Source organism: Centrocercus urophasianus, unplaced genomic scaffold (genome assembly GCF_019232065.1).
Source record: "Centrocercus urophasianus isolate 14NV4802_14NV808 unplaced genomic scaffold, USGS_Curo_1.0 seq_21, whole genome shotgun sequence".
NCBI lineage: Eukaryota > Metazoa > Chordata > Aves > Galliformes > Phasianidae > Centrocercus > Centrocercus urophasianus.
Window position 1 is genome coordinate 18428707 of NW_024884767.1, and position 72089 is coordinate 18500795.

At 37.0% G+C, this 72089-nt stretch overlaps 1 protein-coding gene across 1 annotated transcript; it reads left to right on the plus strand.

The window, feature by feature from the left end:
* Positions 1-5821: 5821 nt before the first annotated feature.
* On the plus strand, positions 5822-31848 carry SLCO4C1 (solute carrier organic anion transporter family member 4C1). The gene is made up of 13 exons (XM_042823109.1): positions 5822-6053; positions 11412-11675; positions 17744-17938; positions 20330-20426; positions 20724-20845; positions 21698-21813; positions 22108-22252; positions 23950-24145; positions 24826-24979; positions 26812-26999; positions 28896-28960; positions 29903-30040; positions 31158-31848. The coding sequence occupies exons 1-13, from the start codon at positions 5822-5824 to the stop codon at positions 31280-31282; spliced, it is 2037 nt and encodes a 678-aa protein (XP_042679043.1). The 3' UTR covers positions 31283-31848.
* Positions 31849-72089: the final 40241 nt, after the last annotated feature.

A 72089-nucleotide genomic window follows, 5' to 3' on the forward strand; every position in this document is an offset into this window, starting at 1 on the left:
ATCATGTTTAACAAAGCATTATATTGTTAGGTGTACTGGTGAATACATTTACATGTATATATATTTAAATGTATATTAATGTACATTTAAATGTATATAACAAGATAAATTGGATAGTCTTCCCAGGGATAAAATGTCACAGAATTGAGAACAGAAGACTTTCTCCTTTGGTATATATTAAAAATTAAAAAAAAAAAAAAAAAAAAAAAAAAAAAAAAGAAGACATTTCTGCTTTGGGCACATAGTATTGACAGAACTAGACATGGGGCAGAGTAAGAGCTGCATTACTTTAATTAGAATGGATACAACGTAGAAAGGATACAAGGCACTAAAGCTGTGAGAACTCCAAGGTTAATGTTGAGTCGGAGGAAGCACGTGACTGCCCTGAGGCATGATGTAATTTAGACTTACCTTGAGTTAGGAGTTATGAGAAGTGCTCATAGTTATCAATGTGCTTTGTTCATTTTGAAAAGAATAAATACGTTAAAGAAGAAAGAAAAAAAGATCATTTTTGCTTAATAATATATGTCTCTGGATTGAGCTTACATATCACTGTTCCAGCCCGTTATCAGTAGTAACTAATAGTAGTCTCCCTGTCCTTATCTTACTCTTTTTTTTTTTCAGAGTATTTTCTCTCCCTGCTGTCATGAAGATGAGGATTTTGAGACTAGTATGATGGTGCTTGGAAAACTACTACTGTTAAGCTGCCATGCAAACCGATCCATATACTTGGAGGAAGTGTTAACTGATTCTTTGAATATCGTAAAATAGATAAAAATTCAAGATCCAAGGTTTCTCTTCGCTGGAAAAAAATCCATGTGAAAGAAAGAAATATAGATCGCTACAAAAGTAATGCCTCCTATTTATTATCATGGATACAAAAGAGCACAATAACACTTCTTGATAGATCAAATTTCCCCTGGATGGGGAGCAGAATAAACATGATTCAGGAGGAAACTGTTATAGACCTACTACTCCACTAGATTGCTACAAGTCCATGGAGCCAGATGGAACCTGAAGGTGCTGAGGGAACTGGTGGAAGTAGCCAAACCACTTTCCATCATCTATCAGCATTCCTGTTCAATCGGAGAGGTCCTAGATGACTGGAGGCTTTCCAATGTGACCCCCATCTACAAGAAGAGTCATAAAGAGGATCTGGGGAACTACAGGCCAGAAAAGGTTATGGAGGAGATCATCTTGAGGAGAATGATACATTGTGCAAGACAACTGGGGGATCAGGTCCAGGCAGTATGAGTTCATGAAAGGCAGATGATGACCTGGATGAGTGCTTTAAGTGCACACTCAGTGAGGCTGCAGGTGACACCAAGTTGGGAGGAAGTGTTGAACTATATGGGGGTAGGAAAGCCCTTACAGAGGAATATGGACAGGCTGGATTGCTGGGCTGGGGCCTGGAATGAAGTTCAACAAGGCCAAATGCCGGGTCCTGCACTTTGGCTACAGCAACCCCAGGCAGTGTCACAGGCTTGGGGCAAAGTAGATAGAAGACTGTTTAGAAGAAATGGACCTGGAGGTAGTATCATAGAATCATAGAATCACAAGGCTGGAAACAATCTATAAGATCATCTAGTCCAACCATCTCCTCATCACCATTGGCACCACAAGCACTAAACCATATCACACAGCACGTCATCCAGACGCCTCTTGAACACTGCCAGAGACGGCGGCTCCACCACCTCTCTGGGCAGCCATTCCAGTGCCTGACCACTCTCTGAGAGAAAAAGTTCTTCCTTGTGTCTAAAATTGGTATTGGTTGATGCTTTGCTGAACATGAGCCATTAGTGTGCTCAGGTGGCCAAGAAAATATCAGAGTTTTATGACGATGACAGAAAACCAATGGTATCCTGTCTTGTATCACAAATAATGTTGCCAGGAGGAGCAGGGAGATGATGATCTCTGTGTACTTAGCTCTGGCAAGGCTGCATCTCAAGTACAGTGTTCAGTTTTGAGCCCATCACTGCAAGAAAGACATTGAGACCCTGGAGCATATTCAGAGAAGGGCAACAAAGCTGGTGAGGGGTTTGGAGCACAAGTCTTATGAGAAGCAACTGAGGGAGCTGGGATTGTTTAGTCTGGAGAAGAAGAAGCTCAGGGGTGACCTTATTGCTGTCTACAACTACCTAAAGGGAGGTTGTGACATGGGAGTTGGCCTCTTTTCCCATGTAACTAGCAATAGTACGAGAGGAAATGGCCTCAAGTTATGGCAGGAGACATTCTGGTTGGACGTTAGGAAACACTGCTTTGCTGAGAGGGTGGTCAGATGCTGGAATGGGCTGCCCAAGGAGGTGCTGGAGTCACCGTCCCTGAAGGTGTTCAAGAAACATTTAGATGTTGTACTGAGAAACATGGTTTAGTGGGAAATTCTGGTGATAAGTGGACAGTTGGACTGGATGATCTTGGAGGTCTTTTCCAACCTTGGTAATTCTATGATTCCCACTTAAAGAATACTATTTTTCATCATACTCACCAACATTAACTGTGCATTTTCACCAGCAATGAACAAGAGCCTGCATGCTGCACTCATAATAATTTGCACCATTGGAGTTGATCACTGTTCCTATTGCCACTGCTGAAACACACCACCCACTGCTTCACTGTGCTCATCCACTGTTTGGTCTCAAATATTCTGCAAGTATTGATGAATGTCAATGGGTACCATTTTTTCCACACTCAGTGACACCTTTTTTTTTTCATCCGCACTTCCATGTCAGAACCATTTTGTTAGACTGCCCTCTGTTGCTGTCTGTCAAACAGCAACAAAACATAATGCAGTATTGGTGGAAAGCTTCACCCTCCACTGCTGTACTATCAACATCTGTCTCAGAAGTCATAGGCTGAAGTAGTAAAATAGGAGGCATTCCTTTTGGAGCCCTCATACTTAATTGAAGAAAGGTAGCACTGTTATTAACTATTTTGAGAAAATTCCATCCTACACCAAATAACTGAAAATGATACGCTACCATAGTTGCTCACCACCATTATTATTGTAAGATTATCCATAGTGGAGAAAGATTGAATCTTGATTGCCTCTGTATCAGAGTTGAACTCGTAGGGGAACATGGCATCTGAAACACTCCATGAATTCTAAAAAGTGGCCTGGAAAATGTGTTGTAGGAATCCAGTATAATCTATATTGCATGTTATTTTATTGCTGGTAAAGTCAACGGAAGTATTGTAGTGATAAAATGTGTCATTTTTCTGGGAGATAAGCTTTTTACAAGGAGATAGTGGGTTTGTGTACCTCTTGACCTTTAAATGGGAGGGGAATATCGCATATCCATTCAGCTTCATACTTCTTTTACAGATGCGTCTTTCATTCCTATCCTTAGCTCCCAAATTATTCACAAGGAAGAAACTATGGTTTTATTTTCTTTATTTCTTTACACGTTCACAGATCTTATCTACCATTCCTATGTCCTATGTTCACGTCTGATCTACAACATGATGTACCATGAGACCATGCAGCAGGAGAACTCCAAGGACTTTTGAGACTACAGAAGCAGTAATAGATCATATACTAGGCTGTAAAGTTGGAAGAAGGTGGCAGATTATACTTGTTCCACAAATACAGAAAATTTATTTGATATAGCAAAGTTATTCTTCAATATACTTGTTTGCCTCTCTGCAGTGTATTCCAGTGTGATTTTTATGACAGTGTTTGGAGTTAACCATCATTTTCCTTTCTTCTAGACTGTAGTTTCCCATTCCCACTTCACAGGAACTTCATACCAGAAAAAGACCTTATGGATGAGTAATTGTTGTGTCCTTATTCCAGTCAAAATTTGATCAAGCTCCATCTAAAGAGCTTCGTTATCCACTTAACACGTTAGAAGTTCATTCCAAAACTTTAGATCTTTGCAGTCTAAAAGCCTTCTAACTTCCAAGAAAAAAATGATTTATCATCATCAGAGATGAAGTTTTATGGACTGACCACAGTCCCCATTCCCCATTCCCCATTCCCTGTAAACTGTATGATTGCATTTGCGTTTTGAAGAGCAAACTCCATCTAGTTCAACAGATCATTCATCTTAAAGCCTTCCACTATTTTTAACTTTCACTCTTCCTGTAAAACTGTTGTGGACTGACATTTTCAGGTGGGTTATGTATGTGCTCTTGAATGTCAGGAATTTAAACTTATTCCATGGTTCTGAATTGTTTCTCATATCAATATAGCGCTTTATAAAATAATTTATTTTATTTATCTTAAGTGGCTTGCTGAGGAGTAACAGTATCATTCAGGCAGTGTAACCAAGGTGTCATACTTTACTGCTTTCTCTCTGCCTCTCTATCTCTGCAGCTTTCTATTAAAATCTGTATTTTACTAGTATGGCATAAACCCTCTTGAGAGTTCATTCATTTAATTCTCTCGATCAGACAGTCTACACCTAGACCAGATAGCACAGTACTATCCCTCCTATATTTTCTTAAAAATGCATTCTTGACTTCAGCTACGAACATTATTTTCCTTAGTCAGCTCCACTTCTCTTTTTTCCCTTCCCTTCTGTCACTTTCCTGTGAGGTTAAAACCAAAACCATCAGCTGAGGGAGGGCTTAGGGGGACACGGTATGTGAAGTAATGAAAACCATGAGCAGATTGAGGGGATATACTGTCGTAATATATATATTACCAGTATAATTATTTAGTAGTTTATTGGATTATTCTTACTACTTCAGCACTCCACTGAAGATCAGGATTCTATTTCAAGTGACAGATCTTATATTGCAATTAAAGAAAAAAAAAATGAAATGCAAATCAGTGTGGTGCGGTTCACTTATTTATTTATTTACTTACTTGTTTTCAGAGGACCAGCTCCTTATAAGCTCATAATGAATGCCTGAAAATGCATGCTTCCCTCTGACAAGCTGCAACACCAGAAGAAAGAAGATGGGAATTCAGGAGGTGGGTTAGGGTTAGGGGTAGGGTGGCATAGCTACAGTCACTGCTGACATCTCCAGTTTCAGTCACATTTCACTTGTCTCTAAACTGCGTTGCACTCTTGAAGAGGAAGGACTTTGCAGGACAAACCGGTACAGCCCTGTTGCTGCCGGTGGCGGTAGCTCATTAATCCCTGAACTCCTTCCAGGCTGCTCTTGTACAGATTGGTGAATTAATTCCTGCTGTAGGCACAGACCAGCACTGCCTGATGCACCTGACAGAGCCCCACGGCCGTGCCTGCAGCACTACTGCTGGTTCTCAGACTGACAGCTCCCTCAGCTGGAAACTCTACCGTACATCAGGGGAATAATATTGTCTAAAGATGGCATTTGCCAACAGCAGGTCTTTTTGCAAATGTGTTTCCACATCCAGGATGTGTGCTAACGCTCTTACCTAATGCCGGAAAGTACCGTATCTGGAAAAACATCGTTTCCATTTTTCCCAGCTGTGTTTAAGAGCGCTTTGCAGAGCTCGGTCCCGGTGAAGCGCACTCACGAGACCTTTCTCCGGTTCACCGTCTCTTACTTCCACTCCCCCCAGCCCGACTGCCGACCTTCGTCCTACCTCGCTCCGGGGCAGGCAGCGGACGGAGCCTCGCGGGAGGAGCCGGGGCCGCCTCCCCGCGTGCCGCGGCTGGCAGCGGCCGTTGGGCAGATCCCGGGTGGGAGGCGGTAACGGCCGACGCGGGGCTCTGGGGGGCGGCAGTGAGTCCGGGGCACGGCCCGAAGCGGCCCGGGCAGGGCAGGGTAGGGCGCGGCCCTCTGCCTCGGGGGGAGGGGAAGGTGCCGCTACCTGCCCACGGCGGGGCGGGCCGCCCTGCCGGTATTTAGGGGAGCGTTGCCGCCCCGGGCGGGTGGCTGCGGTGCGATGAAGGCCGACGACGGTGTGGAGAACCCGGCGTTCGAGCCCCCTACCCCTGACTTCGGCGGTCGGCGCCGTGCGAGCCCCTCCGGGGCAGGTGCCGCTGCCGATGCTCCGACGGCGCAGGAGACTGAGGAGGGGCCCTGCGGCTGGGGCCGCTGCACCCCTAAGGCTCTGCAGTTCTGCAACACCCCGGAGGGCTACCTGGTTGCCTACAGCCTGCTGGCCATCTTTCAAGGTAACCTGTCCCGCCGAGCCTCCTGCTGCCCGCAGGTGTTTCCCTTCCCCGGATCTGCGGTAGAGGCGGTACATCACCATCAGCTCCCCGAGGTGCCGGGGTCCGATCGTGATGCTGAGCGGTGGGGAAGAGAACACCGAGGGCTGGATGGGGAAGCTGACCCTACAGTATTAGTCATCATACCTGACTCTATTCTTTTTCTTTCTTTCTGTTCTTTCTTTCTTTCTTTTTTTTTTTTTTCCTCCCTGGTGACCTCTGAGCACCACTGACTCCCTTCACTATCAGCTCTTGACTGCTGTATATCTTCCCAGTCATTCACAGGGAAGTGATGTTCTTAACAGGCTGAAAGGTAACAAATTACTTGCATACATTGATAGATAAAACTGGAGCGCGCTACCTGTGCACTTTGTTACCTGCCTTCTAATTAATAAAATCCCTTGGCATGGCAATGTGGGACTTTAGGTGATTAGGATGGCTTTCAAAAATCAGGTTTTGTTCTGTGGATCCCAGTCAGTCTGTCACCCAACCAGCAGCTCGGATTTTGGGGAAGGTGGAGTTCCAGGTATTCTTGTCCATCCTTTTTGTATTTGGTAACAAGACCTGTTGGGACCTCAGTGAGCCTTAGGCTTAGCAAGTTAGAATGATAGCTGAGGGAAAAGAGTAGTGTTGGCATACCAAATGTGTAAACCTGAGGATAGGAAGGCTGAGATCCTCATCTGGATCTTCACTGGATTCATATACCTTGAACTTTATTGGAATAGCTAGAAGAGAAGGCTGTGTCTCCCAGGGGGAAAAAAAAAAACAAACAAACCAAAAAGCCATAAACAACTGCCTTAAAATTCAACTGTGTTGCACATGTGTGCGCATCACAGAATCACAAGGTTGGAAACGACCTGCAAGATCATCTGGTCCAACCACCCTCCCATTCCTATTAGTACCACAAGCACTAAGCCATATCTCGTAGCTCCTCATCCAGGCACCTCTTGAACACCACCAGGGACAGCGACTCCACCACCTCCCTGGGCAGCCATTCCAGTGCCTGACCACCCTTTGAGAGAAAAAGTTTCTCCTAATGTCCAACCTAAACCTCCTCTGGTATAACTTCTGGCCATTTCCTCGGGTCCTACTATTTGCCTGGGAGAAGAGGCCAGACCCTTTTGCACCACAACCTTCAGGAAGTTGTAGAGTGCAATGAGGTCTCCCCTGAGCCTCCTCTTCTCCAGACTGAACAATCCCAGCGCCCTCAGCCTCTCCTCATAAGATTTGTGCTCCAGACCCCTCACCAGTTTCGTTGCCCTTCTCTGGAGATATTCCAGGGCCTCAATGTCTTTGTTGCAGTGAGGGTTCCAAAACTGAACACTCGAGGTGCGGCCTCACCAGTGCTGAGTAGAGGGGGATGATCACCTCCCTGCTCCTGCTGGCCACACTATTTCTAATGCAGGCCAGGATGCCGTTGGCCCTCTTGGCCACCTGGGCCATCCTTTGCCAAGACAGTGAGTAGCCTGTACTGAAGGCAAACAGGACCTGAATGTCAGTTTTCCTGTGTGGAACCAGGATGGTCTTGGTAGGGCTGGGCTAGAGACTCTTAAAGCTCTAGAGAGCTGCCTGTTGCTCATATATATATTGGAAAACTCTCAAGTGTCTCTCAGGGCTTTTTCAGGATTTGATTTCAGCCTGTTCTGAACCTGTTCTTTCCCTTAGCACACATGTTTTGAGTTAGGAAAAAAAAGCATCTAGAGGATTTGAGGCGGAAGCAGCTTTTCTTTGCCTGTATTTGAATGGCTGCACTATTGTTGGGAAGGCCAGGAGGTGGTTATTGTTACAGTTGTCTCTCCATAGCTCAATTTTTTTTCTCAAACAGTAAAGAGTAAGGGAGGGGTGGAATGATTTATTACAGAATGAATTGCTGTGGTAACTGAATTGCTAAAGATTTTAGAAAGAATAGGGGTAAGAAACTAAAAACATCCTGAAATTGTCTTTGAAAAGTTTTCAGAGTTTTATTATGTACTAAAGAGCATCTTGACTTCTTCCAGCACTTCAATTTGTGAAAACATTATTTCTTAAAATTAGCAAGCTGACTGCTTGCTTGCTTGGCTGAATGAAAAATTCAGTATCACTTGAATTTATCTCTTACTGCTAATAGGGTTTGTTCTCAGTCATAAAGCATATGTCTTAATCTCTTAAGATGCTGTGTGGTGTTCCTTAAGGCTTCTTAGTCTCGTTATCTAACTAGAGATTTGGCAGACCTCAGAGGAACACTTGTTTAATATAGTCTAGATTTTGAGACTTAATGAAAGTTCAGAGCTCACTTACTTTGAAAGCTGATGTAGGTTTGGTAACTATGGACTCTGTGGTATTCTTAAAGATGTTATCTGAACTTTTCTGAAAAAAAAAAAAAAAGCCAACAAGGGAATTGATTACTGGGGGCTCACACTGTCACTTCAGAAAGAGAGAATGAGAATTTGCTGACAAGACATTTAGTGTAATATGTGACACTTTGCAGAGGTGTTCTGGTCCTGCAGTTGAAGGATTTAGACAGCAACACAAACTATGTAGGATTTTGAAGTTAAAGTACTATCTTGCTTTGAATCTGAAGTATTTCTTTTATTCTCCAAATTATAGAAATAATCACTGAGAATGATAAAACAAATCTACAAGATTTCCTAGTGTTAATGTACCTCTAGTTTATTTGTTAGTGTGCTGAAGAATAGTGAACACTCTTCCATTTACAGAGGGAGTAAACACGGTAGGTAGTTTCCAGCAGTGCGTGCTTAACCAAAGAGATGTATTTGTAGGTTACTTTCTCCTAGTAGCAGCTGATTACCTGTGTTTCAGCTTCTTGGAAGATTTGAGCTGTGAAACTTAACTCTTCATTTCTGGAAGTTTTTGTTTCAAGTACAGGTAAAACCTGTATTTCCAGTATAGAAAACTCTTCTTTGCGCAGAACATGCTTACATGACTAATACCTGATTTCTGTATGGCACTTGAATTGCGTAAATGTATGACTGCATCATGTAATACTGTAACTGGATATGCTGCAGTTCGTATTTACAGTAGAAAACAAGGGAAAAATTATCTCACTTTTTTGAATGCCAGATAGTTTGTTTATTCCTTATGTCAGTAGTGTTTCTTTTCAACAAATCAATGGAACTGGTCTTTGAGACTGCTCCAGGCTAATCTGGTTGAACACTCCAGATAGCACTAGTACTTTGTACACTCATTAGTTTTGTCACTGGAAAGACCTTTTATTTTAATTTAACTTGATGTTTGCAAACCATCACCTTAAATATGTGATATGTAGAATACCTGTCAAGCACTTTTTGGTAAATGGATAAAGAAAAAATGAACTTTTCCTTCTTTTTTGTTGGGGCAAATGAAATTCATTTATAACTAATCTAGATTTTGTGGATCACTTCACACTGTACTCAAGCTTCTAACTTACGTGGGAAGACAGTAAAGTTTTGGATGAGATTAATTAAAACATAATTTCTGTACTACTACTTAAGTGTTAAGATATCTTCATTTTTCAGATAAAGTGGAGATCAAAAAGGTCTCTTCTTTCCTGAAGAGGCTTTAGTGGTTAATGACTAGATAATGGCATTGGAGAAGTTAAACTGCCATTCATCACATCTGCATTTTACAGATGACTCTAATTATCCAATAAAATTGCGTTGTAGGTTTTTTTTTTTTTTTAAATGGATGTAAATTTAAGATAACTGGTAAACTGCAAGCAACAGTGTCTTCTAATTCAGTAATCAACTTGTGGAGTAGCTCCCTTCATATGAATGTTTTAAAGCTGCAGCAAGTGTTCAAAGTGCTCTGCAAATAGGAGTATTTGTTTGTTCATTCCTTCATGCTTCTATTGTTCTTTGGTCACTGCTCCTCTGGAGAGAATGAATAAAGCTGCCGAAGAATTAAAAAATGACATTGAGTCACACCTAAACAGTGCTGTTCATCTCATATGAATTTAAGTATCGTGCCTGGAGTGATAGGTGAAATTATTATCCTTAATGAAGTGACAATAGTAAGATAATCAAGATAGTGCTAAAAGGTAAAGTGATGGCGGGGATTCTACTGATTAAAAAATCAGCTGGTTAATCAGTGTTTTTTTTTTTTTAATATGTTGTGGACTCTAAGAAGGTCTGTTGAAATTCAGCTTTGTGTAATTGCATCTCTTGATAGTGCAGTGCTTGTTGAAAACTGTCTTAAATCCACTGCTATCCCCATTGTTAGTCCTCCCGTGCTGTTCCTGGAATGGCAGCAGAGAATCATGTTTGAATTCTTAGAAATAGGAGGGATAAATGTAGGGCTTGTGCTGTAAGAGGTGCTCACAATGTTTTGATTTCATTTGCAACTGCGATTTGAAGACCTCCTAACATTTTCCTTCAGTGTTTTATTAAAGGCACAGTTTAGACTATGGTGTAGTTAGCTGACAATATTATGAAGCATAGTTGCTCATCTGATTAGTATCAGAATGTTATTTTGGGACTATTAAAGTAAAGGTATGGGCATTTAACTACTTTCTCATATGGAAGCAGAATGTGTGACAGGATAAGAAATTCAGGCTAGTACCTGTAACCAGCTTGCACTGCAAACTATGGCTAATATAACTTATACTTTTGGCTGGGTTTGTCTGTTTGTTTGTTTGTTTATTTCATTTTTGCCACTGCATAGGCATAGCAGCTTTTGTGAGGCCTTTGTTTTTCCAGGTCATCTCATACTTCTGCATGAGAGACATTTTTGTCAGTTAAATCACTTTGGTTGCTCTGAAACAGTTGCAGTGTCTTTAAATTGTTTTACATATTTTTAACTTTATAGATAAAGATATCTGTTCAAAGGCCTTGTATCTTCCTTTTGTGGTGATAGGGAGTAAATACTATTTATTTGATGTCCATATTTAAAAGATGTGTCTAGTATTAAGTAACTTGGTTCAGTCTTAGTTTGTGTCCTCGTGCCTTTGTGTCCTTAGAAACTTGACTAATTTTTAAAATTTTTTTTTCCTGAAACTGAAATACATTTTATTTGAAATTTGCAACTCAAACTGAATCTGGAACCTTAACAACATTAGCAGACCATGGGGTATGACATTTTGCTGTACTGAGTAGCTGAGTGTTAAATCTCTCCCCACAGGAGAGAACAAACTTGAATAGATTCCATGCAGCTTGGCTGTCTTAAGTTGACAGCATATGAATCCACTATATGATTGGATTTAAAAGTCAATAAGTACCTTAAAATGTAGCTCTGTAAATATATTGTTAGTCTTCCTCTGGTGGTGGAAGGTGATGGTAAGTTTGTCCTTGCAACCCCATCAAATTAAGAATTTTTTATTAATTACATTTCTGTTGTTGTTTCTTGTAGGTGTTGTGGTAAATGGCCTGATTAACGTCAGTATCACAACAATTGAGAAGCGCTATGAGTTGAACAGCTCCCTTACTGGCTTGATATCTGCAAGCTATGACATTGCATTTTGTGTATTGTCACTGTTTGTATCTTTCTTTGGAGAAAGAGGGCACAAACCACGATGGCTGGCTTTCTCAGCTTTTATGCTAGGATTGGGCTCACTTGTATTTTCCTTACCGCACTTCAGTAGCGGAAAATATCACCATGGAGCTAAACTTGAAGGTAAGCTTATTCTTATGTTCTGAAAACGTAGCTTTGTTTTTCATTATTCTTTGTAGCAACTTGGTGCAACTCTTACTTTGGGCAGCCTAGTTAATCTTTGTTGAAGTTGTAAAAATTGAGTAGTATTTCCTAGTAGTGAAAGTAAATCCATGAGTTCACGAGCTGTTTCGGTACACTGAACTTTCTTTTTCAGAACAGATCTGAGGTTGAGTAAAGTGCTTTTTTATTTGTATTGGTGAGTGTAATCAAAATTCACTTAGACTGAAAAACGATCTGGTATTTATTCATCAGTAAGAATGCAGGTTAGGTCAGTGATGTGGAATAAACGTCAAAGGAAAGCTGTCAGAATTACTGTCTGTTGAAAGGCCACTACACATTGCAGTTCTGCTAGATTTTGAACTATTATCAAAGGTATGCAAAGGCATGTTGAGTAATTCATTAAGAAGTTTTACTGGGTTTGTCCAAAATGCTGACTATACTTATGTTGTTGGTGTTTTTTTTTAAGTAAAGAAGAAACATGCAGTATCGAAATCATGGTAGTATCCAACTCTGATGTCTTACAGAGCTTTGCTTGTAACTCAAGACTTTGAGTGCTGTGTATTTAATGCCATCTGCTTGTATCACACTCTGTGTGGTGATACACCTGTAACCAACAGGGAAACATCCAGATATTTTAAAAGAAGGATGACTTAATTTTTCACGGTTATCTTAATTGTTATTGCATTGCTTAAGCAAATTTCTTTAGTGACTAAGTATATTAACATGCTAACTGAGAAACTCAGTAGCTATTAAGCAATCTGGTGGAATGTTCTCAGACTTCCAGCTGCTGGTACTCGTTTATATTTTTTCAAGTGTTAATCACAAGATGCCATGCACTTCCGTAAGCTGTCAAGATGTTGACTATTAGTTAAATAACTTTGGTAAATTACTGTTCCCCATTGAATAAATGAGGGCCTGAGGCAGAAGTTAATCTAGCTTTTAACTTAATAGAGCCAAATGAAAAAGTTTCAACAGATGATTACACATTAAGCTTGTTGCTGCTATAAGAGTTACTTGCTTCTGGCTATACCACATACTCATTTCTTTGCAATTACTATTTATTACTCTTATATCTCTCTAGTATGTAAGGGAAGCTGAACTTAATCTAAAGGAAGTTCTGACCTGTTTGTAGCTTTGTTTTCTATTGCAGTGAGATACTGGCAGCACAAGAGTGTTGAAGGTAGATAGCAAACTATTGCAACTGGTTTCTTTCCCTTACTAGCAATTTTGATAAGTATCTTTGTCTGTTCCTGTTTTGTCAGTACATCTGCCATTTCATCTGGCAGTGAAGATGCTGTAGGAGTTAATACTTTATTAGGGTTTGTGTTCCACACTGAGTTTTGAAATCCAGAATCTGTGCAGAAAGTTTCAAGTGGCACATGTGTTTTCTTCTTCATGGCCCTATAAAGCTAACTGAATTCATACTTAATTTTTTGACTATTGTAATGCAGATACTTGTGCTGTGACAGTGAACAGGTTTAAGGGTCTAAGCTGACTTAAACAAAACACTATCAAAAATAAATGGCTGCAGAATTCAGGAAATGTGTATTATGGCAGACTCAAAGCAAGTTTACAGGTACTGTACAACAGCGTCCTTTCACATTGAAGTTAACCAGAGTACATGTTTTCATTGGATGCCTGGTTTAGCTTGTTTTGATGATGAAGTATCTTAGCTGCATGTTTAGTTGTAAAACTTAATAGTACCAAACACAGTCCAAACCTTTCTTGTTGCTTATCATTTGGATGAGTATTTTAAAGACCACATACTGGGAGTGAACTCAATTTATGAGTGCAACTTAAAAGTTTTGCAGTCTATTTTTTGTTAACATCCGCTTGGTACTTTGCACCACCTCGTTTTTTGACTTGATTATTTTTGTTCATCTATTTGTAAATCCAGTGAGCTTCACCTATAGTATGACTTTAAAGTACAGTTCAGTATAACACTGATTGACTGCCAGGAAAATCATTACCTAATCTAGAAATTGAAGTCCTGTAGACTTCCTGGAAATTACTGTTTTACCACAAGGTATCTGTGTACTTCTTTGTAGCATAGCATGTTTACCTGCTCGGAACTGTTTCACTGGAAATATTATTGCAGTGTAAAAATATTTAAATCAATGTCTTACTTAATGAATAGCTAACCAGTGGACTGTCTCTTTATGAATAGAAAAACTCAAACGCTTCTGTCTTGTCTGATCTCCAAAAATTCTTGAAACTCAAAACTGTGATGTAGATATAATCTGTTTTGTTAAAGATCCTTGTTTAGGATCTTTAAATCATCATAGAATCTTCTGATCTAGCTCTGAAATTTGGAGTCAGGAGCTCCATCTAGTGGGTTTTTTATAATTCGGCAATTATTTGATTACTCTGACACAGTATGAGGGCTGTAAAAACCACAGTTGAAATGGTGTTATAAGCAATATATTTTTTATGTTTATCTCAATTCCTATTGAAATGACTTTCATGTCAAATGGAAAATTTAAATCCTCACTTTGAAAAAGGAAGAATCTCATTATGAGGATAATCAAGCATTGGAAGAGGTTACTGGACAGTCTTTCTTCCTAGGGCTTTTCAAAACCCATCTGAGCTGAGTTCTGAGCAGTTTCATCTGGTGTCGGTGTTGACACTAGATTGGGAGGCTGGACTAAACAACTTCCAGATGCCTCCAGCAGCCTGAATTATTCCACAAAACCCTTCATTTCTACTATTTAAGTTGAAATGCATGTGGTGTGATTTAACAAAAATGAAAATGACTTGAGCGCCTTTCCGCAGTTCTCTGTAGTGCTGGAAACTCTGAATGTAGACTAGTCAACTAGGGGCTGATAACTAGTGAATCTCTTCAGAATGGCAATAATTGATCTCTTTTCCTGGAACATATAGAGGACAAATTAAATAATGAAGGAGACTGTGGCACATCTAAAACATGTAAGAGGGCTATGGGGTGAGCAGAATATGTGAGATGCCAGCCTCTAATTTGACTGTTTTCTTTCTTCACCATTGGCATGCCTGTGGATTTCCTGTTGGTTTTTGTTTCTGAACAGACCACCAGATAAGTCAGATGATGGATAGAGCTGCTGTTCTTCACACTATCTGGTGTATTTCTCTATACCACTTATATATTACAGGGTTACAGAACATCCGTTCACAGAAACTAAGAATTTGTCCCAGAATTCTGAATCTCCCTTAAAACTCTCTTCCCCATTCAAAACCTACAGGACAGACAGGTATTTTTAAGCTTAAGAGGGAACAGAAATTAAGCTGTTCTTTTATTTCTCCACATCTCACTTTTTAATGTACTAAAAAAAAAAAATCCTACACAAACAAAACAGCCACATCCAGTGTAAGATATGAGTAAAGCTAGTCTTGATCTGTATTATTTCCAATTTATATAATTGCTAAAGCATGTTGCAGTTCTGCCTTCTTGGCTAGCATGTTGCACTAGCATTAAGTCTTTGGGAATACTTGCCCTTTACATAACTTGTATTCAGATAGGCATATTAAAGTAAAGAATGGAAGAAGATATATAATTACCATTTTAGATAATATTGTCATTAAAACAGTTCTGCCCTTCAAAATACTAATCCAATGGTTTTTAGAAAGAAGAGCAGTTTTATAGAGGAAAAGTTGGATAGAAGTGGTTAGTTACCCATCTAAACTTCTCCCACAGCTTGGCTTATCTCAGATTAGACTTTTTTGATTATGTAAAACCAGTGCTTTCTCTTCCACACCGATCATAAGATGGTGGAACTAATATAGGTTAGATTAACCTATGGCACATTACCAGGCTATTTGACTGTTCAAAACCTTATACTAGTAGAAGAGGGGGATTATTTGATTTTCTGAGGTAAAGACAGTGAGTTGTCATTTGATGACAATTTTGACCCTGAATTAAACTAATCTCATCACAGTTTGTTTCATTAGTGAATACTCTTTGGAGAATTTTCTTGAAATGAAATATGAAGTCTATGACTGCAATCAGTAAGTGCATGTACATTTGCTTAGCTAAAAATCAGTAAGTCTAGTGGATGATGCAAATACAAATATTATAATTGTATTAAAGTATACATTATTCTCATAATTTCATATAGATAGAGTTTTAATTGTATGATTTGAAAACAAAAAGTGTGATAAATTTTCATCTTTGCATGAGAATAATTATTATATATTAATAATATTAAAAATATTATAAAAATATAATAATTTATGACTGGCTGAAAAGCTAGAAAACGGACAGAGGCTATACTCAGTAACACAATGGCATAAGGCTTCTAAATTGATGTGGAAGAACACACTTGGTGTGGGGACAGGGATTCATGAAGAAGCAGTCTGTCAGAGTTTGGTGGCCATTAGCCTGTGGAATCTTATTTCATGAAGCTACCCCGCAGATCTCAAGCTAGACTAGTACCTTAATAAAATTCATGCAATTTTCTTAAACAGTTGATTACTTATTTTCAGATAAGTACAAATAAGTAGTAAGAGCAAGGTACTCTTATTTAAAGTACAAAACTTAAATAAGTTAATGCTGATTCAGACTTGCCTAATTGGCATTTAGAGTTAAAAGGTAACTGTAGGTGTTCTCTACATGCTGTACACAAACATGTATGTTAGCAGAAAACTGTAGGAAATGCTGTCTTGCAACAGATAACTTTAGATACTGTGCATATAAATAGTAAAAAGTTAACTGGATATAAGACCTCAGTATTGATCTTTTTGCAGAAAGATGTAAAGAAAATAGATTGACACTAAGTGGAAAACAAATTCTAGGAGCATGAGAGAAGTGCTTCATACTAAAACATACCATATGTGGTTTCAAAGAAACATTAAAATGAGGCTTGTTCCTGACTGGGAAAGATTTAAAATGCTAATAACTCCCCTTGAAGTGTTTAATCATTCAGAATTGGCCACTTTGTATACTACAGCACTAATGTACCTGTTATGTGGTACATGACTCTACTACAGGTATGGAGCTGCTGCTTCTTTAGGATGGAAACGATAAAAGCCAATGGTGCATTTATGACAATGTTGGTCAGCCTTTTTTTTTTTTTTTTTTTTTTTTTTTTTTTTTTTTATTAAACAAAACAAAACAAAAAACTGAGTGGCAGGATTTTTCTTGTTTTATGTCTTGTGAGCCCAAAGCATTCATCAGTGAGCTTACCTGATTCAGAGGTTGTTTTCATATTTTCTCAGGATGGTTTGTTTTCACCAAATTGACAGGTTTATTGTTTTCCTCGAGGTTGTATGTTCCTCTGTGGAGAAGCTTGGAAAGAAAGAAACATGCTTTTCTTTTGATCTTGTCAGTTGGGATTGTCTGTTACTGAAAGTGCAGTGATAGGAAGGGGAAGGGAAAGAAAAAACATACTGTCTTCATTTCTTTTTTTTTTTTTTTTTTTTTTTTCCTTTCTGCATAGAGGCATACAGGAGCACAGCAGATGCATTCTGCTCTACTTCCTTGCTGTGGTGATTTGTGTTGTGGGATTTCTGTGTGTGAGGGTGGGTTTGTTTATTTATTTATTTATAACTGACTGTGGCACTTTGTTCTCCAGCAGTCCAACTTTCCTCTTGCTGTTCAGGCCATTGTGTTTCTTTGCTTAAGAATGGAGGCTGTTGCTAGTGCTCCTCAGAACTACTGTAGGGCACAAAACCAAACTTAAATATCTGTTTCATAGCAGTGTTCCCTAAACTGTTGAATACCATTTGACTTTTTTTTTTTTTGTGTACACTTGGTCCTCAGGCCAAAGTGTTTTAATAAGGCTATTTCATCCATATTTTTGTATTGGTAAGGAAAAAAAACTGTTTTTGTTTGCTGTAATCATATTTCTTTAAGAGGATATAATGTAACTGAAGGTTAGTGTAGTCGTGCATAGGGTATAGTAGGTGTGAAAACTAGAATAGGAGTCTGGGTGCAACAGTGCAGAATATATGCACTGTCATATGTCATGTATAATATGTACATGTAGAATAAATACAAGTTCTTCAGTTGTAATGAGCTAGGTAGTATGCCTTTAAAATTTTGTTGTTTATGTCCTCAGATACATGTCAGATTTCAGGAACAAGCTCTGCTAATTTCACTTGCAGTACCAGGACAAAGTCTTCACTTTCCAATTATCTCTATGTCTTTATACTGGGACAGCTGCTGCTGGGAGTTGGAGGAACTCCTCTGTATACTTTGGGGACAGCTTTTATTGATGATAGTGTTCCAAAGCACAAATCTTCCCTTTATATAGGTAAGTTTTAAGTCCATTTATAAACATTGTCTGGAAAGATCGCAGATTACAATATCCAATGAATTGTTTTATGTATTGACCTAAGGCTCATCTTTCATCATTGTCTGCTAATGTGCATGAAGTAGTTTTATAACTTGTAGAGTACTGCTGTAAGTATGAAGTCTTTTCAGTAGTATTTTTGCAGGGTTACCAGGAGGTTGCTTTGTGTCCCTCTGTTGCTCTTCCGTCATCTCAGTAACTGAAAGGGCTTAATATAGCCTTCATATAAACAATATGTTCAGGTAAGATGTCTACTGCTAGTATCTGTCCTTTACCCATACCTATTAGCTCTCTACTGACAGTGGGCAGCCCTATGTATACAGGGACACTTATGAGCATCGTGTGATCAGTGCAGTCTTCTAGTCACATCCAAATATGGCACTTAAACATACTTCCGATATATATTCCTGCCTTACTTGAAAGTAAAGAGATTACCTAGTAATGCAGGTAATAGATTTATATTTACTATCAAGCTCTTAGAAAGCTAAAGAATAAAAACTCGTAGTGTTAATCTTTTCTCTTAGGGGGAAATCATTGAAGTCATCATCTACTTGCATACCCTTCTTGCTTAATTGTTCCAGACAAGCCACCTTATCTTCTGCCAACCAAGTGTCTAGTTACTTATGTTAAATATTTATGTTAAATCAAGGCAGCCCTTAATTTTGTTTGTCTTTACTATGAGTTAAGGCTTGTACATTTTCTGAGGATAGTGAAATAAATAGAGCAAAGTTAGTACTGTTGGTATGATTAAGGGATCAAGAAGCGTCTTGAAAACTCAAGAGATGTGATTAGCGTAGAGGCTTAAAATGTAATTGACAGTATAATAAACCTGATTCATTTGCAGTCTTTGGATACCTGCTGAATTTAGCAGAATAGTGTATTCTACTTCATAGAATAACAACTGGAGGGAATTACAGTGAGAGGACAGGTAGCTACATTAAGCCTATAATATATAGTCTTTTTTAACCTTAATAACATTGTATTGAAGATTAAAAATATATTGTGTTGCTTGATACAAGGCTTGTTCAAGGCAAGGAAAAAACAGACCACCCTAAAGTTGCTCTTACTGTCTACAAATAACTGCTAGCACCTTAGTCTGAAAGTTGGTAAATTCATAAGCTGTTGTTTTCTTCCTTCTTGAAAATAGGGATATTTTGTGAAGACTTCTTACCTTGCTCAGCAGAGACATATTTAAATCTAAAGCCAGGGAACTGTTAAGAAGTTCCAAATGATAATTTAGGTTGAATAGTTTGTAGGAGGAAATAAGGATCATGGAAATTTGAAGTTATGTAGGATGAATGTGAACGTAGAGTGTTTCTATTAGCTTATCATTATAACTAAAATAGAGGTAAACTTAGAACTCATCGACTGCATATTTATTCTAACTTTCTGGTGTGTCAGTGTTCTGTTTCACTCTCCCCTGCCACTACTTCTTGCTATCTTAAGAGAATGAAATCATATAATACTCATAAAACAGACAATCTGGAAACATCCTAGAAGTCTAGGTTCTTCAACATGGGGGGCAGGGGGGGAGGATGAAAATCACAGAGCTTTGGCAGCAGGAATGCATGTCTTATTTTGACAGCTCTAGTTTGCAGGCAGTCTTTCAACTAGTAGTAGAGTTCTTCTGCCAACAGTGTTAATATGCCACAGAAGTATCTGATAGGCCAGAAAGGCTGTGACATCAAGAAAATCTTGTACTAACACAAAAGCAATATAGACTTAAGACTGCTTTTCTGTAGCACATAGATACAGCTGCAGCTTTAGTGTTTTTCACCTAACTGCCAGGAGTAATTCAAATCCATGGCTTTATATTATTAGAATTACATCAGGAAATTGAAGCAAGTTCTCCACAAACTCGAGTGGCAGATATTTCTCCTGTCAGAAACTTTTAATGGAAGCCTGCACTGTAATCTTGTTGATTCTTTTTTTTTTTTTTAAAAAAAAAAAAAAATAAGATCTGCATTCAATTGAAGATCAAAGTATGTAGGTTTTTAAAGACAGCATGCATATGCTTCTAACAACTGATGCTTGTAATAATTGCAATTAAGAAACTTTTATGAGAGGTTGTTTATGATTGCAGGACAGGATGTGCTAAAGGTAATCTAACAATGTATGTAAACAGTGCAAGTGAAGTGTGTGTCTTGGTATGTTAAACCTCAGAGATGTAGCTTTAATGAGTGCTGCAAATTTCTGTGTTGAGGTAAAAGTACGAACTTTTTCTCCTGCATACTGTACCTGAAGCAATGATACTGAAAGAAGAGGTTGAATTAAGAAACCACTTGGTCTGAAGTTGACTTAAGGAATTTCCTGAAAAGGAAGCTTAAAAATATGATGTATTTTCTCTTCCAGGGATTGGCTATGCCATGTCATTGCTTGGGCCTGCTATTGGCTATGTCTTAGGAGGACAGCTACTTAATATTTATATTGATATCAAGATCCCAGAAAGGCAAGATGAGTCTTCTAGTTCCTATTTTCATTGCTAATAATACTTATTAAAATCTTTAAATCTTCTCTACATGAGGAAGAGAAATGGTTTGGTTTTTTTTTTTTTGTTTGAAAATACTGATCATGAGTGTACTTCGTATTTTAACGTGTAAACAACAATTTTTAATGCACATAAATAACAAAGTGACAGCATTCAAGGATCTTCTGTCTCATCTACTTTTAGAAATAATTTTCTATCTCACTGACATCTGAAATCAGTGACATGATTTCATCAGTTTTTCCCAAATTATTTTTCCAGTACACAGATGGACCAAGATGATCCACGCTGGCTTGGAGCATGGTGGATAGGATTCCTTGTATGCTTTTTTGCAATTTGGTTTCTGATAATACCATTTTCATGCTTTCCGAAATACTTGCCGGGTAATTTTTTTTTTTTTTTTTTTTTTTTTTTTCTTAAATGGGAATGAGAGCTGCTTTGTAAAGGAGATCTCTTTCTATCTCTAGAGTGCTGGACTCAGAGGCCGATTCCTCTGATTCTCAGTTAATTATGTAATAGCCCAAGCCTTATTGAAATAAAAAGGTATTTATTACTATTTAGCCTTTAAAACATGGGGAATTAGCCAGAGGAAGGATCTTCCAAGTACTAGTGGAAAGTAGAGCGGGACTGGAAACAGATAGAATATGGGAACTGACAGTCAGAATCTGAAAAATGCATTCAACTAGGTGCTCACAGGACTGCATTTAAGTAAAGGTGTTTGCTTATCACCAAAAATCATAAGGAAATCCTACCAGCTTAACTCTTGCATTGTTGTCTTTGACTACTGCATTATAGTTATGGGTAGAATATGAATTCAAGTATTGCAGAGGAGTCTTAAAAAGAAGGTTTTAATACATTTTCTGCTGAGGCAGGTAGTTGCTTGGAAGAGCATCTATCTAAAAGAAAGATCTAAAAGAAAGGAACAATGAAGTAGTGAACCAGGCAGAACATGAGGATTATGAAAACAGTGAGTGGACTAAGAATCTAAAATTCTTAAGATGTAATTGCTAATATCTTATTACAGCCAAGGTTATCAAAGGGAAGAATGATGCCTTTATTTAAAATTTTCCCACAGCAATAAATTATTGATATTCTCTGGCTCCAAGTCAATAGAAATACTCAATTAGTCTTATGGTAGAAAGGAAACGTTTCTTGTAGTATTTCTTTCTACTTTAAGTCTTGAGCACTGTTATTCAACATCTTCTTTATTAATAAATATTCTTTTTTTGCTGTAGGAACAGCAAAAATACAGGCAGAAAAAGTCTCTGAAACCCATAATGATGGAAGTGAGGCACTTGTTGAAACAAAGAATATTGGAAAAAATTTTAAAGACTTTCCTATTGCTCTCCTGGTAAGAAAATATAGAACTTAATACAACTGGTATGTGCTGAGAATAAGACTCTTTTCAGGTGTTAAATGAATGTTTACTGAGGTAACTTCATCTTCAAAGTGCTGTGGCAGAATTTTTAAGAGTCACTGAGAAATAAAGCATATTATGTTTTGCTGATGTTTTTGACTGCTAACATGAGCAGCGTATTAGTGAAGTTCTGCATGAAAGTATCTGCTTGAAAATAAAGTGGCATCTAGTTTACATGGTGCAATGATGAAATAACACTCTGGAAATTACACAAACTTTTCTCCACAGATTTTGTTGAAGAATCCTGTGCTTATGAGTCTGATACTAGCCAGCACCTCAGAAGCTTTAGTTGCCACTGGCTTTGCCACATTCCTACCAAAGTTTATAGAAAATCAGTTTGGAATGACATCAAGTTTTTCAGCAACTCTTGGAGGTAATGAGGTTTTTTTTTTTTTTTTTTTTTTTTTTTTTTTTTTTTTTTTTTTTTTTGCTTTTTATTGTTTGTTTCTTTTTAAAATCTTTAACATATTTACTAGGTTACAGCTGGGAGCTAATATAGTCTGTCTTGTATTTTCTGAGATTATTGAGAAGTTATTTGTTTGAAAACAGCTAAAATTGGGTTCTTACAGCAGAAAATCTTTTAAGCTCTTTATGCCTATCTGAATTTAAACCCAAGTTTTTAATTTGCCAATGGTGAAAATCTGAGTTGTCTGTATGTTCAGTAAACTAATAGTAACTTTCAAAGTGGAATGAAAAATTTGTATGCTAGTGACACTTTAATTTATTCCTCTATTTTTGGTGAATGGCATTTAATTTTCTTTGTTTAAAATTGTCTAAAGGAGCATGAAGCTGTGGTCCCTCTTATTTTTGTTACCTGATAGGCAGAAGTAATAGGTAGAAAAAGAAGGGCTTTGAAAAGCTAGTATTGTAGAAATCAATGTGGTAAGTGATGGAAAAGCTGCACTAGTTAGGATCATGTGAGTAAGTCTGTAGTCATCTTTCAAGGATAGCAACAAGATCAAGGCAGGTAGGCCAAGAGATACTTGCATTATGGCCAGCTTTGTATTTCTGGAACATCTTGCTAAATTACTCCAGCTACTAGTGCAAGCATATGGTAGTTGAAGTGCTCTTTCTCCACTAAGTCTCAATGACTTAGTCCTCTGGGTAATACTAAATAGCTACTGCTATTATTATTTAGTCATCTTTGCTTCAGAGCAAAGTTATCTGTAAGTTTCCATCAGAAATGCATTGGAATATATGCTGAATTGTTAAACTGTTGTCAGCAGTGGGGGGAGAAAACTAATTTTTCCTCTTCTAGTCTATTTTACTTTGAGTTTGATATTTGTAGTGTTAATTAGATGTAGAATTTTGAAGAAATGTCCAAGGTCATGTTGAAAGCTAGACTTACCTGAACTAAGAGCTACCTAGTCTTGAGTGTTATACTTTGAGCCTTTCTCTATGTGCATATGTGCCTGTACAGCTCTGCAGCTGTATCTCAAGTCTCTAAATATCCCTTGTCAGTTCAAGTTGTGCCTTGGAACTCTGTTTTACTGGAGTTTAGCTATATTTAAGCTTTCAGTTATCTCTGAAGTTCCAATAGTGTGTAGGGATAAATCCATATAGATTATGAGAGCAAAACTGGCCAACTTTGGTCTCTGAGAACTTTAGTTTTTAGTTTCTGTAGATGCTTTGTTGTATCTTTTGCTGTCTTCTGTATAACTATGTTCTGTTGTTTAAAAAGTTCATAGCACGAATTTGGAACAAAGAATATAGATGAGAAAAAATACTGAGAAACCATGGAGTAGTATTTTCAAAAAGCAGATTGGTAGTGTTCAGAGTTTTCTGCCCAGAATTAAGTACCCTTAAGTAATCTTGGTTTGCTTTGTTGAGCTTCAATTTTGTATGTCTAAAGATTACACTGTGAATTTGATCTTCTGGAAAGACTACAGGTAATATAAAGACAGAATAAATTGCTTTCACAGAAACTATTACATTTCTTACTCTACACCTTAAGATGCAACCCATAACTGTTATGATTTTTTTTTCTTACATAACATGAAATTGCTCTCTGAATTACTTCACTTACTATGTGTTGCACTTCTGTGTAATTGCTTTCTTGTTTTCCTCTAGGGCTTGTATTAGTTCCGGCAGCAGCAATAGGCCAAGTCATAAGTGGCATCTTGGTATCCAAGTTCAAAATGGATTGCAAAAACATAATCAAGTTCATCATAGGCACTTGTTCAGTTGCCTTTCTGTTAAACACAGTCTTTTTAGTTGCTAAATGTGGGAATGAGCCTTTTGCTGGTGTTTCTGAAACATATAATGGGTAAATATATTTTGATGCATTTTTGGTGCTAGTGTTTGTTTAAACTAAGAAAACTACATTAGAGTACAGAATCTTAAAGTCATAATTTTACCTTGATGTATGAAAACAGAACTGTTTTATGAAACTCAAGATGTTGTTCTTGGTATCTGTGTAATAGATGAATAAGAAAACAATGATATGTATGCAACTTTTAAGTGCTCTGAGTAGACAAGTCTGCTTGTCTGGGGATGGTGGGAGGGTGCTGTTCTAGATGTAGTATTATGTTACTGAATTTTAATCTTGCTGCATTTTTTCTTGAAACTATAAATCAAAGAACTTCAAGTGTACATGTGTGTGGGAGGGAGAAAAGAAGAGGAACTGGGTTGAGATACAAATCTTTATCTCATCTTTCTTTGTTTCTAAATTGAAAAAATCTGTGGCAGTAATAACAAAAAAAAAAAAAAAAAAAAAAAAAAAAAAAAAAAAAAAAAAAAAAACAAACCAAAAACAAACTACTTACAACTCCAGAAGTAATTCTTTTTTATTCTATATCTACTAGAAATTGCTTTATTTTTGAGTATGAATTATTTACGAGCATGAATTAGTCTTTGGAATAATCGAGATTTGTTCTTTTATGAATAGTGTATTACTTATCTACATGTCTGCTGCTTATAATTAGTTTAAAACTATTATTATTTCAGAACAGGCACGCTACGTAACTTAACAGCACCATGCAATGCTAACTGCAGATGCTCCACTTCCAGATACTACCCTGTTTGTGGCAGAGATGAAGTCCAGTACTTTTCTCCGTGTTTTGCAGGATGTACATCGTCTAATCTTAGTAACAAGAAAAAGGTGCTTTATAGTATGCAAGTTGTTGACTTAGCCTGTTTGTTTTTCATACAAAATATGTTCTATGTGGCAAGTGTTCTACCATCAGTATGATAGCAAATAAGTATCACTAAAGTGATGGTTACTACGGGAAAATCTTACGTGAATTGGAAGCACATACGCTTGTAAGTAGGGTGAATGCTGATATGACTCATTTGCTTAGTGTCTCATTGCAGATGTTACTTCCACTAGGCCTTTTACTGCTGAAAATTCAAAGCAAATCCAGGTTTGATATATTGAGTTGATCACAATAGTAGAAATCAGCAGCTGCCTTGACATTAAGTTGCAATTCTTATCTAGTATCTTAAAGAATAATATAATGTTTATTATATGCATGGCAGTATGCTTCTGTGTGTTTGCAAACCTGGAAAGTCACATCCTGGAAAGTAATTTTCCTCTACCATGAATGTTAGGAAGTTATGAAAGTGGCTGATTAGTTCAGCAAGGGAGACTTTTTTCTCCTTGTTTCTGCTAGCATAACAAACACTTGAGCAGGGCTGTGGGAGTGTAGGAAGAAAAGCCTTAAAGGTAGGCAAGTTGAACAGATTGGCTGGGGACTTCTTATATCTGATTTGACTGTTTTGTTTTGTGTGTTTTTTGTTGTTGTTGTTATTGTTTTGTTTTTTTTTTCCAGTGGAAAGTTCAGACTTTATTATTTTTCTCTTGAAAACAAACTAGAGTGGATTTAAATGAAGAGCTTAAAACTATTCAGTTTGATCATATCCTTAAAAAAGCAGCCCAACATCACTTCTGTCCTGGTTAAGTCTTCAGGAGTAGTCTTGAAAAAGGGAAGCCTTCATTTCTTTTCCTGTCAAGTACAGCCTACTGTGAAAACCAGCTTGCTTATAGCAGAAAGCATAAAGCCATGTGATATGGGGCTTGCTGACAGCTCATGTAAAGTATGTGGGCTCCTGCGTTTATCTCAGTTGTTCTGCTGCGGTTGAAACTGAATTTGTATTCCCTAAGCTTGAAGATAAACTGGAGGAAATAATGACATAAGTAGCTTTGAATCTAAAGAATGAACCTCATTTAAGCAACAGCAATTTTGTAGTTAAAATTGCTTAGAGTAAGATTTTTGAGTTTTTGGAAATAATCAGCAGCTTTGGTTAATAAGCAAGGGAGCAACTACCAGTAGTTAATTTAGTGAAAACATCTTTTGAGAAACATGTTAGATATATTGTGCTGTAAGAGATCTGTAGCTTTTGGATATACTTTCTTCAGGCATGAAACTTTTGAAAGAACTAGTTGGAAAGAAAGGAGCATTTCACCCAGCCCCTGAAACCTTTAATGGTGTTGGTTTTTTGTTTCTTTGTTTTTTGTTTTTTTTTTTTTCTTTGTTTTTTGAAGAAATGATTTGTGTGAAACCAACTTATTTTCCAAATAATGTGTTTAAAAAAAAAAAATCTTCAAAGATTTGCAGTAGGATTTAAGTATGAAAGATAGCTTTCCAAGGTTTATTCTGCTGATGTCTGTTTATAATATAGTGTACTGAGTATCTGTGTCTCTGACTCTAGAACATCTTTACTTTAAGCTTTTTATGTTTGTACCTCGGAACTTTCTGCACACAAAATAGAGGTTGACTGTTTTGAGTACTGGTCAGGTGGTCACTGGATCAGTCAAATTGTGCTGAATCAATTTTAAAAAATTGGGGTTACGTGGTCATATGGTCAGAAGGAAGTAGACTACTTCCCACACTTGAAGTCAGGTTTTTTTTTTTAATTCACTTGGATGCAAATGCACGATACCTACCATATTAGAATGATGTCTACTTAATTTGTTTTATAAATTATTTTTAGACTTACTACAACTGTTCGTGTATTGGGAAGCTGAAGAGAGAAAACGTTTCAGAAGACTTTCTCTTTGAAGCTATATCTGGGAAATGTTCAACCCGATGCAAAAATTTACCTTTATTTCTGATCTATTTCTTTTTTGCTGTTGTTTTTACATTTATGGCTGTTACTCCGTCTACTGTAGCCGTTCTCAGGTATGCTTTTTGGGCATTAGAGAAAACATGTGAGAACTGAGATCAGTGAGACACTTTAATTCATTTTAGTCTGTAATATGGATTCAATCATATGTGCAAAGGATTTTCTTTTGTGGTATTTTGTGCACTTAGCAGGCAGTACTTGAAGGAGAGATAGTTGTTCATTGTAGTTAAGTAGATAATGTTTGAATCAGTAAAAATAATCTTTCCTACTTGCAGAAAAAGTAGAAGCAAAGCTCACTATTTCATGGGAGCATTCATTTGACCTCTGTGGTCAAAAAGCAAGGAATAAATTTGCTGTGTTTTTGGATGGGGAAAACATTCAACTACTCTGTGTATGGTTAGTTCCAGGACTTCAAGTCTTACTAAGAAAATAACAATCAGGCAATATCTATTTAATTCCTATTCCTCAATTCAATTTTGGCTGTAGGAACTGTAGACTACCTTTGCTATCATATTAATTTTGTTATATTGGGATTCCGAGGTAGTTAATATGAAATGTGGCAGCGTGTATGTGGCTGTTACTTGTTGTCTTGGCTGTCTTGCATAAAAACTTGATTTATTGTTCTTTCAATGTGTATATGTGAAGGTAGAGGTCTTTAACTTGATGTTGAAATTTGACTTGTACTTCAAATATTTCTGAGGGGAAAAAAAAAAGTATTTGTGGTGTAGATATATCTGCATTTTTACCCATGGTACTTGAGGAGAAGGCAAGGTGTGGTGGCTGTTAAATGTGTTGGGTTTTTTTTGCCAACTTTCTGGGTAGTGGAGATGGGCAATGATACTGCAGCTGTAGTTTGAAATAGTTTCTTTTCAGGGGTGGTGTCCACCTGGGCTTAAGAGTTTGCCATGTTAGTCTGTGGTCATATGAGTGTGAAATGCTACCCAATCTTCAGAACTGAACTGACAATTTTATTTAGGTGATTCTGAGTAATAACATTTTGAATTTGGAATCTTTAAACTCTTAAATTGAAACTGTTACTCAGTTCTTGAGTACTATAGAGCAGTTCCAATGATCAAGAACTAATTTGAAGTGCTCAATGTGAGTTAAATTACTGCAGAATATTTTGATATGTATCTCTCCAGCAAGCCTATTCTGTACACATTGAAATGGAAACCTGAGTGTTCGTGACAGTATTCTAGTGCTAGAAGTAAACACTTACACCATAGAAGACTGCTTGTTCTCCTACCTCCAATTGTCTTTGTGGGTAGGGGAATCCTAACAGATGGCTTTCACTGCTCATCTTGGATGAAGCACTTCAGTATACTTAGTACAGGTTGAGTAAAGAATACACTACAGAAACAAAATCACATAAATGACATAGAGTAGGTTGCACTTAATATTTATGTATTATCTTTAAAATGTGATGAAGATAAAATAATTTGCACCAAGGGAAATATCTGAAAGAAATGGGTAGGAGGTAATTTCTTCTAGTGTTGCATCAGTACACTAATTTGTGTGAGACAGGCCAAAACTGATTTACTGTAAGGCTGTACTGTGTTGTGAGTGTTGTGCTGAAGCTGTCTCTATTCATACATTGCTTTTTCAAGAATAGTTGCTCAGGATAGTATTCTAGCATTGTCCTTTAATTCTTGGTTGTTCTCTGGTGGAAAAAATGTTCAACAATATATCAAAGTGCTGCTAGTAAGTTAGATTTTTACTTATTGTTAAACATAGTTTAATATACAATTCCTTGATAACCCATAGGAGTTGCTTCTATTCTTTTGTGGAAACAGGTATTAAAGTTCTTTAGTTATTTGTTTTGTGCTGGATTTCTAAAATTGTGTGCAGTCAGCAGGCTAAAATAATACATTAAGATAAAGCATATCCAGTGAGGAAAAATAGCTGGGAAAAGAATCAGTTAAGAAGTTGTTTTCTTGTAATTTTATTTACAGATGTGTGCCAGATAAGCAGCGCTCATTTGCTCTTGGAGTGCAGTCAGTGTTTCTACGACTACTAGGTATAAAACTCTTGCTGAAACTCCTGTCTCTGAACAAGTTGCTTCTCTAAGACTGTTTTCTAAACTTAATGATGCATTAAGAAACTTCCAGAGGGTCTTGTAGTAGTATCTTGCTGGCTTAGGACATACACTTGTTAGAAGGCAAGTGCTATCAGAACTCAAATTCCTTGAATAGATTATGCACATTCATGTTAGCTCTTCCTGCTGTCACAGGCAGGAATAAAATGTAGGTAACTATCATTCTTCCTGCAAAAGGTACCCTCTGTCGCCTCCCCCAGTGCTGGAGGAAGTTGTATTCTTAAAGTTGAGATCCTGCTAAGCTATGCTATGAAAAACAGTATCATGTGTCTAGCACATGAAGTTTACAGTCACAGGAGGGTGACAGTCTTAACCAGTAACGTTACTGCTGCATATGCTGTTGTATTTTTAAAGGGGACAGATGAAATATTCCTTTCCCTTTCAAAAACTTTCGAATGTCTGAAATTGTAAAATTACACACAAATTGCTAATTATTCAGTCTTTATGTGGAAATTCACTAAAACTCTAAATAAAGATAGCTGGATAGGTGAATCAACTTCAGTTAAAAAAAAAATTACACTAAATGTAGATATTCTCTGAATTGCTAATTTTAAGGTCTTATTTTTGTCTTGGATGCTTTAAATGGCATACATAATACAAGGCTGAGTCAAGGCTTAGTTACTGGCTAGGTTTATATATAATTATGTAATTCTTTTACATAATTTACTTTTTGAGATCAGTTGTCTGTCAGTGTGAGTGTTACTTTGGTGAACATAATGAAACTCCAACAATCCAGGTCATTCTACTGATAAAGTGTAACAAAAATAAACATAATCACAGGTAGAAATTAAATAGGATGCTAAGTGTTGTAGAAACCCTTTAACAGTGTTAATATGTTGCCATGTTGTTGTTGTTGTTTTTTAGGTACTGTTCCTGGACCAATTTTGTTTGGCTTTGCAATAGATAAGAGTTGTTCTCTGTGGGATGTTGATGAATGTAAAACTAAAGGAGCCTGCTGGGTTTATGACAATGAAAAAATGGCGTATCTTTTGATGAGCATAAGTAAGTGACTTCATACTAAATACATGTACAAGGCAATTGATGTACTGACATTAGCTACCTTGACTACTAGGTGGGGTTTTTTTTAAAACAGCCTTGAACTGTTTTTTTTTTTTTTGTTTTGTTTTGTTTTTTTAATTAACAGTTAAAACAACAGTAGCAATAACAATAAACTTTGTTTTTCCCAAATAATAAAAAGCAAAATACTGGAGGAGAAGATGCAAGACTCCATTGAGTTACTCTTAAGAATAGCCTAGAAGAGAAAACAATAACACAATAATTTTGCTCTTCTGAATTCTGAGGGATTGGCACACATTTCAGTCTTATCTGTTGTGGTCTGCTGATAGATTAAGGTCTAAAGGACTTCTGTACTTCTGTCATACTCTGGTTTTTTTCACTCAGTTAACTTAAGAATTCAGTTAAGTGTCTCTGAATAGTAGCAAAAAATTTTCCCAAGTTCTTCAATGGGCTATTAGTTCTGTGTGTGTGAAATGCACATCTGGAGGAGGGAAGGCAGGCTGTGATTTTTTTAAAATGCAGTTGTAATACCTTCTAGTGGTTGTAATACTTATGGTGTATAAACTGAATTGCTAGTACTAATCTTCAAGCTGAAAAATGAAGAGTCACATCATCAAATTTTGGAATCTTTTGGATGTGGATGTATTTCAGTGGTAGAACATAATCATGTGTAAGACAGACACCACTCAGTACCTTTAGGTAAATTGAATGACTTTTTTCAAGGTAGCTGAGGGAGAGTACTTGTCATAGTCACTTCTAGTTTGTGGCAAAGAGTACTGATGCAATAAGGAACAGTAGTGAAGAAAGAAGTAAGGAAGACTTGCACTTCAGGCTAGAATGGGGTGAGGAAATATAGAACTGAAGTAATAATAATAGCTGCTGATGCAGGCAAGAACCAGAAGGCAGATAAGCTCTCTAAAGTCAGTTGGAAGTTTACTTGCCCTTTGAGTTAATCTAAAGCATATTTTTAATTGATATTATGAATTTCAATATGTTTAACATCTGACAGTGTGTTTCACTGTGTGAAACTGTGAATGGCTGAAACACTTGTCTCACCATCAAAGATGACTGCAACAAAGACTCTTCTTTTCTCCTCATTTAGGTGCTGCTTGCAAAATCATCACGATCATCTTTGTGATCATGGCAGTGTTTTTGTATAAACCTCCACGGCCAAGGCCAGTTCTGCCACAAAAGGATTCAGAAATGGTATCTGCTATACATGCATAAATTCTGAGCAAATCAGTGACTTTTGAAACAGATTAAGAGTAAGCTTCACTGTGTACATTTAAAAAAAGACCCTTAAATTTATAGTCTCATTTATAACTTGAATAAAATGTGGTAGAATATTCCAATCTCTGTTATCCCCCAGGCCCTCACCTTGTCTCCCTTCCCCCCTCTCCCCTCCCTCACCCACCCAATCAAAAAAAAAAAAAGGCAAAAGATAACATGAACTGGATTGGCTGACTGTGAGCCACGTATGTGGAACCTGGTTGATTGAAGGGAACTGTCATTGTTTAAAATGGGGATTATTTCATTGTGCACACTTTCTGAACTAGCATGTTAGATACAAGTTTTGAGTGTAGATATGCCAGGGTATGTGCAAGTAAGGACATGTTTTAAATAGTTTTACATGTTACCTTAATGGTGTACGCTCACTTGCTAGTATTTGTAGAAAACTGTAAATTGTTATAGGTAGATGCATTTGTGACAGCAAAATGTTATTTAAGTGCCTTAGTTTCTATTTGAAATCTGTACAGAAAGATGCTGTTAAGCTCCTTTCTTTAAGCATAGTTAACATTTTTTTCTATAAAACTGTGAAAATAAAATCTATTTTCTTACGAGTTCTCTGTATGCATCTTATTTCTATGTGACTGAGTCCTAGACTTCTGAACTCAAAGAAATGCTGAAAAATGGCAGAAAATGGGTATGCAAGTAGCAAAAGTAGAAAAACGTATCTTCAATTATTCCTCTTTGCTTACTGTGCACTATTATTACTGTGTTCTTGCTTAGTGCAAGACTGAGACTTAGCCACTGGTATCAAATATTAAATTTCATTGCCCACTACTGAAATTATTCAATATTTGCTGAAATTTTTCAATGAACAAGTTAATGTGCTTATTTTAGTTAATATAAGCCAACTTTCTTTTGTGCTGATGATGCAGTTTTATGTAGCTATGTATACCTGTTTTCTCTGGTTACATGGACACACTGAGTCTACTAAAAAAATTTCAAAGAAGCACTGAAGCAAAGTAATATTTAATCAGAGTATCTACATGCAGCTTTTGAAGCATGAAGATGGTAAATAAACAACTCAAGAAGACATTGTAGATTTTTTCCTTTTTTTTTTTTCTTTTTTTTTGAGCTAGAACTGTTCGGAAGAGTGGAACTAAAAACACGACAGTAGAATGCACAACCTTAAAGCACAAGGCTGCATGTTTTTTCAGACAGAGGAGTAAAGCAGTAGAATACATCTAAGCTTACTCTTTATCTAGTTGACAGTCTTCTGGTAACAGAGCTGCCTTATAAATGAGCTAATAGAGCTGGTTAACTTCCCTTGAAATGACTAAATACTGATCTTCTAGAAGTCTAAAAGTAACAGCCTAAGACTTAGAATTTGGTTTCTGGCTCTGAGTTGCTCTCTGTAGGGTGTAGCAAATCATAATTGTTTTAAAGGTGTGTGTTACAGTGGCTACATTGGCAAACTTGCTTCTCTCAGTCTGACTTAAGATGTGAAATCATTGTTTAATTTCTACTGCTTAACATGATTGAACATTTTACGAAATTGTGGAGCAGAGAAACAGGATATTCCTCCTCTTCTGAGGAAATTATTAGAACTTGTAGTTGCTATTGGAGTGGTTATTTGGGTGGAGAAGGAAGGAATTATTGCCATGGTGTAAAATTACAGTTAAATTAAAAGTTGCAACAGCCTTCATTTTTGACTTGCTAAAGATTACACTCACTAATTCAGGAGGAGCATGAGAATGATCAAAAAGGAACCAAATATTTAGAACTGCGAAGGCTTCCTTATTTCCTTTGTATTATAGCAATGTTCATTCTGCAAACAATAGTAGAAAATAGTGTGTTGAAGATTCTACTAAGTTGAGACAAACATCACAGACAAGCTGACGAAGTACAGCTTACGTAACTGAAGATGGATTAAAAACTGCCCAAATGTCTGAGCCTTGTGGATTGAAAGTCTAGTTGGCCCTAGTGATCTACCCGTAGGACCAGTCCAATTCAAGTTTAATGACCTGTATGATGGATTTTAAGTATACACTGAACAAAATCACGACCAAAAACCTGGGATGGGTGGCTGATGGATCACCAAAGATGAATGATGAGAAAGTAGTGAAATGGATGAAGTTTCATGAAGTTCAGTAGGAGGAAATGCAAGGTTTGGTGTATTTGAAAGAATGGCACCAGGTGGGAATATGCAGTCAGAAGGAAAAGAGTGAAGGATACTGGTTTTATGATGGGCAAGCTGACTGTGACACAGCATAGCCCATTCTGCACAAATGCCACTGGGATCCTTGGCTACATTAAGTACAGCATTGCTAGCAGTTTCAACTCTACGTAACACAGCTGTAGTGCTGTCTGGTTCTGATGTCTTCAATACAGGAGATTAGCAGATGTATTAAAACAAGGGAGGAGGCAAGGTTATAAAGATGACTGAGGCAGAGCATCTTTTATGCAGTTGGAGAGAGAGCTCACAATGTTCCATCAGCATGGAGAAAACACTTAAGAAATACATATAAAATCTCATGGCAGGGAATGAAAAGGAGCAAGCCAAACTCTTGTCAGTAGTGCCCAGCTGATTAGACAAGAATAAATGGTCACAAACTGAAACATTAAATTCTGTTGACACTTAGTAAGTTGTGTTTTTTAATTATTTTGTTTTAAACCCTCAGGGTTTAACATTAAGAACATCAAACATTAGAACAGGGTATAGGATCTCCATTCTTGGCAATGTTTAAAAACTGGATTGGCTCCTGTGCAGGGTTGTTGGGCTAGATAATAGCCAGAGGTTGTTTCCAAACTAAACAGATCTGTGATTCTGTGGAATACTTGTCATTATGGTGGCACTTGTTCCGCATTCTATGTGATGTGTAACTTCTGTATGGATTCTTGCAAAGGAAGAACTTTCTGTTATTGCACAGTGTCCATTTTTTTTTTTGTATGTGTAGTGTAATGCTTGTACATTACACTAAGCTGTGTTTAGCAGCTAATACAATGTGAATGTCTCACTTGGTGATACCAGTTCTGTTTATCAAGATAAGCAAAACAGTTCCAACAGCAATTGACAACCTTCTGGGATTTGTGTGTGCTTTGTGAAATACTGTTTAGATTGCTTGGAGCAAACTCAAGTGTTATCTAAAATAAAGGTAATTTAAAACTTTCTGAAATTTGCATCTTCCAGCTGACGTGATTATTTTTAGAAGCAATTCCTAGTTTAAATGAAGGCTGTCATCGTAGCTGAACACAGGGTTTTAATTAACCTCTGAGCCAGAAGGAAGCTTCTAACCCTGAATATAATGCCCTCTATTCCTAGCTGAAGTGAAGTCTCAAAAATCTTACTGAAGTCTCTTCTTGGGGTCTGTTACTTTCATGACTAATAGTGTTTTCATACATTTCTAAAAAATTTTTAAGTGTAGTCTGCTTATTCAAAGTAGCCAATTTTACTTCTGTTGTAGCTTTTTGATAATCTAAGATAACAGTAAAGTTTTGGGGTTATGTTTCTTTTTATGTTATAATGTGCTGCTTGCTTGTTATAGCATAGAACTCCACCATAATGTAATGCAGATACTAGCAGAGTACAATGAAGAAAATACAGATTTTAGGCGTTGACTTCAGAAGTGTATTTTTATATTTGACAGCTTACCTATAAATTTGGAAGAGTACTAAGATCTTCCAGGGTTATTTCTCCTTTCCTATGACAACAGGAAGCCTTTGTTAGAGAGTGCTACAAATTTGAAAATGTTTTGGCTACTATAACCAGGGCTGGAAAAAAAAAAAAAAGTATGCATGCAGTAGTTCACTTGACTAGACTGATCAGTAAAGAAGATGGAAAGAGCAGGCAAAACCAAAGGATTAACAGGACTTGTTCCACACAGAATATCCCATTTGAAAAAATGGTAAGTACTTCTGATATAGATTGTGTAAAGGATAAAACTTTAAAGAGACAGCTTGTTCTAGTGGTTGGTAACCCTACACATAGCAGGGGGTTGAAACTAGATGATCATGTGGTCCTTTTCAATCCAGGCCATTCTATGATTTATCCGTTGATATTGAACTGATCGTTGAGGACAAAAGTCCGTTCTCCCACAGAAAGTAGGTAATTTTCATTGTATCCTTGATGTTTTCACACTAAATACAACCACAGATAGTGTACATTTTCTGGAACATTAATTTAGGTCTTCAGGTCTCTTATTTGGTGAAAGCAAATGTTGCAGTATATTTAAATGGAAAAAAAAAAAAGCTTTCTGTCTCATTTTTTTTAAATATTAATTATAGTTCTTGTCTCGCCTGGTCCTCTGAGCAGGAGGGCCTTGACTATGGGAGCAGTAACTTCTCATGTGCGGCTACTGAAATTGTAAGGAAACCAGCTAAACATTCCTTAGCCAGTGCAGCCTGACAGGACTCACCTCACAGTGCTGAAGGAGTTAGCAAACGTTATAGCTGGGCAGCTCTCAACAATTTGCCAAATGTCTCGGGAGTCTGGGGATGTCTCTGCTGAATAGAAGCTGGCCAATGTTATATTCTTCTACATATGGCATGAGAGAAGACCAAACTACAGACCTATATCTGATCTTCATCTCTGGAAAAGTTATGGAAATGATTATTCTGCATGTTGAAAGCCATGCAGAGAAGAAAGCTGATATCATATACAAATCAGTGTGGGTTCATGAAGGGTAAGTCCTCTTAGTAATTTGATCTCAGTCTATGTTAAGGTCACATGCTTAGCAATGAAGGGAAGGCAGAGAATGTAATCTTTATGGATTTTAGTATGGCCTTTGACACTTTCTGTCACAGTATTCTTCTTGACAGATTATTCAACTGTGAGATGAGCAGATTCATGCTATGTTGAGTGATGAACTGGCTCAGCACTAGAGCTCAGAAGGTTGTAGTGAACAAGGCTACAGCTGGCTGGTGATCAGTTATTAGCTGTGTTTCCTAGTGCACAGTTCTAGAGCTAGTCCTGGATAGCTGGGACAGATCAGTGCCAAACACGGGCACTAAGTAGAAGATGAGTGGCTGGAGAGGAACTCAGCAGCAGCAGCTCAGCATAAGCCAGCAGTGTGTTCTGGATGCCAAGAAGGCAAAGTGCATTTTGGAATGCATTGAATACAGGCAATCAACTGCGAGAGATGGTTCTCCTGCTATATTTAGCATTGGTGCTGCTGCACCTTGAATACTGCATGCGGTTCAAGGTGTCCTCAATAGCTAAGGATGTTAAGGTACTTGAAAACATGTAGAGAATGGCAACAAAGCTGGTCTGGAAGGCATGTCCTGTGAGGAGTGGCTGAGGGCATTGGGCTGTCCATTCTGGAGAAGAGGACCTCGTTGCCCTTTGCAGCTCCCTCAGGAGCAGATGTTGATCTTTGCTGCCTGGTCAGCAATGACGACTCAAGGAAATGGCGGAGAGCTGAAACAGAGGAGATTCATACTGGGCATTAGGAGAAATTACCTTGCTGTGAGAATGGTCAAATGCAAGAATAGCTTCCTAGATTGGAGGTTCATGCCTCAAACCTGTCAGTGTTCTTATGGCATTTGGACACTTCATGCCTCAAACCTGTCAGTGTTCTTATGGCATTTGGACACTGTAACATGCTTTAACTTTCGGATACCCTGCAGTATTTAGGCAGCTAGGCTCAGTGTTCTTTGTATGTCCCTTTCAAGAGAACTATTCAGTTCCATGCTGTTCTCAACTACCTTTCTTTCATAGGTGATCTGGCATATGTCAGAAATACTCTGAAGAGTTGTTCTCAATGTATTTAGCTTCAAAGCCACCTGTTACTCTTCCTCACTTGAGAAAATGCACTGCATTTCTGAAAATAAATTTTTCAAAGCATGTGAATTGATCTTATAAAGTAGACTTATTCTCTGTGTGAGCATACTAAAGCTACAGCAAAATAGTCCCTATGATAGATATTCCCAACTGAAAATGTTTCTATAAACGTTTCTTTATTTATTTTCTTCTTGTAAATGCTCATGAAGCTCTTCCAAAGATGGAAAACAGCTGTATAGGAATTACTTGTAGACCTTACAGTAACAGGACAAACTTTTTTTTCTTTTTAAGGGTTTTTGACTTTTCTTTCACTGCTTTGCCACAGCATTCTAACAGACAGAATATTCCTCCAGTCAATCTAGCATTTTCATTCATTAGGAAAGTCATGACTTTTTTTTTTTTTTTTTTTTTTTTTTCCCCTTCAGAGAACCTTCAGCACTTTTTTTTTCCTTGAGAAATGAGAAATTGGGAGCATCTAAAACTCTAGAAAATTATTTTGGCTAAGTAAACAGGACAGATTTACAGTGTCTTACTGATTCATGCTGCGAAGAATCATAGAAGAATGTGAAGTTTTGTGATGTGCTGTATGGTTGGAATTGGCAGTTCTGCTAATTGGTTATCTACAAATTGTGTCACTTTAAAAATTTAAATGTTGCATCTTCAGTTTTCTCTTTGGCACTGTGACAAATAGCATGTTTGGTTTTGCATTAAGCTAGTTGTTTGTTTGCTTGTTTGTTTGTTGTTTCACAACCAAACATTGAGAAAGCATAACTAAACTTTCAGGAAAAAAAAGGGTTGTAAGCAGAAGTTGTTTTACTGTCCACTGTTGCATCATATCCTCTTTGCTTACAGTAGGTAGATACAACCATATGATTCAGTCATTCATATTTTCCTTAACCTGATTTGCTTGATCTGACAGCAGAGCTGTCATTGTGGTTAGGGCAACATATAAAGCAGCCTGGAGGATATGTACTTTTAACTTTTGTTTTTCAATAGTCTGTAAATTATTAATGGATCTCCTGGTCACAAGGGCATAACGAAGGCTAGTAATTACAGGAGTCCAGAGGACTTATAAGGGGGTGATGGTAGCTTGAGGCTGAACTTCTGATCCAAACTTTGCTGTTGCATTCCCTTTTATCAGAAAATTAAGACTCTCTATTCAGCAGGGAAAGGACAATGATAAGAGAATCACAGCCTATGATTGGAGAGTGGAAGCTGGAACTCTGTTCAACTGAGCTAATTCTTTGAATATGCACACTTCTACAGAGTGTGAAGGTATGTATACCTTCACACTGAATTTCACTGCAGTGGAAGAACATTCTTTCTGGATTTGTGAATGCTGACTGAGAAAACAGAAAATGTGAATATTATTTTCTATGTGACCGTCTTACATAGCATTATTTAAAACTAAATGTATAAAATACTTTCTACACACACCTGGCTTTCAGTGTCTATCTTCACATGACTATAGGGACTTGAAAAAAGAAATGAATTTGAATGAATTTGGGCTGCCTTTTCATGTGTATGCATTTCAAAATCTCTGTAAGATGTGTGCTGGAAACTGGCTGTACAACCTCTCCTCTGCAGCTCACAAAATAACTTAGTGCACAAAATAGAAGTACTGAGGCATATGTGAAGCTTTTCTAATTGTTATTAATATTTAAGCATTCATACTGAGCATGCACGGCTTGAAACCTCGCCTTGAATGGAGCTGAAATGTAAGCCAGGAAAAGAAAATTCAAGCTAAGTATGGAGATGGTCATTCCCTCCATTCTTCCCTTGATACTCCATTCAGGTACTTAATCATAGCTAGGCTAACTGCTGGCATGTTTCTCAATTCTCCTCTATTTTGTTATGATATTATCTTTCAAGAAACAAAGCAAGGGGAAGAACTTATTTGGAAATAAAGACAAAGCCATAAAACAGAAGCACTTGGTGTAAAAAAAAAAAAAAAAAAAAAAAAAAAAAGGGTAGGTTCTTGCTATTTATTTAAGGAGAATCCAGGTGGCCAGATAATTTGAAAGATTTGTTGTACTTGATGGAAGTTGGTGTAAGATTGAAAGGATGTGTTAACCTATAAAACTGTAAGATATGACTGAGCTATGACAGAAATTCAAACTGGGTTGAGAAAATAGGTTTTTCTCCTACCTAGCCACCTTATAAAAATGTTTTGGTTCTTATGTTTTAATCAGCTAGATTAGACATTCACCCTTAGAAAAGACCACCAATTAATGCAAATTCACATCTCCACCTTTGTGCTTTGTGCTTCTTGGGCATCTGTTGCCATTCCTTTGAATGGCAAACTGTCAGGCTGCAGATAATGAAGGCTCCAAAACACTGAGGTAATTACCTACAATAAGTGAACTGAAGCAGTTCCAGCAATATATTGCCAAATAAGCCCACTAAAACAGCTGTAACAAGAGATCTGAAATGAGACAAAAGCAATAAGGGCTGCAAATGAGACACACGGAAGGAAACTCATACAAGAGATAAAGAAGATTACATTGCTGTTGTATTTTGTTCTAGTCAAGGTGAATGACCTTCATTTGAAATGCTTTGTAAATGAGTAGTTGGTGCTTAAGGGAGTACAAGGACGTACAGTACTTGATTGCATAGGGGCATTATTTTCTGGAAACAAAGGATAGAAACAGATTTGACACTGTAGGAATGTTACAGTATGAAGTAAGATAACTAGAAGTAACAAGATTTAAAATTCTTAAAATTTCAAATTATTATCTTCCTGATGTAACTGTAATTTACACTATTGGAAGGCTGCGTTTTTCATGTACATATACTAATCTGACATTCTGGGGAGTTTTCAGTTAACTGGGTTTGCTTTTTTACAGCAGATACATTAAACTCACCGAAAAGTCGATCAGCTTTCATCAGAACTGATAGCTGTCTGCCATGAACAAAGCTGCAAGTCAGCTGTCTATCTATCTTGAAAGCTAGAGGCCAGCCTGACAATTGTACAGTAGATCTGGAGGAGGAATGGTGCTTGCAAATGCCCAGTGGGACAGTACTGAAGATGATGCTGAGGGTGTAGAGCAAGTCCATAGAAAAACTGGCTTAGTTTTAATACTTATGCTCATGGATCAGTTTGTTTCTGTTTGTAAATCCGGTATCACTTTTGTTTATTTTATTGTGTGGCCCTATACCTCTCTCTTCTTGTCTTACTCTGGTCTGGTTAAGGTTTTTGTTGCTGTCATTTTATTCCAGAAAATGAGAATTTTAAGAACCCTGTAAAGAGCAACTTCATTCTTCCAAGATGTTTCCTTAGGAACTGGAGGACAAAATGAAGTTTTCTAGTTTAAGGTTTAAGTAACTAATACTGAGAGTAATCAGGCAACTATAATTTCAAAATTTCCAAGGGAACACAAATTTCTGATACACTTAGTTTTAATTCACATAGATTTTTGATTTCACACAGGCATAATTTTTACCATTAATTACCACTCTCTGTTCAACTTTCATAGTTGAACAGAATGGTCTATTGCTCACCTTCTCCTTCCCTTCGCCTTCCTCCTCCCCTTCCCTTTCTCCATTTCCCATGCAATATTTGTATCAGGTAAGATGGCTTTTGCTAAAAACTGCATACATTGCTTGAGAAATAAATTTTGTTTTCATATCTCTCAGTTAAAATAAGAAACTACTTGGAACAGCATGAGAAATTCTGTAAATCTCAAAAACAGTAATAAGCAATTGTCATTTTCACTTGGAATATTTTTGAAGATATTAGCACTACCCAAGAAAATTTATCAGAATAAGATGATTTGATACGCGTGTTGAATCCCTTAAGCTACAGAGGAACAATGTGTTTACAGTAAAATATGATGGAAACAGATGTGAGTTGGATCAAAATTGATCAAATAGAACGTCTGTCCTGACTGTTAGAAGCAGGACACAGTGCCAGCTCATGTTGAATCTTTCATCAACCAACACTCCAAATCCTTCTCCTCAGGGCTGCTTTTAAGCCATTCTCCAACCCATTCCTATGCTTGGGGTTGCTCTGACCCAGGTGCAGGAATTTGTACTTGGGCTTTTTGAACTTAATAAGGCTGGCATGGGACACATCTCATGTCTGTCTAGGTCCCTCTGGATAGTATCCCTTCCCTCTAGTATGTCAACTTCACTACTCAGCTTGGTGTCATCTGCAAACTTGCTGAGAGTTCTCTTGATCCGACTGTCCATGTCACCTACAAAAATGTTAAATAGCATCGGTCCCAGCACCATTCTGTGTTGTTCAAGAACAGAATATGAGCAAATCAAGGCATATTCCTAGGATGATGCAGTTTAATACACAGGGAAAAAGACTGACACACAGTTAGCTGTTTTTATTTTTAACTAGCTTTTTGCTAGTGGAGTTTCCTACTCTGAAGGAAACCATTATTATATGTTATTTGTTAATAAAGATTATGATACAATGATATCAATTTCAGAAATCTTAGAAAGAAGACATGGAATTGCCGCAGGCATAAATGCAGAAGAAAATGTGCACTAGGCTGAATAGACAAAATGTATGGCATCTTGCGTATATATAGCTGTGAACAGGTATTATTTTTGGAGATTACTCTTCAATTTCAATGTTTGGTGAAACTTGTTTTTTTGGCATTCAATTCTAAAATAGGTGCATTTCAACCTGATTGATGTAGTTGATTATACTAAAGTGTAGCACAACATAAGCACAATGATGTTTGTGGTGTTTTTTTTTTTTGAAGAATTAACCAACTAAGCTAGATTAAAAGTGACCTAGTTAAATTCTTCCATTTTATGTTTTGTACAATTTTGTGCGTATGTATATACACAGTCTCCGCATATATAGATCTTTTGAAATCATACAGCTGACATACAGGCCTCCTTAGCATCATTATGTTCTCTGTGGAAAAAGTCTAAAATCTTTTTGTACACATAGTGAATGGACTACAGTGTTGCTGTTGTTTATTTGAAGACTGTGTTCTTTGGGTTACTTTAATTGGTATTTCATTGGCCTGTGATTCCAGCAGCAGTTTACAGGGATAGCTTAATTGCTTGATGCATTAATTATGTATCTCATTATCCTTCGCTTTCATATTGAAATGAATAAAGCAGAGAGTGATAGTTGCTAATTTTGTCTTATAACTTCATATTGTTTATGGCAGACAAAATATTTTCCTTTCATTTCCATTTTTAAATTTGATTTGCACACTAGCAATATCTATCACATTCCATATGGAATTAGAAATGGGTAACATTCATTACTTTTTGATGTGAGGAGGCAAAGCCATGATGACACATTAGAAAGCTATGCTGATGAAGTTTATTGGTATTAGGCTGAACAAGAATGTTACTTCAGCATACTGCATAACGTCAGTAGTAGCTGGTAAGAGAATGCTATCTTGCAGACCAGCATATTATATGTTTTAGCATGGACCTGCTTAGAAAGAACCAAGTGTTTCATTGTGCATGTCCTCAGAACATCCAGGGGAAGCTCTGCTGGAAGTCCTGTGCCTGCAGCAATTTGAAGAATCAAGCCACTTAATGAGATACCTGATGGGACCATTACCATGTCCAACTGCAGGGAAGCTTAGAGGTACCTGAACTTCATTTTAAATACTGAATATAGAAGCTCCTCATGGGCTACTTTATCCAACATTTCAGTTTTTTGCTGATTCAAGTAATTTTAGGTGAGCAGAATTCTTTAACACAGATGTCCTCAGAGGACTCTAAATTTCATTTTTGGTTAAAAAGCAAAGTCTTCTGTGATTTTTCTACCTGGTATTTAAAGTGTTTATTTGTTGTTCTCTCACGTATTTGTGCCTCATTCTACTTGGGTGAGTAATTTCTTTCCAGAAAGGATATTATGAGAGCAAGAGTAATTGAGATAAAATTGAGCACTAGAGACTTCTTTCCCCCTGAATGCTTCTAAATTATTAATTGCACAGTGGTGGCTGCATGATCTAACAATATGAGCATAAATAGTTTCTGGCCCCTTAAAATTATACTCCTTATGGGAGTTTATTTCTTCAAGCAGGAACTTCATTTGCTGAAATCAGCATATTGGTAGCAGAAAATTAAAATGAAAGCAAAATTGTAGCTGTCAGCATCTGATGCAGGGCAATACACCAGTAACTATTAAATCTTATTGTTCTCTTCACAGAGGAAAAGGGATGGCAACGGTATTTTTAATGGTCTAATTCAACCCTGTTGCAGAGCCTGTTTTTGAAAGAAATGTGTGCCAGTGTGTAAAATGTCTTTTCCTCTCTAAAGCATTAGCCTCAGAATCTTGGATTTAAATTTGCCTGCTGCTTCACAGAGAAGTTTTTCTTGCTTCACAGAGTATCCTAGCCTTATAAATCTTCTTACAAGCTTGGGTTTATTTTTTCTGTCACAAACTCAAATCTGAAAAATGCTGTGTCAGTGGCAGCGTGTTAGAAAGGCCTCCTGCCTTTTTTTTTCCTTGACAAGGTAAGTTGTTGTGGTAGTGGTGCACTGTTCAGAGGCCGGGGAGGTGTGGGGCTCTGTGCAGTACCTGTCTCCACCAGCCCAGCAGCAAGATGAGGCTCTACTGAACGCAACGTGTGTAGGCCCAAGCGGCTCTGTGGGAGCAGTGAAGGTGTCACACACCAGTGCCACATCCCTCACAGGCATTTGGAATGCTTGGGCTGCTGCATTGGCAGAGAAGATGAGGCTGAAATTTTCAAGGGCCTGCCTGTATAGAAATGTAACAAACAAGACTCATTTGCAATTTCTTTCTTTCTTTCTTCTTTTTTCTTTTTTCCTTGTTTTTTTTTTTTTTTTTTTTTTTTTCCAGATATTTTTACATAAGAATAAAGCTAATAAATATGCTTAGCCTGTCTGATCTCTTAGGACAGCAGACAGAAGTTTTCTATTTTTTCACTCCATAGCTCTTCAAAAATGTGTCACTGAACACTGGAGTTTTACGCTAAAAGTGAAAATAAATCTGCTGGTGACAGGCCACAAACAGGATAGGGTTTTATGAGGTCATATATCTTTCGGCTTTCAGAGCTGTATCCCATTAAAGTAATTTCTAAAGCGACAGTAGTAGGCTATTGAGTGACAAGAAAGTACAGCTCTATAGCAATTGGTGCTATGCTCAGAAACAGTGAGATGAGGCAGTTTACCTCATTTACGTACCTTACTTTATGTGCACGGGTTCATTTTGTCCCTTATTCAGTTCTTCCTTCTTATTTCTTTAACAATCCTCTGATTTAATCTTCAGGAACAGACTGTACTGCAAATGTAACCATCAGTGAATACTCTGAATGACCTCTGGGTCCTAAGAAGGCATTCTGATTTTACTTTATAATGGAACAGTATTACTAAAGAACTGTGTTAGAGAAATATGGTACAGTACGTTCTTGGTTATGATGCAATTTTTCTAAGTTTATTAATGTATAACGTCATTTCTGGGAGATTTAAGACATGAGGTTTTCTTTAACCCTGAAATTGTGGGTTAATTTTCTACTTTTGAATGCAGACCAGCTTTCAGTATCTGCATTTTACAATAAATAGCAATAGAATTTAGCTCACAAGAAAACAGTAGAGAAGAGATGTGCGGAATTCTTTCTATCATTTCTTTCCCTACCTGGACTTTCAGTACCTCTGGGAGCAGCCACGGGTCTGTCTTTGTCTTGGGTTATCGTGATAACTCCATTTTAACTGTCATACTTTCAAGACCATATCTTCAACTAGGCTGTTAAACTGAATCATTCCTGTTGAGTTTAGGAGAAACAACAAAAGAATAGTAAGTTTCCATATTGCCATAACAGCTTTAATTTGTGGTCCAGAATTTAGAGATACTTCAGTTTCTGTTTGCAGACTTCTCCGGATGCGTGGAGGTGTGCCTTTAGGTATGTCTTATTAACTGTATTTTAACTAACTCTATTTCTGTGTTAATTGGGGCTGGGATGCAGTCTCCTGCTTTCTAGCTAATTGTTCCAGTGAAGGCTTTTATGCGTGTATCTTCATAGTGTGTTGCAAGCAGCTGGGAACTAGTTCTACTCCTAGTCTGTTTTGACCAAAAGAGATGATTAATTAATGTGGTGCAAAACTAAGGGTAACAAGAGTTGCTGAAAGAAAGACATTGCAGCTCAGCTTCAGCACCGTACTGACATGACTGTATAAATCAGTTCATACTGAGCAGATTATGTTTAAGGTATTGGTACTTCTAAACTCTTTGAATAGCAAGTGGTACCATAAAGAAAAGCATATGCTGACTGGGAAAGGCTGAATATGCTGTATCTGCTAAAAGCTTTCTGCAGTTCCTTTTCTTTTTTATCCTTTTTTTTTTCTTCTTCTTCTTGATTATTCTATAAATAAATAAACATCTTTACTTTGAGGAGAAAACACAATAGAATACATTCAAAAACATGCAGTAAAACATGCAATTAAGAGAAGAAACAGTATGTCTTTAGAACAGCCATGTGAAGCATGGTTGGAAAAGTGTTTATGTGAAAATGACATCTTGATTCTCCTTATTTATTTTCTGTTGAAGCTTCCAGATCAGATGTGCTCAGTTAATAAGTCAAAGCAAGATTTTTCTAACATCCCACACAGCATGCCTAGTGATTTATCTGAAATTCAAGCTGTGTTCATTCCACTTCCTACTTCATCACTGATATAAACAGTCTGGAGTCTGCATTTCACTGGCAATCCTGTTGATGCATTTTGCAGATTAAACATCTCTCTTTTCCTCGGTTATTTTGGCTGTAAGACTTTGGCGGTATATATCATCATAAGTTTGAGTTCCAGGACATGGAAGGAAGTGTATCTCAGAAGAAAGAAAAGGAGAATATATGTGCAAATGATAAAGTTACTTTCTTTAAAATCATTTGATCAGAATTGTAAACTAAACAAACTGATTTAAAGATGATATATAAGAACCTCTTTGCGCAGACACCAAATACTTCAATGCTTGTATTAACTTTTGCTCTGTCTCTGTTCAAAATCAACCAGAACTTTTATTTTACGATGTAGAAAATTACCAAAATCTCAGAAATATGAAATTACTTCTAAATACTGCTTGGAAGTAATGAGAATATTTAGAAGAACGGTTGTCACTGTTGTGTGCCTGCCAGCTCCCTTGTTGGCTTGGAAAGCAGAAAAACTGAAATGTCTTTTGGGGCACTTCTTGGGCAAGTGGGAGGCTCCTCCTTCTGCTTTGAGTCGAGACAAGGGTCCAGTCTCTCTTATCTTACGTTTTTGTTGTCTGACTCCTCAAGGTTGGAAACTCGGTTTCTCTCCCAAGCAGGGAAAGCCTGCAGGGGAAGAAAAAGCTATCGGTCTGCCCACATCACTGTATGATGCTGCACATCAGTTTCTCTCTCCAGTTAAAGAGCATTACACTGCTTAGTGATTTCCTCATGCAATTGAACTGGCTCCAGATTGGTGGAGTTACAGCAAGGTCTTTACACTGTAGTGGTTATCCACCACTTCCCTTGATATTCACCCTGCCCTGGAGGATGAAGCACTAATCAAAAGCATGCCTTATCTGACTGCATCGAGATGCCAGCTTGTATCTTGTTCTTCTATTAGTTAAAACTGCTTAGCCTTACTATGTCTGTTTATTTACTTTTAAAATATGTTCTACTGAAACAGGAATAAAAGAGGATACAGAGCTCTTGGAATGGGTCCAGAGGAGGGCCACTAATATGATCAGAGGGCTGGAGCACCACTCCTATGAGGAAAGGTTAAGGGATCTTGAGCTTCTTTACCTTGGAGAAGAGAAGGCTCCAAGGGCCTTCCGGTACTTGAAGGGAGGGTAGAAACAGGAGGAGGAATGATATTTATGATGGTGAATAGTGGTAGAACAAGGGGAAATGGTTTTAAACTGACAGGGAGGTTTTGGTTAGACAGCAGGAGAAAGTTTTTCATAAAGAGGGTGGTGACACACTGGAACAGGTTGTCTGGAGATGCTGTGGATGCCCCATCCCTGGAGGCAATCAAGGCCAGGCTGGATGTGGCTCTGAGCTGCCTGGTCTGCTGGTTGGCAGCCCTGCACATAGCTGGGGAGTTGAAACTAGATGATCACTGTGGTCCTTCTCAGCCCAGGCCATTCTATGATTCAACAATTCTAAAATTCTATGATTCAATGATTCTATGATTCTTTGAAAGGGGGTTTTATGTTGTTTTATAAGGGGACAGTGGAGACATGTTATAAGACATAAAAGGAGCTTTATGGAGAGTGCAAGTCATAACTCGGAATAGATTTTTTTTTTCTCTTTTTGGAGGCTGTGAGCCCTTGAAAATTTTCAAAACTTGAATGCAGAAGGCTCTAAGCAAATAGACCTAGCTTTTGAACTTGTATTTAAACTGGGAATTGTACTAGAAAACTTTCAGAGTGCTTTCAAAACCACAGTCCTATAATGGTACCATGTCATGTCTCCACAGCTGTTTAAGGCTGTAGGAAAAATCCGAGGTTTTTTCCCCATACTCTCCCAGAGAGATCATGTCTTTCAGTTCAGCAGGAGACAGTCTCTCTGAAGCTCATTCGTTTTTCTTTAGTAAATGATCTGAACTTAATGTTTAGAAGTAATGTTTTTTCTCTCCTTTAAACGTCTTTGACAGTTCCTGGTTGGACATTTTTGGACTGGGCACATATAGTCTAACAGGCAGGAAATTTCTTCTAGTGGGCTGCAAATTTTGACAGCTTAATGATGATGATGATTTTTTTGTGGATGGTTATTGTCCTTTCATTCAACTTTGATTTTAACTGAAGAAACAGAAAAAAACGAATTCCTTGTGTTTTAATGTTTCATTACAGAGAAGGTAACTTAATACCCAAAGGGCTAAAAGAATGACTCTTAATCACAACTGAATTCTTATTCTTTTGCCACTTAATGACCAGTTGGGAGGAGTTAATTGTCCTCAACTTCATCTAGGACCATTAACTGCTGAGATTATTCCTTTGTAAGTGCCTGCTGTTAAGAATTCTGCTATTACAAGCTAAATGTATCCCGATGTCTTCTGAAGTGCTTGTGGGTTTTTCCATAACGTGTTTTATGTATGTGGTGTCATTGCTCAGATTTACCTTTTTATTTGATACTACTTAAAATGCCAACAAAGCAGACAAAAAATAAAAATAAAAATAAAAAAAAATCTCCTACTTTAAAAGTTCTCATTACTCAGAAGTATTGTGTCTTGAAATCCATTAGAAACGTTTTGTAAAAACTATTTCCATACTTCACAGTGTGCTTAGACTAAGTATAATTTGAAAAATGCTGGGTTTGTTGCTTTTTCAGATAGTGCACCTATCTACAATTAACTTGTTGGGATATACACTGTGTATACTTGCAAAGACTTCTTATAGTGCTTTTTTTTCTTTTTTTCTTTACATTCATTTTTGTTGTTATTATTTATGGCAGCACCTGTACAAGTAAGTTTGATATGCATGATTATGATATGCACTGTACTGTCTGAAATCAGCTTATACATCTAATATCAGAAAAGCAGGGTCTGAAATTGAAGCCCTGGATTGACTAGTGAGCCTATTGTGGATACTTTTCACATGTAGGAAGGATCTTTCACACAGTTAACATTTCTACATACTGACCCTGGAAATTACAGAAGTTCTAGAAACTATCAGTTATTACTATTACTATTATTATTATTACTATTATTATTTTATATATTACACCTTTAAACAGAAAGACCCTTCTAATTCTAGTAGTGTAAGATTTGGTGTTTCTACTTCATAATATTGCAGTACATAGCACATTCTACTCATAGCAGAATACACAATCAAACATCTTGCATATTTCAGATTTTCTTTATTGATTTTTAAGGTGTAATCCCTGCCATTCTTTACATTGACTTCATCTTCCCAGGGGACCCAACCAGCTGGTGGTCTTTGTCAAATAAAATACAGTAAGAGATGATGTTTCAGTTGTGCTGAACATGTTGTGTAAAAACGAAAAGTGTTTAAAAACCTCTTCTGACCTGGCTAGGAGGGAGATACAGTGCAATTTATTGTTCTTTTTTTTTACTGTAGTACTTAACTAAACTGAACAACAGAGTTTCTTCAAACTGGAGAAGTTGTGTTCAGTCTGCTCTACTTCTGCTCTGAAAACATTTAGCTTTGAAGAAACTTTGTTGTACTTGTTAGAGTTGAAGCAGAACACATTATGCTCAGTATTCAAGCAGTAAAGCACAGCCTAGAAAGAGGCAATCAAGAACTTTTCCAGTGAAATGTCACAATTACTTGTTTTGTTAAGCAAAATATTGATGAAAGAAGGCCATGAAGTCCTTTAGAGAAGCATATGGAATTTATTATTAGTGTCATATTCAGTTCTACTATCAGTGTTACCTGTTTAGATTTGCTTTGAATTTTTACTGTTTTAATGTTTTGTTTAATATTTTGCACATCTTATAAGGTTGACTAATTTCATATTTTTGCTGAATACACAACAGTGCTGCAGATAAGACTATAAAACCACAGTGCAAAATCCAGAAAGGACAGCTAACTCTCCAAAGCACTTTAGCTAAGTAGCATAGTGCAGCGTGTTCAATAGACCAGATGTTTAATTTAGGTACATATAACGAAATTTACTAAGTAGACACTGTGATGTTATTGCCAGCTATACCTCTGAAAAACATGATTTGTGTATTCTACGTGAGCTCAGGCTGTAATACCTTGGGGAATTTGGCTAATATATATTTTTTTCATTTTATGCAACGTAATAACATACAAAGCTCAAATACATGTGGAAATATTCACACAGCCTGCCTTTTAAAATATTTTCTATGTGAAGTTAATAGATGTGTTAACAGCATTGTACACCTTGAAATTCTAAGCATGCACCCTTTGCTATCAATGGTGATTTGTGGAACTACTTACAAGATTTCAGAATAAAATAGTAAAATACAAATGAGTTTGGTGTGTTTGAGAATTTCAGCCGCTAGATGGGGCAAGATATTAGGAAACGGGATTCCCTGTAATCAAGCTATCTGACGGACTTTGGGAGTGTTTCTGCTATATCGAGATGTAGCTTACAGCATTAAAATATAATTAAATTATGACTAAAAAACTCTGACAAAAGTATGTCCATTTCCCTGTGCTGCATCTCTGATCTGGAAAGAACCAGGCTGTCACCTGAGGTGCCAGTATCTGAAAAGTGAATTGTTAAAGTGAATTTCAAATGGTATTTAAAAAATCTTGTTATAATAGGCAACATTTTTGTCCTTGGAAATTTTGTTTATTCCCTTGGCAGTCTTAAAACCAAAATTTGTAGCTAGTGTCCACTTGATGGGAAAAATGTACCTTTTAGAGAAGATGGTTATGTTGAGAGAAACCCTCACAAAGTCACTTTGTAACTTGTAAGCCATGTAAGTCAGGGTCAACTAACAACTTTTTTGGGAGGGAAGGATGGAGAGGGTATTAAAGGTGATCATCTGCCTTTGTTGTTTAGTGAGAAGATTAGTTTCATTCTTGGACTGCTGCTGGTATGAGAATATTGAATATTAGAATATACTATATATATTTGCTTGCCATTTGTAAGCTAGCAATTTTTGCAGTAATAGTGATGGGATGGTAGGACCGCCTAATCAAAATGTGCATAGAAAGTGAAGATAAAATGTCCTCATTAATTCCTAAATAATTACAATTAAATTTTTACTAGCCAGCATGTAGGAAAAGGTTTGCAAGACAAAGCAGTCTGACCTTCCTCTCATCAGTCCACAACAGTAGCAGCCATTGCACATCTGCTCGGCAGGTAAAAGCTGTGCCACATTCCCACATTTGTTTTTTGATGTCTCTAATAAGGAAAATCTTATCATGAAATTTTCATACTCAGTCAAAACCAGTAAACTAATGGCTTGTGTTTAATTTGAATGCTGAAATTGAGATTATTGAGGGAGGCACATATAGAACTGCTATTTCTCTCTGAATGAGCCAAAAACAAACCTTCCAAGAAAAAATGCACAGAAGTAGATTCATTTTAAAAAATGTTGATTATGTATGATATGTGTACTTGTAATAACTGCATAGAAATAAGGTTTATGAACATGTTGCAACTCTTTTTTTTATCCACAAACAGCAGAATTGCCTAATGTCTCAAAGGAGGGCACATGGTCATCTATTTGCATGTACTAAAATATAATAATGATGTGCTATCAATAATTACTTATATATATGGAGGTAGGTAGGTTCCCATATACTCCTTCCCACAAACTGGTGACCAGCCATCTGCTTCTCTCTTCTAGTTGGATTTCCTGGAGATTCTCCAAATAAAGTAAAATGTTGAGCTACACAGTCAGCAGCATCTGTTGAAATAAATTCTGCAGAAATAATAATAGGTACAGTAAGATTATACTGATCTCACATTAATGTACAGTGATTCTCTTGAAAGCACTGCAAAACCTAACAAGCCGACACGTCAGTTATATCAAAGAATCACATAAATCATTGAATTAAAAGCTCTGAACAGCCTTGAGATTAATTGGTGCTGAAACATCTTCTGCTAAGCAAATAAGAGAGCTTAAACAAAGTCTAAGCAGGCTTTTGTTAGTAGCGGTTTCATTTGTCAACTGGAAATTATCCAAAGACTTTGTAATTAAAATGAGAAAGCATGTACTGGGAGAATATTAATACAGAACCACTGAAGCTTGGTCTTAATTTTTTTTTTTTCTTTTTTTTTTTTCCTTTTTTTTTTTTTTTTTTTTTTCATTAGCAGATGCCTATGGCTGTATGGATTTATGGCCACACCAAGTAAATTTTTAAGCAGCTAGTTAAAACACTCTGAAGCATTAGTTTAGAGCACAAGAGAACATCTAGTAAAGATAGATTGCAAATGTAATTGAACAAAAGAATGGATCTGTAATTTGTTTTGTGTTCTGTATCATAATGGTAAACAAGAAAAGCCATAATGGAGCTAACTCTGAAAGATATCAGTGAAAGATGCTGGCTCTGCTCCAAACAGTCCATTTAGGCTGCCTTAACATTACTGTGCTTCTTATGATTTTACTGAACTCCTCTATAAACTTATTTACAGCGTCAGTACATACAGCATTTTAGGAGCAGTTGGCTATAACCTATGTCCTGTAATCTATAACTTGTTAGGCTGTGGCACCAATAATTTATTCTTTGGATTTCAAAAATCCCACTGCTATCTAATAATAATTCTTTCAGTACTTCTGTTAAAAGTCTGAAGGTTACAGATGTTATGGTTTGCAAGTCACAGCTGTGAATATAGGATTCTTTTCTAAAATAGTAGCAGAACTCTAGCTAAACTTCTTCATGTGATTAAGCAAAAGATTAAGCCAGCAGGTCAAGGAAGGTGATCCCTCCCATCTACTCTGCCCTGGTGAAGCCTCACGTGGAGTACTATGTCCAGTTTTGGGCTTCCCAGTACAAAAAAGACAGGGATCTCCTGGAGGGAGTCCAGCAGAGGGTCACAAAGACTATAAAAGACCTGGAGCACCTCCCCTTTGTGGAAAGGCTGGGTGACCTGGATTCAGACTTGAGAAAAGAAGACTGAGAGGTGATGTAATTAATGTTTATAAATATCTTAAGTGTGGGGGTCAAAAGGGCATGGCCAACCTCTTTTCAGCCATCCATGGGGACAGAACAAGGCCATAAACTTGCGCTTGGGAAGTTCCACACCAATAAGCAAAGGAACTTCTTCACGGTAAGGGTGACAGCATTGGAACAGGCTGCCCAGGTAGGTTGTGGATTCTCCTTCTCTGGAGATATTCAAGATTCACCTGGACTCCTATCTGTGCAGCCTGCTGTAGAGGGCCTGTTTTGCAGGCTGCTTGACTATGCTTTATCTACAGAGGTCTCTTTCAGACTCCACAATTCTGTGATTCTGTGATTCTGTTATGTGTAAAGAAATCAATTTTACTACCTCAGTGTCAGCTTCTTTATTGTGCTGAATTCGGACCACTGGCTTAGCACCACTGCCGTGTGCCTTACCACTCCAACACTGTGTATCAGGAAATCAAGAGATCAGTGACAGGGATTAAAAAAGTAAAACAAAACAACATTCCCACCTCCCCCTACCGTGCCCTGCCAAACAGCACAGGCTTACCAAGATTTGCACTACTTGAGAAGAAACTACTGGAGAACCCACGTGAAGAACTTTTCTGAAAAAAATGTGATGATTAATGAAAAATATAATGTTTTATCTTATGTTTTTTGTTTGGATAAATTGTCTTCAAGTATCAAGGAATATTCTTGATTTCTGCTGAAAGGGAGATCTATACTTCTCCCTCAGGGGAAGCTCTGATGAATCCCTGACTATTTGGTGTCTCTTGAGCCTTGTCATGTTTCATGCCCTCTTCTCCATGTCTATATCAACTGATATAGACTGAGAATTTAGAGTTTGTAGTCCTGGACCTCAGGAACAGCTAGCATAATGTCCTCAAATTTGAGATATTGGTCTGGCAGAAATGGGTGTCAATGCTGCTAAAAAGTACCAGTTGGGCAAATAGGGTCCCATTATTTTTAGTTTTTGCATGGACTTTCAGGACTGGTATTTTGCAAGATGAGATGGAATTATGGCACAGAGTGAAACACTTATCCACAAAGTTCTACTCTGAACAATTGCAACATCAACAAGGCTGAAAGAATTAAATAACAATGAATGTAGATCAATATAGAAGAAGAAAGAGTGGAAGTATGCCAAAATTTATGGCCTTGAAATTAGAGAAATTACTAGCTGGTAAACATTCTTTCTTAAAATTCAACACTGATGAAATTTGTTTTTTAATGTAATGAACTTGGAGAGAAGATAATATCCTTTATGCACAAAATTACAGCAGATACAAGGACTGCTCTGAATGCAGTGCCTCCTATTTTATTACGTTGGCCCATGATGTCAGAGGTGGATGTTGGTGGTACAACAGTAGAGGTTGAACCTTCCCGTCAGTATTCCATTACATTTTGTTGCCGCATGACAGATGACAGAAGAGGGGCAATCTGAGAAAATGATGTCTGACGTGTGGATGAAAAAAAGGTGTGCTACTGAATTTCTCCATGCAAAACGAATAACACCCGTGACATTAATCGATGTTTCCTCAATGTTTGTGGTGGCCAAACAGTGGATGTGTTCACAGTGAAGTGGTTGCAAAAGACAAGCCATGTTCTGGAAAAGCTTGTATAACTGTCCCACCCTGAAGGGAAAAGCATCTCAATCAGCTCATCTGTGTTAGCCAACTAATGGTGATAACTGTGTTGAAAAATACATTGCTGTAGTTGTGGATTTGCTCAATCAAATAGTGTTGCTGTGCTCTTTGTATCCATTGTGGTTTCCATGGAAAACAGGAGGCATTACTTTCAGATCAACCTACACAGGTGATCAAAAGTGAGAGTATAGTTGCACCAAAACAGTTGGCAATGATAAAAAGAGGTGCTTTAAATAATTTAAGTAAAAATCTTTATATTTTTTCATCAGGGTCTATTAACCTTGGAAAGAATTGATGCACTGTGAAAACAAGTATTCTTTCCTTTCTCAGTAACAGAACTGAGCTTTGGGATAATGCTTTATGATCTGTTTCCAAAAAGTTCATTTGCAAACATTGTTCTTGAATAAACCTGAGGAAGGCGAGTAGAAAAAAGGTAATGATCAGCACACTTCTAACAACTTAAGTTTAAGAAATATTTTCCTGCTTTAACTTTAAAAAATAGCATGTCAGCCCATCATTTTTCTGCTTGTTTCCTCACAGCCAGCTAACATACCAATTCAGTACATAAATCAGCCACAAAATTAATGTGAAATGTGGTATTAAATTGTCACACTTCAGAGTCTCTGAAACCTTCATTAACCTCTTGATAACACTGTTTATTAGATTCAGAGTGTAAACTTGTCCTTTTTGACTTTCACATGCGCTCAGTGCTTCACCAGCTGTAGCACATATAAACTGCGTAAGCTATATGGTTTAAGGTTCAGATTCCACAGAATCTGTTGCTGTACAACTATTGCAAAAATTAGGTTATGAAATTAAACATTTTGATGTAAACTTCATTAAATTGATTTTGATCATGTTCAGGATAACTTAGTGTGGGTCTCGGACAGTTCATAGCCCTGCTGTGCCTCGCACCACTTTCGGAAAGAGTTTAGGAGTATGAAAATGTGTGCTCATGTATGACAACATATAAAAAATTAACTAGAATTATGAAACATCAGTGATTAATTAAATACTGATTATATGATATCCAACTACTAAATTTCTTATTTAAATATTGAAAAGTCTTTAACTAGAAGTATTGCTTCTCAGTGTGTAAGCAACAATTACAAAATTAATATGTCAAGTGTTTCAAAGTTGTTTAGATCCTTGAAGCTGATGTTATTCTGTCTAATTTCTTACACTTATAGAAGACAATGTTAAAAATATCTTCACAAAACAAGAAATTCTGAATCCAAATATCATTGAATATGGGGCTTATGGTCTGAAAAACAGCAGAAGGAATTCCTGTTATTTTGGTACTTGCACCTTTAGTAGAACCTCAAATACATGGGTGCATAGCCTCCCTTTACAGTATACTTTTATGTTTGGAAACGTATATTAAATATTTGGGGTGAATAACAAGAAGGTCCATGAAGTGAAAGCAGTTATTTAAAGCAAGTCAAGAGAAAGTGCCATAGGTACTGGGTTGAAGTTTATTCCTCTGACACTGGTTCCGGTGACTTTTCATTTTATTTGGTCCACAATAAATAGTACAAAATTAGTACAAATAAATTAGTACAAATAAGTTAATCCAGAACAAATAGTACTATTTATATGTAACAATTGATAGTACATAAAATAGTAAACAATTATTTTGTATTCACCTTATACATGCCATTCATGATTTTATGTCAGTATTTTTCTCACCAATCTCTTCACATGGCTAATATGGAGTATTTTGCTTACTTTTTCCTCTTAATAGATGTAGTAATCCTCTAAACTTTCCCTGTTCAGGGGGCTACCAACAGTAAAGCCTAAAAAAATATAGAAATCTTTATGGTTTATCACAAACATGAGTATCACAAAAAAGAGTTGCGAGTGCTTTACGAGACAGAGATGACTTTATATGGCAGAATCTATTTCGAATTCTATTTCTTCTCTGAAAGTGTGGTCAGGCACTGGAATGGGCTGCCCAGGGAAGTGATTGAGTCACTGTCCCTGGAAGTGTTAAAAAAACATTTAGATATGGTACTAAGGAACATGCTTTAGTGGGGAAATTATGGTGGTAGGTGGACTGTCAGACAAGATGATCTTGGAGGTCTTTTCCAATACTGCTCACTCTATTATTCAGTGATTCTATGCCTACTGCTAAGAAATTCGATGAAATGTACTCCACTGACTTTTTGGATAAATAGAATTTAATTTATTTCATAAAATATTTCATAAAATCACCAAGGGCAGGCCTTGTCTGACAAAACTGTCACTTTTATGATGCTGTAACTGTGTCAGCAGACAAAGAAAGCTCCACTAATGTAATCTATCAGAACTTCATCCTTGAAATGATCACCCAAAACATCCTTTTCTTCACATTGAAAAGATACTGATTTGATGGGTGGACAGTTGAATGGTTGAGGAGCTGTTTGTGGGATTACACCTAAAGAGTGGTGATCAATTGCTCGATGTCCAGATGGAGACTGATGGCAAATGGTGTCCTTCAGGAGTCAGTACTTGGAGCAGTGCTCTTTAACATCTTCATCATACTGACAGTGGGATTGAGTGCACTCAGCAAGTTTGCTGATGACACCAAGCTGTGTGGTGTTGTCAATATGCCCAAGGGATGAGATTCCATCCAGAGAGTCATAGACAGGCTCAGGTAGTGGGCCCAGGAGAACCTCGTGAGGTTCAACAAATCAAAGTGCAAGGTCTTGAATTTGGGTCACAGCAGTCCCCACTATCAGGACAAGCTGGTGGATGTAAGGAAAGAGCACAGCCCTGCTGAAAAGGACCTGAGGATATGGGTGCATGGCAAGCTGGACATAAGCCAGCAACGTGTCCTCATAGACCACAGAGCCAATAATATCCTGGGCTGCATCAAAAGAAGCATGGTCAAGAGGGTGAGGGAGGTGATCCTGTTTTTCTGCTGTGTACTAGTGAGACCTCACTTGGAAATACCGTGTCCAGATGTGGAGTGCTCAGCACAGGAGATGTGAATCTGTTGGACTGCGTCCAGAGGACACATTACAGAGGTAGCAGAGAATGACACTTTCAAAGTATCTTGAGAGTAGCTTTTTGGTGTTGGTAAGAACAAAATAATGGTGTTCATGATGTTCATATTATTTTATCATGATTTTTTTTCTACAGCCATTAGAATTTGTTGTGATGCCTGAAATTTTTATGCAATTTGAAACAAACATTTTAAACTGAAATATTCAAGTTTTTTTTTTCCTATTTTGTATAAAAAAATTCTTACAGATGTGTAAAGGCTTTATTTACTATGCAAAAACAGTAAACAGGATCTAGATCATCATATGATGTGGATACATTTCAATATAAATCTGCATAAACATAACAAAAGAAATCTGAAGTGTCATCTACACTCATGAAAGCAGGTCTCTGATCACAACTATGTTGGTTTTACAGATTTGTGTTTGTGTGGACCTTACTGAGGACTGACATTGTAGTCCTTATTGCTTCACGGAAATACCTCAGCTGAAAGGGCTGCTGAGTACTCACTTTACCAACTTTTTTACTCCAGTCAAAATATGTCAAAGGGAATCTTGCTGGGTGTGGACTCTGAGGTTATGAAGAAATTTGTATTAGATCAATTGCATGTGAAGTCTGAAATATAATTATTAGGACTTCCAAAGAACAACAAGGCTTGTGGATAAGTCCTACAAGGAGAGACTGAAGGAACTGGGGCTGTTTAGTACGGGGAAAAGGAGGCTGAGGGAAGACCTCATTGCTCTCTTCCAACATCTGAAATATATGTTACAGTGGGGCTGTTCTCTTTTCATTGGTGACAGATGGCAGGATGAGGGGAAATAGCCTCAAGTTGTGCCAGGATGAGTTTAGGTTGGATATCAGGAAACACTTCTTTACTGAAAAGGTTGTTAAGCACTGGAATAAGGCTCCACAGGGAGGTGGTTGGGTCCCTGAATGTGTTTAGAAACCATCTGGATGTGGTGCTCAGGGACGTGGTTTAGCGGAGGGTTATTTATTTATTATGGGTTATGTTTATTTATTTATTTATTTATTTATTAATATAATATTTATTTATTATGGGGTTTATTTATATTAGGGTTATGTTATTTAGGGTAGTATGGTTAGCTTGTGTTGGACTTGATGATTTTTAAGGTCTTTTCCAACCTGAGCGATTCTATGATTCTACGACTTTCATTTTGAGGGAAACTTTATCAAAGTATTCAGTCTAAGATACATACATGATAAACAAGAAATACAAATTTGAGTCTTTGGGCAGCGATTATGAAATCAAAAGAATGTGTCCATTGACTGGATTAAATGATTAAATTAAAGATTAAATGTTGATATGGTTGAAAACAGTGTGCATCTTGCATTCATTCTTTGGATATTGACTTAAGTAACTCTGTTGCTACATTGCCTTGGATTCACTTTGCTGAGTAAATATTGATGGATACAGAGATTAGTCTTGCTATGGAAGTCACTGAGTGAAAATCTATTGTCTGTTTTGCAGTTTAACATTTGAAGGAGCTATCATGGAACCCCTATTAGTTTTTAAAGCTATGGTCTGTTGAACAAAACTGGAATAGATCTATGGATTTCAAAGTATACGTTATTTTTCAGTGCAATTTAGAAATCATTATATTGTTTCATGGTTTTTTGAAAAATTATTTAAAACCCCATCGTATTCCTGATTCCTTACTCAAGTTTGCCCCCAGCTGACACTTTTAGCATATGTTCAACTGTGAAAGAAAAAAAAAAAAAAAAAGAGACTTTTGTCTTTTCTTAATAAAAATAGGTTTGTCTGAGATTCTCTATGATAGAAAGAAAAGATTCTAGCTCTTGTGTTTTAAACCTGTGGTACATACTCCTCTAGAATTGCTTTGTGAGACCTTCCTACTTTTAGTCTCTGAATTGATAACTGACCTGTAGTAATAGATTTGGGAAAGATCTCTAAATACCTCTGCCTTGATGTAAAGATGGCTGAGGAGTTTACCGGAGTGCAATCGTAAGGGAAAATACTTAATAATTGTGTTAGAATCTTCACCGTTGGAATCATGTATTATTCCAAGCATGATATGCATTTCTAGCCCGTACAGAATTTATTCCTTCAAGATATGATAGTGATGTAAAAGTTGTAATTAATTTTGTGCTTTCACAGTCCTAATCTTTAAACACATAGGGAGCAATTCAAGGAGATCCAAGCAGCTGGCTGGTCCACTACTGATGAAAATGATTAAACTAAATAAATGTTTGAGTAAGTTTTCCCTATGATATCTGCCCACTAGAAAAATGATCCCAGTTCATGGTATTACAAAAGACATGATTTTTTCCTGAGCTTTTTCCCTATGCTGCTCTATTTTTTCCTATAGTAGTAACATTTTTTTATCTTTCATTATTACTTGGCATTGATTCAAATGAAGGATAAATTCAAGCTGACTTCAAATATAATCATTATAGTGGGCTCACAATGACAAACGTGTGTGGAATACACTTCTTACCCCACGGCATTGTTCGAAATGTAATTTGCAAGTGACCGCTAGGTGACACCATTGCTGCTCACAACTGGGAGCTGTTCCACCACGGGTGAAAAAGAAAGGCCCGAGGATAAATTTGAGGATAAATGGGGCACACATCGGTTCCAAGATCTGCATTTATTTTATTTTGTTTTATTTTATTTTATTTTGTTTTGTTTTATTTTATTATTTTATTTTATTTATTTTGACAACGTGGAGAAGAACAAGACAGAAATTCAGGCAACAGTAACTGATATCAGTAAAGGAAGAGAGCCACAACAGCTGATATGTGGTTTCCATAGATATTCTGCAAGGTGCAGAGTTAAATACAATTATTCTGAGATGATATTGACAAAATTATGATACATTTTTCCATTATGAAGAGAATTTCTACTTAAGTTAAATCAAATGCCGACTTGATTCTTAAGGGAATAAAAATTTATGCTGTCATGTTGTATGTCTTAAAATAATGACAGAGTTTGGGGAAAAAAAAAAAAAGGAAACAGTGAAAATCTTGAAACTATAAATCAGCCACAAAAATAAACTTATAACTCTTCAGGTAATCATTAATGAATTAGTGCCTTAAATCTCCAACAAGCACAACAGATGGCCTTGAAAGGTTGATATATTTCATCGTCCTGTCAGAATCAATTGTGGTTTCTTCTTGGGTTAAAAATAAGGCTCTGATGCTGTAACATATGCATGTGTGATTCACATCATTACCTTTAGGCTCTTCTGTACTGGCAGGCTCTGCACCTGCTCTGAGGTACACTGACTTACAAGACTCATTTATATGGAAATGCCCCAGGTTAAAAATACTTACTGTAGATAGGGAGAAATATATTGTTTCACCGCCCTTTGTATATGAGAGATCAAGTCAGCTGTATGCACTATAAAGATCAATAATATATATATATAAAGTATTTCTAAAAATGAATGTGGTAAAACTGTATTTAATTTATATCATGTTTATGTGTTTTTTTCATACTGTTCAGAATTTTGTCAGCTTTTTTTCTTCTGATTAAACTATTACCAAACAAGATCAGCGTTATAAGTTTATCATGTTCTTTAGATCAAAGATACAAAGTTTGAGTTTAGCTTCGTTATTACCAATTTACAAGATCTTAGATTTCAGTGAAATGGCTCTTTCTTGAAATTTTATTTGTTTAGCATTTTTCTCTTCTGTTCATGAAGTCATGACTGTTTATCTATGAATATTTCTTGGATGGGTAATACTATAGTTAAATCAGCACAATATGCTTGGTAAAACTTTTTTGGTGGCTTCATGGTGTATTGTGGGTCAAGACAGTACTACAGTCCTCTCCAATTGCAGAATTTAAAAAAAATCACCAGAGGCCTTTTGTGTAATAGCATACAATGTTTTAAGAGGAGCAAGGGATTAACCCTAACACTACAGAGCCTAATGTTTTTCAACTGGCTATCCCCATTGGTTACAGGGGATTAGTTTAACTAACTAGTTAGTTAAAAGCTTGAGAAAAATATGCCACATGGAATCTTTTTTTGAAAAGATCTTTTTAACTTTGGCAATATAAAACTATTGCAGTCTCCTGGAGTAAATTAGACCTCTGTTCTCTGGTTTGACCTCTAATCTGGCTGTGAAAGCTATAATACATTTTACTGGACCATGTCTATTTGATTTTTAAGCATTTATAGGAACAGAATTACCACAGCTTCTCTGTGCTACATGTCCCAGTATCTGATCACTGTCACTGTAATAAATTTATCACTTACCTTTGATGCTGCTGAGCACAGAGGCACAAAATGCCTTGAGAAGTTGCATGATGGGAGATACATGGGATCTGGATAGGTGGAGCTTCATGGAGCTTCTGGATATGTGGAGCTTCATCTCCATGGTGCTGTGTTTTAGATTCATGGCAAAGACAGTGTTGATAACACACCACTTTTTACTTTATTGCTGAGCAGATCTTGTACAACATCAGGGCCTTCTTTGTTTCACCCTCTATCCTTACAATGAACAGTTTGGGAGTATGCAAGAGGCTAAGAGGGGCACAAGCAGGCTGATGATCTAACCAATGGCATATTCCGTGCCATAGAATGCCATACTCAGCAGTAAAACAGAGCGAAGAGGTTTGAGGCAAATCAAATTTCTCAGAATTTGGCTGGGTATCAGTCTGATCCTCAGAGGTCATGAGCAATTGCCTTTGCTGTACTTGCTTTTCATTGTATTCTTTCTCTCTTCTTCCATTTCTTTTTCTGTTATTAAACAATTTCTATCTTAATCCATTTTTCTTTTTTTTTGCTTTAACTTTTCCTTTCTCCTTCCCCTGTCCCAGTAGTGGAGTGGGAGTTGAGGGGGTGAGCAAGTGCTGCTTAATGGAGTTAACCCACATGGGAGGCGAATCTCAAATTGAGAATGAATTAGGTTTCTGTCACATCTCCAGGAAGAAATGTAACAGGAGGGCAAAAAAAAAAATAAAAATATAGCAATGTGTACTGTTATTTCTCATGTAGTAACTCAAGAGAAAAACACATGACATTCAGAGCTATAGTAGCAATCCAAGACAGTAGGTTGTATTTTGTTGATGATATCCTTTAACAGGTACAGCTCTTGTACAAAAATTAAAGTCATACTCCACTAAATCTTAGAATGGTACAAATTCTTCCTGACAGAATAGCATAATCTTATGGCAATCGAATAAATCAAGCATAGCATGAAATCACTTGCAGGATTCTTCCATGGCATACAGCATTAATTCTGTTTGAATCTGCATTTTATAGAAAAACTAGCTGTCCACTACTTTCTACATTTTAAGGTCAGATTTCAGGTTTTCTTTAAAGCCAAGTCTCTCTTTTGGGATGACATGGAAGTGAATGACGTACAGAGAAATTATAATAGAGCTAATTCATTCTTTTGAGGAATGCTCTTCTAATATCCAGAAGATTCACTTCTGAATATAGGAACCATACTGTTCTAATCCTAGCAGTGATTTGGTTCCTCCTCTGCCACTGTATTGAGGAGAGCAAGATGTGCTCTTTTCACTGAAAGGAAATTTGAAATATTGTCACAGATTTAATGAAAATGCAAAGTGAAATTTTTCTGAAACAATATTTGAAATCCTCTACTTACTCCCTGTTAGCTTACATAAGTAATGGGGTTGTATTGCACTGCTTGTGTCTATTTTTAAGAGTACCTTAACTAGCTGCAATGTATTAGTAATACAGTGATAATAAAACACCTATACAAAATGCAATATATATTTGATGAATATTAAAAAAAATATTTCTAAGACAGAAGCAAGAGGATAAATGACAACATAGTTTTCCCAGGAAAGCACAGAAATAATTTTTAAACTGAAAATTCTAGAAAAGTTTCAATTATATCAGGTCATGATTGAGCAAAATACCACAACACATATTTGAGACCAGAAGTGTCAAGGATCTTATTGAATGTTTATGTCACTAAAATAGAACCTATGCATATAAAGTACATATGCAAGTTACAAAGTGATGCACATAATTTTCTTGCATTTTTTATAGGATAAAACAAATATATTCTTATGTATTATGCAGTTACCTTCATAGTACAGCTACCATCTTGACAATCTTATTATGCCTTTCATGAACATGTTTTTAAAAATAATATTTCCACTTGACTCTAACTTTTTCTGATAGTTTTCTGGTACTATGATCTTTTTTCTTTTGTACTAGTGCAGTGTAAGTTCTCTATAACATGTACATGATCATCTGAAAGAAAAGAATATCCAAAGTATACCAAAATTCTTAGTACAAAATATACCAGGAGCAATATTTAACTTTTGTGACACTTACCTTCATTTTCAGCCTGAGGGGTTACTGCCCAGTAACTGGAGGTCTCAATATCATGCTTTGTTTTGAATGAAAGGCCTTGCGTTTGCACCAGGTTTAGGTCTTCTTCATGTCTTTCTTCTTGTGTAATTCACACAGTCAGCTGTATGCTCCAGTTACTACCAAACGGCTTATATTTTGGTGTCTTTTATACAAGAGAAACTTTTACATTGTTGAAGGAAACAGAATAAATCAAGATTGTTTTTACGCTGTACACAGTGTAGGCTGTGAGGCTTTGTCTGAAAAACAAACACTCAGAATATTGATTAGTGTATTTCATTAGCACTGCATTCAGGAAAAAGGAAAAAAAGACAAAACAGTGCTTGAGATGTTGTATTTTCCATATTTGTAAACAGTGATTATATTGGGCAGTTTTGACCAGACATCTGCCAGCTGTGAAGTAAATGGTAAACAACAACAAAATGATTAAGTGTGAGGGAAGGACGAAAACAGAAGAGAATGCTCATGCTAAATTGGATGAATAAGAGAGGGAGTGGGAGAGCAGTGCTTGGCAGCCTACCAGGATCAAACCTCAACATATCTTTGTAAGGTGAATGAAAGTGATATGTAAGAAGATCTTGTAGTAATAAATGATAAGGTAGTGAAATGGCAGATCAACTTCGGTGATTACGTATATTTTAAAGTATATATGGAATTACTTACCTAGTATAAAAACAAGCCTTAAAATCATGGACAACGGTGAACTGTTCTCAGATTCTCAAAAGAGCTTATATCAATCTTGCTTTTTCCATTACTGAACTCTGGAATGTATTGTCCTAGGAAGTCCTGAAAACCAACCAATCTTGAGACAGTTCAGATACCTTCAATATGATGTCTGTGTAGGTATTTTTCTGTTTTAAAGATACTCCTGAACAAGTGCTTTGCAAAAGAACTCATTACTATGGGGAAATTTATACGTATTAAAACTTCATTCATTATTTAACTTTGATTACCCTGAATGGAGGTTTTCATTAATCTATCTCCAGATATGTTTGTACTTTTTATACACTGGTGGTGGTGGAAGTTTTGTTGATAAAAATTTTCAGATTTCTGATTTTTTTCCATCTGATTTTTAGTTGGAAAATGAAACTGTAATGGAATGATGATAAAGACTAAAAATGAATTGCTTGAGCTGTCTTCTTCCAATCTTACTAAAGGAAGGGACTTACTAGAGAAAGCTGGCTACAATGAATTAATCTTGTATTTTCTGGAGTAATTCAAAAGAGGTATTGAATTAAAATGAGGAAAAGCAAGGTTCATTTGTATGAAGCAGAGCAGGAGAGCAGGAGCATGAACTCTTCTCTAGAAATTTCTTAAAATACTGGTGGTGCAAGAGCACCTTCCAGAAAAGAAGCTCTGATGACACAGCAGGCCAGGACAGATATGATAGGCAATGGTTTCTCTCTGAAGATCCACTGGAATTTGTATGCTACCAAGGAAGATTCATATTCTACCAAAACAGCATTATGTGAGAGGATTATTCCTTAGAAGTATTTTAGCAAGCTTTTATTCAGAGATTTCTGCAATAATAATAATAATGATAATGATAATAATAATAATAATAATAAAGATGGTGATTCCAGCTCCAATCCAATGTGCTGTTGTGAACTCTCCTGCTGATTCACAATTCACTGAAGACATATTTTTGACTTGCAGTTGTGTATGAGGTGGTTATGGAGGAACAAATGTCCTCATTTCCCACAGAAAACTGAGTGAATGTAGCAATTCAAGGTAGCACCTAGTGCTTTGAGATGTACAGGAGTCCACTCATACGGGCTGACTGCATTAACTGTCTGAACAAAATGGAAAAGTTTAATAAATGTAATGCTGAGGAGACATTTAAAAATGCAGCAAATCTCAGAAGCTTTAACAATAGAAAATATATATATTTTTTAATAAAAATTTTGTTTCTGAACTGTGACTGCTGCTTCGTTGAAATTAATGCTTCTCACAGAGGGCTTCCAGAGGGCTTCCAACTTGCATTGTTTTCCAACTTTAGGTCATGATAATCAAATTACTGTCACTTAAAGCTAGGACCATCAGAAAGTTGAGTTAATTTGTACTTTCTTTTCAGTTTGGCCTCTCATATCTCACAGACTTTTTAATTTCCAGGTTCTTACTGTATCACCTTCCCATGAGATTGTGAAGTAAATTCCTGCTGCATCCAGGGAGGTTTGAAAGATGACAGGGGTTTATTGCTAATTCCAGTACACCTGATAGATAGATAGCAGTGATTACACTCTATGATCCTATGGATATGTAGAAGCTAAACTGATGACTAAAAAATCTGTGTATACTGAAGGGGTATTTAACGAATTCACTGACATAGAACTTGCTGGATTTAAAGGATATGACATAAAGCATGTGATGTAAATGTTTCTAAAACCACAATTTGTCCTACTTTGCTTACGTTAGAAAAATCCATGTTTAAAGAGTTCTCTGGCCTGATCTTGTTAAAGAAACCCAGTAATAACTCACAGTCTTCTTATTACTAAGTTCTTTGCCCTCGTGTCGGCAAAATCTAGTAATAACCAAAATCTCTTTGCATTTTCATGGGTATTGTGAAGAAGGTCTACACTCCAGGCTGATACAGTATTTCCATAAAAGTGTAATGAATCTGCAGCCTATATTACAGTGCTCACAAGATGACAAGTTATGATCAGTGTCTCTTCATATGAAATAGGCTATAGAAATCTCAAATTTATTAATGCTAGTGAGGGGGGAGGGAGTATGTTATCCTACTGCTGCATTAACAATTTTGCTTCAGACATATTGCAGTTTTTAATTTAACTATGGAAAGGTCTTTTTTTTTTCACTTACCATTCAGTATGGGGCCTACTGATATATGGTGCTACATCCAAAAACTACAGGATTACTTCCCATATGCAAAATGTATTCACACTGATCTCTTGAAGACAGGAGGTGTACCACCCGAAGTCTTCACAGATTTTGGTACCTGTGCTGCTTATGATTTCAGTTGAGTGGCATTACACTCCTTTTTCCCTTCTAGCTCGTTACCAACTGATGTTGGAAAAGGTTTGCTTTTGCTACTATGCTGAATGTTTTTCTATGCTATTTATTCAAACAAAAGCTACTATGCCATGTTTTCAAGGAATCAGTTTCAACAATGATCTGTTAAGAAAAAGATTTTCATCATTCTCTAAATTAATTTCTTTCCACCTTCTTCTCTCACTTCAAACTGTTCTGTTTCACGTCTTATTTCACTCCTTATTTCACAGTCAGGAAGAAAAGCCATTTTATTCTCTCATCTGCTTTTTGCATAACAGGACATGTATTCCAGATAATAAAAATAATGCTTACATAGGCTGCTGTTGCATGGTTGAGAAAAAGACTAGTTTCAGAATTGGCCACTTGTAATGGTCTGTTTATCTATTTCAGCCTCACAAGTTCCTTTTCTTCAAAAATTCCACAAATAGAGGGAAAAATAAGCATCATCAGGAGATAAGTTAAAGCCAAGGAACATCAATGTGAAAATGCAAGGAAGAGAGAAGCTCTTAGTGGAAAGTTGATAAACAACGAAAATTTAAGGCAGACAGAAGACAGCAAAGAGTGGACAGTAATTTCAGTGAAGAAAAGGAGAAGATATTATCCTGAAAGAAGGTGCACACTCTGGAGATGGATCAATGTGAAGAAATTATAGAAATGACATTACAATATAAAGGAGCAGTACAATGCAGTAAAAGAGACTTTTTGAAATCTCATGCTTACAAATATTGAAGTCTGTGCTAATCCTGGAGTCAGCTAATCTTGGTGTGTATATATATGTATATATGTATAAAAATTGTATATTTTACGTATATAAATCTATGTAGATTTTAAAGGTCCCATTATAACGAAAACATTTTAATAGGAAGAAATGCTGCAGCCTTGTTAAAAGTTAAGACTAACTATTTATGCTGAATTAAAAAATTATAATGTTATTAGAATCCAATTAAATGGATTTTTAAACTAAATAGTAGGTTTAGGCTTTTATGATTTAACCATATCTAAAATCTTCAGTCCATTAAGTGGTATTGGGTGCTTTAAGAAGTTTCTCCCAATGTTCATTAGGCCCAAACTTAGCACTGTGGCATAAGTCATATTGGTGGACCTGCACCAATAGCTATTTCAATCCATGTTTTTACTTTTTCACATATATAAAGGTCTGTAGTATTCTTGTCACTGAATCTTTGCAAAGTGCAGCTGGCACTCTTCTCTCCCTTGATAACAGAGGCAACCATAAGAAGTGCTAGTTTATGCTCCTCGCCTTTTGGGTGGGGAAATAAAGATTCGTAAGGTAATTTAGTGAATTACGCTATTCAGCTCTCATTTGGCAATTATTTCCATTGAAATAGTTGGACTAGGTGATTTTAGAGGTCTCTTCCAACCTTAATGATTCTGTAATACTATGATTCAATGAAAATAATTCAGTAAAAATTCTGTAGTGTATTGTTAGATGTAGTATCTTGCAAGACACTTTATAGCTTTTTAGCAGAGCCATTTCTTGTAGCATACTATTATGGCTTACTTGGCCTCTGTTCACAGAACTACAGAGTCACAGAACAGTTCAGGTTGGAAGGGAAATCTGGACTTCATCTGGTCCACGTCATCTGGAGGACATCTGGCTTTTGAGCATCCCCAGAGAGGAGGACTGACCAATCAATCTGGGTTACCTGTTCCAGTGGTCTATCACTTGTACAATAAAAGGGCTTCACGATGTTTAGACAAAACCTCCTGTGTTCCAGTTTGCACTTAGTGCCTCTATTGCCTATTTACTGCTCTGATGCAGTTATATTTGATGACTTATAGGGCAGAATTAAAACGTAATCTGTAAAAAAATCTTCTTTTTCTTTAAACTCAGCATGAGTGGTTGATTTATACTATTTGTGCGGTTTTAGGTACAACATTTAAATATATTTTTCTTTCTTCCATGCTTAAAATAGGTGCATTATTAATATGTAATACTTTGCAGGAGTTTGTACATCTCATAACTTCACTTATTAGCAACTGCTATGTCACATGTCTAATGAAAATAAAACTTTGTATGCTTGAGTTTTACAAGGGTAACTATATATTTCTTCAGTCAATTAAAATATGTATACAGAGGACACTACTGAGTACTTAAATGGCATAATGGAAAAAATTGTAATGTAGAATTGGAATTTAAAGCCTTATTTTAATGATAAAACATAGAAAATAGCTCTTGAGTTTTGATATTTTTAAGTATTTGTTAAGCTATTCATTTTAAAATGTTCAGATGAAATGCAGTTTTTCAGGTGTTATGTGCAACAACACAGACGATAATCAAACAGCAAATGTTTTCATTTGGCAATTCAATCACAAATGTATGTAAGTGCAATTATGTCTAATTATACATAGTGGGAAGCAAATGGAGACATATGATGATTGCAACCATTATAACAGACACTTACTAGGTACAGTTTTCAGCCTCTGTTTTGAATGTCTTAAGAAGTTTTTTTCCTCTTCCTCTTGTTTTTGTTTTGTTTTGTTTTGTTTTGTTTTTGTTTTTTACTTTTGAGGCAGCCATCACACAAACTTGGATTTAGAATTCTTTTCTACCTAATAAAATGAATTCAGTAACCTCTTTTGGAGGTGACAATGAAAAAGATGACAAAGTCAAACTGCATCAGCTGTACAACCATAGAAAATATGAGGTCTGCTCCAAAAATAGTATGTTCTGTTTTATGATATCAGCCCACAACATCGGAAGCAGATGTTGGTGGTATGGCAGTAGAGGCCAAACCTTCCCACCAATATCCTATTACACTTTGTTGCCATATGACAGATGGCAGCAGAGAGGCAGTCTGACAGAATGATATCTGACATGGAAGAGCGTATGAAGCAAAGGTGTGTCACTGAATTCCTCCGTGAGGAAAAACAGTGGAGTGAGCACAGTGAGGCAGTGGGTGGTGGATTTCAGCAGCAGTGACAGTGACAGTGGTCGCCTCCACTGGTGCAGATTTTTATGAGAGCAGCATGTAGACTGTTGTTCATTGCTGGTGAAAATGCACAGCTAATGGTGGTGGCTGTGTTGAAAAAGAGCGTTTTATCGCTGAGAATTTGCTCTATGACGTAGTATTATTGTGCTCTTTATATCCATTGTATTCATTATGGAAATAAATGTAGGCACTGCTTTCAGAGCAAATTACGTAAATATAAATACTTAAAGGTAGAGTAATGTTTTTTGATTCTCCATTTATGACTCTAACCATTGACAAATGCATTTATGACTCACAGGCTTCAAGGCTACTTGGTATGATACACAGATAAAGCTATCCTGAGAGTATGAATCTGTAAATACTAGTTGTATTACTACTAGTAAGTAATATGTAACATTCTTCATGTAGTAAGATCTAATGAAGATTTAAATAATTTCAGTACCAGTTATTCAAATGATGTGTAATAAGCACATTTGGAATTAAACATAAACTGAAACCACTGGCAAGTGAAATGCAGAAATAGATCCACTATTCCAAAGAAGTCTCCTCTTGATACAGATTTGTACTGTCATTTGGAGTCAGGAATTTTTATTCATTGCTCCTGTCAAAAAAAGAATAAAACCTATACCTGTTCTGGTTAGGTAACTTCTTCAGGGTATCCAACGAGTTTCAGCTGAGTCCATTTCTGCAGCCTTCCAAATCTTGGAATGGCAGTCCTACTCACTGCTTTGTGCATTCCATAAGCTGGCTGGGAATATACTCCATTCCATCTTCCAGTTAATTCATGAGGATGTTAAATCAGTTACTAGTAAGGAAGATACCTTTCTAGACATTGTATGTGGTTATCAGAATAGTATCTGCAACCCCCACAAGAAGGAGACTCCTACAATAGTACAATGATCTTTCTCCTTCCTACATATATCAATTTCAGGCTCAGCTAGTCCTGATGAATTTCCTGGAAGTTTTTCCGTTTGTCTCTGACAGTAACCAGGAGAGCACTGCACTTATGCTGAAGCTGTAGATGGGCAAGGGGCATTCCATCCATTGATGGAATCTACAGGCTTTTGGCCCTTGCTGCCTCAGTGGCCACTCTTTGCCATCTGTACTGACATGGCCTCCTGCTGTCCTTGTTTAGTGTGAGTCTGGTCTTTGCAGATGCTCTGCCATAACGCCATCAGTTCCTGGCAGAAACTACACTCACCTCCACCTTCAGGCTCCTTCTCAGTTGACCAGTGCCCTGTGCTGTGCTGCCCATGGTGACAACATCTGGGCTGACAGCCTTATCATCAACAGCTGCGCCACTTTCACTCCCTAGGCTACGGACCATGGCTGAAGGCACCGGACTTAGTACTGGGAAGGACTAGGAGCACAGATGGGGTCTAGTGAACATGCTGACAATGCTCGCTGCCCACCTGATGAGCCCCAAGGCAAATGCCACAACATCCTGGTGCCCACCAAGGTTGCCACTATCTGGGTCCAAGTATGCACTTCTTTGAAGCACATTTCACAATATCAAAATGTATCTTGATTTTGCTTCCTCTGAAGTTAAAAATATTGTGCTTACACATGCACCATCTCTGATGTGAGCTTTTATTCTGTCTGCTGTCTCAGTGAGGCAGAGCACATTATTTCCTCATGCTGACAAGGTGACAAACATTTTTTTCCAAGAAAGAAGAGGCAATGAATGGCTTGCAATGAATTCTAAGCTAGCAACAGTTAACATTTTCCTGATGTTGCTCTGACAAGAGACTGTGTGACAGCTGGCAGTGTCATCCTAATAAACAAATTTTACATGCTTTTATAATTGAGGACAATGTCAAATCTCAGACAGTGATTTGCTGAAGTCTCTATGACCCTTCTATATGCAGAGTTGCTCTTACTTCCCTTACCTTCTGCCTGATATCTTTATTCTCCCTGTGACCCTCCTCTTTGATTTCCCCAGACCATTGCCCATGACACTTCAAGCAGGGGCTGGGGTGAAGCTTATCTGCTGGGAGACTGCATGCGGAGGGCCAAGCGGTGCTCCTGGTACTTTCCACTCAAAAAGAAAAACAACTGGACAAGAGTTTTTTTAGAAATTCTCCATAACAAAGGATAAAGTTGATATTTTGTGTCTGTGCATTATTTCCCATATATTTTGAATCTGATAACTCTTATGAGAAAATGTTTATTTTCTGAAGCAGACCATCCAGAGAACTGAAGGAGATACCAAGGCAATTGCCAGGAAAATGGAATTTGATTCTTCAGGTAGTCAACTGTGGTAAAAATGACACAAAATCAGCAAGATGGGAGTTAATCAAAACAAAGGGAGCTCCTGGAGGATAAATGTAATGAAATTGTTTGGAAACTATGCTGAATAAGGACTTAAAAAGGGATGAAAACATGCAAGGAGGAGATGAAGGACAATGGGAGTCACACTATTAATAGCAGTATGTCTCTGGCGGAATTAATGAAAGAGTTGTATGCCATCTTTTGAACCTGGCTATAAAAGAACTAAAAGAAATATATATCAGGATAATACTTTTGGTAAAACCATAGCTTTTCTACTGAAGTCAGAGATGTGATGTTTATGGTGCAATAAATTGCAAAAAAAGATGCATGAATAGAGTAAAACAAAATAGTGT

What these genes read in the sequence shown, in the direction of transcription:
- SLCO4C1 (XM_042823109.1), top strand. Translation starts at nt 5,822, where the DNA reads ATGAAGGCCGACGACGGTGTGGAGAACCCGGCGTTCGAGCCCCCTACC. An exon ending in CCTGCTGGCCATCTTTCAAG is followed by an intron (nt 6,054 to 11,411) that starts GTAACCTGTCCC and finishes TGTTTCTTGTAG; the next exon opens with GTGTTGTGGTAAATGGCCTG. An exon ending in TTTTTCAGCAACTCTTGGAG is followed by an intron (nt 22,253 to 23,949) that starts GTAATGAGGTTT and finishes GTTTTCCTCTAG; the next exon opens with GGCTTGTATTAGTTCCGGCA.